Genomic DNA, 63,220 nt, shown 5'->3' with positions numbered 1-63,220 from the left:
TAATGCTTAGTATGTATTTTATATTTCCCGCGGGGGGGGGGCAGTGTCGTCAGTGCACCTCACTCGGTGCACTGTAGGCATTGCTTAAGGTTCTTTGTAGTATCTCTTCGGTCCCTAGCTGCAACCCCTTTCATTCCTTTTACTGTACCTCCTTTCATATTCTCTTTCTTCCATCTTACTCCCCACCCTCTCCTAACAACTGTTTCATAGTGCAACTGCGAGGCTTTCCCCCTGTTAAACCTTTCAAACCACTTACTGTCAGTTTCTTTTTCAGCGCTGAATGACCTCATAAGTCCCAGTTCTTGGCCCTTGGCCTAAATTCTATATTCAGTTCAGTCCAGCTCAGTTCAAAATGTCACTCAGATCGCACTGACTTCCATACCTAATTCTTTGCTCTTCAAAAGCCAAAAATTATTTTGGGCTGACTTCATAATACCATCATTTTGAGCTTCACGACTGTTTACTTCGAATCGTCGACTCATGTTACTTCATAGACTCTTTCGGTGGAAGCGACCTCAAGAATCGCCCGATAATCGAATGGGTATCAGTAAAGGACAGGGGAAAACTCGATGAAATCCAATAGCCTTCTCTAATTGGTCTGGAAATTCGACGCCAGGCGTCAGCTGATGAGAGGAGAAGTTTTTCCCTCTTGTTTTTCATTTTCATTTCGAGTTCTCGGCGAGCGCGCGACGGTTGTGTGAAGTTTTCCAGTGGTGGGGGCCTTCACAAGTTTTTCTATTTTTTTTTTTTTTTTTGTTAGGAAGCTGACTATAAGGGCGAGTGTCTTGATTTAGAATTGAATTGAATTTAGAAATTAGGCCAAAGGCCAAGCGCTGGGACCTATGAGGTCATTCAGCGCTGAAACGAAAACCGACAATATAAGGTCTGAAAGGTGCAACAGGAGGAAAACCTCAAAGCAGTTGCACTATGAATCAATTGTTAAGAGAGGATGGAAAGGAAGATGGAAGAAAGAGAATATGAAAGGAGGTACAGTAAAAGGAAGGAAAGGTGTTGCAGCTAGGGGCCGAAGGCACGCCGCAAAGAACCTTAAGCAGTGCCTACAGTGCAACCGCATGAGGTGCACTGACGGCGCTACCTCCCTACGGGGAGTTTCTTGATGTTAGGGCCTTTGACATGATTTTTCCATACTATGAGGATATTGATTATGAAGCCATTCAACATAGTTTTTTTTCTATACTTCGAGCTTCTAGATAGTTAGGCCATTCACATTTTTTTTATGCTATGCAGATCTTGATTCTGAGGTCATTTGCCTCAGATGTTTTGTGTGATGAATTTCTTAATGGCGAGGCCTTTCACCATGTTTTTTTGTCGTTCTGTAAGGATACTGATTATGAAGGCATTTTCTTGGTTTTCTTCTGTGATAAGCCTCCAAGTATCTAGATTACGTCTTATACGCTGAATAGCGTATAAGAGGTTATGATACGCACGAGCATCGAAGCTGGAATGCTACTGAAATAATGTAATGAGGCCGTGCATAAACATTACAATGATTACATCACCATTATTATTATTATTATTACTGAAATAATGTAATGAGGCCATGACTAAACATTGCAATGATTACATTCTTGTTTATCATTATTATTATTATTATTATTATTATTATTATTATTATTATTATTATTATTATTATTATTATTATTATTATAAGGAATCCGAAAAGTTACACTGAAAAGCAAACTTGCTCAAAACACTTTTCCAAAATACTGAATCCCTTTAAGCCAAAATGCTGATGTTATTGTTGCCTTGTATATTATGGATGGGGTGGTCACCTTGATTCCCTTATCCGCCCCAGGCGCGATAGAGGCTGGAAATAGACAATATCAGTACTGTTGTTGTTTTGATGTATTTTCCAGACTTCTGCTTTATATATTTTTTTTCTATTTCCGGACTTGATAAACCAAAGTTCATTCCGACATTAGCTTCAGTTTTAATTTTATGAAGACTGAATGTTTTTCGTTGATTTAATCTTGTCTGTTTCTGCCTGTAAGCTCTTTGGACATAATGGAATTAATCCATCAGTGGGGTAAATGTACCGCTGGGTTTTTTTAAAAGCCTTCCTGTATTGCGGAAGCCAGTTAATGATGATAATTACTTTGTATGTATTTTGTTAATGTTTTATGAGTATAATTATGTATTTTGATATTCATTTTGTTAATGTTCTGCAAGTATAATTACAGTGCATTAGTAAGTAGGCCCACTCTGCTATTCTTTTAATTCTGGTTCCATAATGATTATTTTATTTATATACTTGTGACATTCCCCATACACATGGTGTAGGCCTATGGTTGTTGATAATATTCTCATTACTTCCTAATTGAACAATAGTTCTCAGTGCTTATTAATGCATTTAATACTTATTCCATATGATAACCTTTTAGCAGCTGCAGTAGTAGTAATATAGTTTCTAGTCTCGGCAGTGAGGGCAATTTTTTTTTTTTGTGAAACATATTGAATGCGTTTGTTAGGACCTCACCAGAGTTCTTTTGTTATCACACCTATGACTTACCCAGTTTATTTGGTATTAAGAATAATTCTTCAATTATAATAATTCTTCAATTCAACAATTACAACTAAATTTATTACAGTAGTAACCATGTTATTATGTATTCTTTATAAGATTAATGCTGCGACTCTGTATATCGTTTTCTGTCGTAATTCTCTGTGATAAACAGAAAACGTACCGGAATTAGGGGTAAACTAAGTTAATTTGTATTGTATGGGGCTTAAAGAAAATTTCTCTCTCTCTCTCTCTCTCTCTCTCTCTCTCTCTCTCTCTCTCTCTCTCTCTCTCTCTCTCTCTCTCTCTCTCTCTCTCTCTCTCTCTGTGGCATTTACTTGAATTTTTCGTTGCATAAAAATAAAGAATTACCCTACGGATTTACAGGGTAAGGTAACAGAGAATGAAATATCTGAAACTGCAGATGAACTAGAGGCATGGTATTTGAGACTTTGCACGTCATGTAACTGAATGTGCAGTTGTCTTGCTTGATTGTATTTTATTTGATCTGTTGAGACTTGTTAGTTCCGGTTTTATTAATAGAGATTATATTTTATAATAATGACAGCTGTCTTTATCACAGGTGGACTAATGTTATACACATATATACACGCACACGTACAGTATATGTATATATATATATATATATATATATATATATATATATATATATATATATGTGTGTGTGTGTGTGTGTGTGTGTATACATATATATGTATGCATCATATATATATAATACTAACAGGACCTCATTAAAACTGGATGGTATCTAGCGGGGATATATATTCGGTAAATACCACCCAGTTTTAATGAGGTCCTGTTAGTAATTGCATTAATGCACAGAACAATTTTGTAAGTGATAAAGTTAATATATATATATATATATATATATATATATATATATATATATATATATATATATATAAACTTCATCACTTACACAATAATATTGTGGGTATGTACGCTTGCTTGTATCTCGACACGTGAAAACGCGCTCACCCATAGATAGCTGTTTACCCCAGTTCGCGCCATAACACGGACAACGTGAAGCAGTGTGTGATTATACAATCAGCACGCTCTGCCTGCGTCGCGCAAAACACGAGCGAAACTGACATTCTGAGAAAGTTCCCTCTTGTTATCAGGAGGGATATTGCTCACAAGACCATCAACATCTCATTTTGCATTCCAATTTCCACCGGGTTGCGTGGGGGGTATAAGGTGGTGTTCCAGACGGTAAACAGGAACTGACGGGGCGTGTGGATCATTAGTGCATGGTAGTGAGTCGTGTTGTGCATTTGCTGGGTGTGAGAGAGAGGCGTTTATGTTGACGACCAGTGAGTTTGTCAGTCCTGGAAGTTGATGAGTATGTATGTATATATATGCAGTATATATAATACATATATGTATATATATATATATATATATATATATATATATATATATATAATTTTTGTCACTTATGCACGCAGAATTTTTATATTCACAATTATTAAGCCACAAATATCATTTGATAACGAATTTACTATACACAAGGAATACCTTATGCCCAGGGAATTAAATTGATAAGCTCTTTTCAGTTGTCATATCCCTTGGGAGTAAATTATTCCCAAGATATATTGGATTCAATAGTAAACGATATTTTTGGATATGATATATATATATATGTATTTATATATAAATGTTCGTGTGTATATATGTATGTATGTATAAATATATCATATTTATTATATACAGAGGCTACTTATATAGTTTAATATACAGTATATATATATATATATATATATATATATATATATATATATATATATATATATGTTTCTGTTTGTATGTGTGTATCACTTAAAAATTAAATCCTTTTCATCAAGTCCATTTTCCTGAGAAAGATGTAACTCCAGCATTTCCACTTTACACATTATCGAATCAGGTGTGAACAGCATTAGCTACTTCATGCACCTACACAGAGGGCAAATCAGCAGTACATCAAGCCCTCAACGCAAACGGCACCACTGCTGAATGCACACTCCTCTCTTGAATGCTAGTATAACCTTTTCACGTAGGTCACGGAAACCAAACAAGATTGACCATATATATATATATATATATATATATATATATATATATATATATATATATATATATATATATATATATATATATAGATTGAGAGAGAGAGAGAGAGAGAGAGAGAGAGAGAGAGAGAGAGAGAGAGAGAGAGAGAGAGAGAGAGAGAATGTGTGTGTATGTGTGTTACGGATTTTTTTAAAGTTCTAGAAGAAGCTTATGTAAGCGTGGACGTATTTGTTTACAAACACAATCTTCCCTAAAGGAGAAGCTGCCTTTTCTACCACATGGATCCCGAAGGATTTTTTTGGTGCAAGGACAGTCTTTTTTGGCGCATAGTTGGATGGAGACTTTTCTCTAAATGACTTTGATGACTATTCTTTCAAGTGCAGTGCATATAAGTGTAGATAAATACACACACACACACATATATATATACACAAACACATCCACATACTTAGACAGTGATGTCTCGACGTATAGTGGTTGTGAAACTTTCGCCGCTAACGAGAGGGCCTATGTAGTTTCGGTCCTGAAGTGAGGTAAACTTAATGTTTCTCTGTTGTGAGAGAAAGTGGCGACAAGTGCTTGATAATAAGATGTCTTTCATGTGATATATATATATATATATATATATATATATATATATATATATATATATATATATATATATATATATATATATATATAAATTATATATATATACACACACACACACCCTGGCAGTTTACAAATCTACTAAACTATCAGGCCAAACAAAGTCAGAATATAACATATAACATCTAAGACTTAATCTAAACTCTCCTTGCTTTAGTATCCTGGCCAGAGTGGCCCTGAAGAGAGATAAATAGCTTCCCTTTCGCACCTGTAATCGATGGGCTGTCAATTTGCTAATGTTTCTGCACGAAACAAGAAGATACTGGTTGGCGATAAATCGATGGGTCTAGGCACAGAGAGAGAGAGAGAGAGAGAGAGAGAGAGAGAGAGAGAGAAAATGAATGGTCATCATTCCACCTTTCATCTTTTTTAATGTTTTTTTAGTAACTTTCTTTCAATCGTTTTTGTAATGGTTATATTAAATGGGACCTGTCCCCCACTGGCTGTCGGTCTTAGACACAGGCGATCAGCGCCTGCCCTATGAGCTTACAGAGGCCCCAGGAGGACTTTATATTGAATGTAGACAATCAAGATTTTTGCACGTAGTTGCGTAAACACTCCGTATGGTTTTTATGCTGTTAATAATTTCGCAATCTCTAGGTACAGTCTCTTACAGGTGCCTCTAGGTACAGTCCCTTACAGGCGCCTCGAGGTACAGTCCCTTACAGGCGCCTCGAGGTACAGTCCCTTACAGGTGCCTCTAGGTACAGTCCCTTGCAGGTGCCTCTAGGTACAATCCCTTACAGGTACAGTCCCTTATAGGCGCCTCTAGGTACAGTCCCTTACAGGTGCCTCTAGGTACAGTCCCTTACAGGCGCCTCTAGGTGCAGTCCCTTCTCGGCGCGGATGTCCTGTAACTCTTTGAAAATGCAATGCAGGTTCCTGAACTCAGTAACCACTAAGCGCTAGTATTACAATAGCTTCCCTGTTGCTAGCGCCCTCTTCCCCCACACGCGGTGCACTGTAATCATTACTTACAGTTCTTTGCACCGTCCCTTCGGCCCCTAGCTGCAACCCCTTTCGTTCCTTTTACTGTACCTCCATTCGTATTCTTTCTTCCATCTTACTTTCCACCCACTGCTAACAATGTTTAATAGTGCAACTGCCAGGTTTTCCTCCCGTTACACCTTTTAAACCTCTTACTCTCAATTTTCCTTTCAGCGCTGAATGACCTGATAGGTCCCAGCGCTTGGCCTTCGGCCTAAATTCTATATTCTATCCATGTATCTTCCCCCAGCTAACATTGCGTCTCGCAGACAAAGAGATATTATAAGTTATGTAAGTTATTTTATTAGCTCTTCCAGACCCTTCCGATATTACTCGCCTTCTCCAGATATTGGCCGAACCGCCGCAATGGCATGGAAAGTTTCCCCTCATTTTGGACCATCGCTCCAAAAGTTACATGACTCGCAGACCGCAAGGAATCAGGCACGATGATTCGGCCTTGAGCGGATGGTGATCTTTCGAAGCAAGCACTTTACGAGCATTGGATGACCAAGCATATTTGCTCTCTGTTCTTAGGTTGTATAGAGCGACAACGCGTGTTTACATTAATTTACGTAGTATTTATACGCTAAAGAAATTGAAATGGAAATATAAACTGGATGCTTCTTCAACAAATAGGAAGTTTTTTTTTTTTTTTTAGCAGGAAGGGTCTCGGGTTCGATTTCCGAGCGAGTGTGAACTTGAAAATTGTAGAATAAACTACGAAGGTACTTGTTCAAAGTCCCGGTTTCCACTCATCTCCTTACGTGGATTTTATGACATTCTCAAGCGCGTTCATCGTGCTACATTGGATATATATATATATATATATATATATATATATATATATATATATATATATATATATATATATATATATATATATATATATATATATATATATATATATATATATATATATATATATATATATATATATATATCTGAGTATTTATATAATTTGCATCCTCATAGCAATTTTTATATACTTATTCAGAAACCTCGAAACATTCATCCTCGTTGTCTAGTGTAAACCACAGAGCATTTATTTTGCTTGCATGCTTTTAATGGATGTTGAACGATTTTTTTTTTCTCTAACGTTTGCCATCATGCCACTCCAATACCTCCTACTTCTCCATCTCTCTCTCTCTCTCTCTCTCTCTGTCTCTCTCTCTCTCTCTCTCTCTCTCTCTCTCTCTCTCTCTCTCTCTCTCTCTCGGTTTCCTAATTATTCACCTGTTTAACCAAAGTATCAAACCAAAATAACTCTTTATGTTACCTACCCTTTCAGCCCCTCTATATATATATATATATATATATATATATATATATATATATATATATTTATATATATATATATATATATATATATATATATATATATATATATATATATATATATATATATATATATATAGAGAGAGAGAGAGAGAGAGAGAGCAATATATATATGTATATATTTTGCGTTTTTTCTATCATTCATACGAACATTTGTTTTAACATTTTTTAGTTTTCTGTAAAATAAAACTATTGTGTCCCGCACTTTTTCTGTCCGCCCTCAGATCTTAAAACCTACTGCGGCTAGAGGGCTGCAAATTGGTATATTGATCATCCACCCTCCAATCATCAAACGTACCAAATTGCAGCCCTCTAGCCTCTGTAGTTTTTATTTTAATTAAGGTTAAAGTTGCCCATAATCGTGCTTCTGGGAACGGTATAGGATAGGCCGCCACCGGGCCGTGGTTAAAGTTTCATGGACCGCGGCTCATGCAGCATTATACTGAGACCGCCTATAGATCTATTTTCGGTGGCTTTGATTATGCGGTGTACAGAAAACTCGATTGCGCCGAAGAAACTTCGGCGCATTTTTTACTTGTTTCCTCTTAAAAATGCTTTCAAATCCTCACCATTCTCTGCAGCTTCTCGTTTTGTCGCCAGTTGATAATGCAAATAACATTCAACTCGTATTTTCCACTATATACTTAAAAGATGATGTATGGAGCATTTAACTAAAATCGTATGAATGGATGTAACCGAGAATATTACCGAGATGAGCTTAAAATACGCATGAGTAATCACATACAATCAACAAACAAACAGATGAATATGAAATGGCATAGAGAGAGAAAGAGGACCAAGACCAGCCTTTGTACGGCGGCATTAATAGTAATCCTTTCAAGATTAACCCGTGAAGACCCTTCATCCCCGGCAGAATATCCATACAATTGTGCGCGCGCGCGTGTGTGTGTGCGCGTGTGTGTGTGTCGCCATAACATTCCATCCATTATAGAAGCGAGAATCCGTGGATTTGTAAGGTCGAGACAAGGCTACTACAACCCGTCTATCCATTTGTGGAAGGCGTGAGTCGCACCAAAGCTTTATCCATTGAAATATATTCCATTATTCCTTTTGGAAGGGATCCCACTGAGGTACATCTTGAATGATGCATATACTGTGCGTTTGGAAATATATTCGTTCTTGGATGATGTAGGTACGTTTGGAAATATGTTCGTTCTTGGATGATGTAGGTACGTTTGTGAAATATGTTCGTTTAGGAATGTGTTTCGTAGAAATAGCCATGTGGGGGATATACACTTTCGATAATTTTGGAATATGTCCTTTTGGAAGTTTGTCCTTCTGAAAATGATATTGTACTGATAGATGAATTTATTCCTCTTGGAATGTATTTATTGAATAAATATATTCCTCTTGGTATGTATTGCTTTAATATACCCCCCTTTGTAAATTCCTCTAATTCTTCATTGGCCGGTCGGAGAATCGAACGCTGGACCAGCAGAGTGCTAGCTGAGAACGATACCCACCCGCCCAATGAGGAACATTCCTCTCCCATAACAGCCGCAGCGTAAAATGTCATTATTGTTCTGTGGAAAGGCTACACCAATTCGTAGTCTTCCATTATTGGGAGGTTTTTGGATCGAATTTCCTCCGTAGAGGGGTAGCGCCGTCAGTGCGCCTCATGCGGCGCGCTGTAGGCATTACTTAAGGTTCTTTGCAGCGTGCTTTCGGCCCCTAGCTGCAACCCCTTTTGTTCCTTTTACTGTACTTCCTTTCATATTCTCTTTCTTCCATCTTACTTTCTTTAACCCTCTCCTGACAATTGATTCATAGTGCAACTGCGAGGTTTTCCTCCTGTTACACCTTTCAAACCTTTTACCGTCAATTTCCGTTTCAGCGCTGAATGACCTCATAGGTCCCAATGCTTGGCCTTTGGCCTCAATTCTACATTCATATTCACATTCACCACCTCACAGATCTCTTTCGCAGCTGAAACATCGTAAGATGACCCCATACAAAAACAAAACTTTAATAATCGCTGTGTCACACCAAACGGCGCCCCACGGCCCCCCTCTTTTTCCATATATATCCTGCAGCCACGAGTCGTCCCCTTCAGGAGAAAAGATCCACGCCCTTCACCTCACCTTAAAGGTGATGATGTTGAAGCCCCCGAAGAGCAACTTCCTCGTGTGGCATTGTTCCGTAGTCGGGAATGACATTACGAGAAGCAGAGAAGAGGATGATGTTTACCTTCGTGGAAGGTAGCCAGGAGGCGGTGGGTAGGAGATTACTATAGGATGTTGCTTGGGGCAGTGGGAGAATACTATGTTTTTTTAGCACTTATTTCTCTAGGTTAGAGCTGTGTTAGTAGTAGTAGTAGTGTGAGTTACAGTGCCGTGACCACTGCTGCTGACATTAACAGCAATCATGAATAGCATTAGGAAAGGGGAGACGAAAATCCATTTTTTTTTCGGAAATTTTGATAGAGCGAGCGTCACTCTGATTAAATACTACAGTTTGATATATCTGCAGATTCTTTGTTAAGAATTTCTGTATCTTTTCCTCATCTGAATTTTCATCCCCATCGTTTCTTTTGTGTAGGTCATTTCCAAAATACAACTAAGGCTTGTCCTTACTCTTATCTCCCGCTGCTTGGAATTTTCTGTTAATGCAGTTCCTCGTTGGAAGAGTCTCGGTAGAGTTCTCGGCTAGCACTCTGCTAGGCCCGAGTTCGAGCCTCCGGCCGGCTGATGAAGAGTTAGAGGAATTTATTTCTGGTGATAGAAATTCATTTCTTGGGATAATGTGGTTCGGATTCCACACTAAGCCGTAGGTCCCGTTGCTAGGTAACCAATTGGTTCTGAGCCACGTAAAATAAGTCTAATCCTTCGGGCCGGCCCTAGGAGTGCTGTTAATCAGCTCAGTGGTCTGGTTAAACTAAGGTGTACTTAACTTTTCTGTTAATGCTGTTTCTGATTTGCATATTTAAAAAAAATTATTTTCATTTAATTTCATTACTTGATTTGAATAGTTAAAAAAAGTGATTTTTATTTAACTTCATCATTCGGTATTTATTCATCTGCGTAGCCTTTCATCCTTCCCGTCATCCGTTTCCACTTTTATTTTATAATTTTCGGTCCCAGCTCTTTGTTTTTCCTCTTTATTTTCCAGTTGCCACCTCTGTTATTCAAACAGGATGAAACTCTTTTCTGGTATATCCGTTTCGATGACCAATTTAGCCATTTTTTTTTTTTCCATTTCATATTGTTAGTTTCTCTTTATTTCTAACAATAGCTGTTACATTTTTCCCCGCAGACTTTTCATTCCTTATATGTACAAATACCTGTTTTTTTTCTTAGTTTTTTATTCTGATATTCAAAACAATTTATATTTTCTCTCGTTCTACATTTTCGTTCCAGTGAAATTTTCCATTCTCTTCGCGTTTTTTCCGTTCCGTCGATTTTTGTTTCCATTTAATTCAGCTTTCCCCAGTTTTCACCCCGTTTCTTCCTTTCCGCATTGTAGAATGCTTTTTATTCGTTTTCTTTGCCCTTCCTATTTTCAACTTTTATCCTCTTCATTTCGCAGATTATTCTTCTGTCGAGGCTTCCCCCTTCATATTTATTGACCTTCCCCTTTTCATGTCGCCGGATATTTTCTCCCATTTCTTGTCGCTCCGTATTTATTGGCCTGGACACAGTAGCTGAGTCGTTTTCTCTCTCTCTCTCTCTCTCTCTCTCTCTCTCTATATATATATATATATATATATATATATATATATATATATATATATATATATATATATATTATATATATATATATACATATATATATATATATATGTATATTGTTTTAAACCATTATTACACAGCTTCTGCAGGTTACAGTCTCTCTCTCTCTCTCTCTCTCTCTCTCTCTCTCTCTCTCTCTCTCTCTCTCTCTCTCTCTCTCAGGATACTGTTTTAAATAATTATTATATAGCCTCTGCAGGATACAGTGTGTCGCTCTCTCTATAAAACTAAAAAAAAAAAAAAAACAGGTAAATTTTGAAAAATGTCGAAACAAAAGAAAAAAAGGTAAATTATGAAAAATGTCGAGACAAAAGTTTATTTATTTCGTCCAAAAACCTGTCGGAGAAGAATCCAGGAGGAAAAGTTTTTGTCTTTATTTTTGGCGTCTGTCGAGGAATAAGAAATAAAAGTTTGTTTATGAAGGGAAAGAGACAACACGATTTTGCTTTTATATATCTTTAAATAGGGGCATATGAGAGATGTGTTTTATACTATGTATATTATATATATATATATATATATATATACATATATATATATATATATATATATATATATATATATATATATATATATATACTGTATATATACAGTATATATATCATTTGCATATTTTATGTATATTTATACATGTGGTGCAGTACGTTTACCTATTTATGCTTGAAAGATGGTACGAAAAGTGCTCGCATGGCACAGGAAAAGTGCCCGTGCGATGCTGGAAAAGTGCTCGTATGACACAGGAAAAGTTCTTGTGTGATGCTGGAAAAGTGCTCGTATGACACAGGAATAGTGCTCTTGTGACACAGGGAAAGTGCCCGCATGACACAGGAGAAGTGCCCATGTGACAGGAAAAGTGCTCGTGTGATGCTGGAAAAGTGCTCATATGACATAAGAAAAGTTCTCATGTGATGTTGGAAAAGTACTCGTGTTGCACAGTAAAAGTTCTTGTGTGATGCAGGGAAAGTGCTCGTATGACACATGAAAAATGCTTGTATGACACAGGAGAAATGCTTACGTGACGTATGACAAGTGCTCGTATGACACGGAAACTGCTCATATGACGCTGGGAAAAAGCTCATATGACACATGAAAAGTGTTCGTATGACACAAGAAAAGTGCTCGTTTGACATAGGGAAAATGATCATATGATGCTGGAAAAGTGCTCGTATGACATAGGAGAAATGCTCGTGTGACGCATGAAAAGTGCTCGTATGACACAGGAAAAGTGCTCGTATGACACAGGAAAAGTGCTCGTATGACGCAGGAAAAGTGCTCATATGAATCAGGAAAAGTGCTTGTATGATACAGGAAAAATGCTCGTATGACACAGGAAAGGTGCTCATGTGACAAGAAAAATCTCGTGTGACTCATGAAAAGTGCTCGTATGACACAGGAAGAGTGCTCATATGACACAGGAAAAGTGCACGTGTGACACAGGAAAAGCGCACGTGTGACAGAAGATAGGAACTCATGTGACCACACATCTTCAAAATATGCCTCTATTCCATTTATCTTCATCTTTGAACCCATTCCATCAACTTCATCCTGGAATCCATTCCCAAAGAAATCAAGGCTCAGAGATAATCGCGAGAGAATTATTCACAGAAATCCCGAGTCGCGTCCAGGAGTCATTCACAGCAGCGCCGCTCATTGAAATAGACCACCTACATATAGCTGTTATTCGACTGTTCCCGATATGCTCGATCACACAATAGCCATTCACAAAATGGGGAACTATTCGCAGAAATACCATTTGGCGTCCTGGATCTATTTACAGAAACGCCGCTCAGCGTGCATTGACTTTTCGCATTCACACGAAAACTGACTGTAAACTAAATTTTTGCAAATCTCCAGGAGATACTGATATATTGACCACCTAGTTGGTTGTGTTCAATAATTTATTTAAAGTCTGTAGCATGAACATGTTTTCCGGATCTTTCAACATGGTGTTAGTCATTGTAGCACAAGTGTGTTTTAGGGATCGTTTAGAACACTGTAAAATCAGGGTAAAACGAATGTATTTTATAGATCACTTGCTATCCTGTACAGTTAGTACAACACGAACATATTTTAGGAATCTTTAAGTATCTTGTAAAGCCAGTTCATCACAAATATAAGGATATTTTAGAATCCTGTAAAATCCGTGTATCACTGATCCATTATCGGGATCCTTCACCATCCTGCAAATTCCTTGTAATAAGGATATTTTAGCATCATGTAAAGTCCATGTAACATGAATGCTTTGTGGGAATCGATTAAAATCCTGTAAAGTGTGTAACTCGAACACATTAGGGACCTTTTAGCATCCTTTAAAGTCGGCGTAACAGATATATTTTAAGGTTCTTAAAATCCTGTAGAATTAGTGTCAGACAAGTGTGTTTATTAGATCATTTAAAATCCTGCTGTGTGTGTATGTATGTATTTTTTAGATATTTCTTGTACGTGACCCCATTTAAGCTTATTTATTTATTTATCTTTTTAATATCCTGTTTAATTCTCTTACATTAACCTAGATGTTGTAACGCCAGATTTAATAGCCACAAATCAATCAATCATTAAAATCCTGCCATCAGTATGCCACCAGTCTCCACCTTGAGCCATGCCAAATCTGCCTCTGGTTTCAGTGACATGTTGTTGGTCTCAGTTGTACTGTACTTAGTGCTTGGTCATCTTCTTTGGCTTTCTCGCTCAGTAGTCTTTCAGTGCTGGTGGCTTAATTGCTCTATCTTTTATTTTCCCTGTAGATTGTCTCAGTTTATCTGTGAGGTTGGTTTTTCTTTGTTCTTTATTGGTTCAAGGCATACAAAGTATCTTCTTCAATTTCCTCTGCCTCATATATCTTTTTATCTCCTCTCTCTCTTGAAATTTCATTTACTTTAAAAAAACCGTATGTGGGTAGTGCCATCAGTGCACCTCATGCGGTGCACTGTAGGCATTACTCTAGGTTCTTTGCTTCGTCCCTTCGGCCCCTAGCTGCAACCCCTTTCATTCCTTTTACTGTACCAACGTTCATATTCTCTTTCTTCCATCTGACTTTCCGCCCTCTCCTAACAATTGATTCATTGTGCAGCTGAGAAGTTTTCCTCCTGTTACATCTTTCAAACCTTTTTACTGTCAGTTTCCGTGCAGCGCTGAATGGCCTCGTAGGTGCCAGCGCTTGGTCTTTGGCCTAAACTCTATAATATATCTATTTATCTGAACTTTAAATGATTGCTCTTTATCGAATTACAGGTCTCGTTCTGTGGCCTCTGTTTCCTCGTTGTTGTCAAAAGGATGCCATTTGTTTCCTGATATCTCCTCTGCTGTGTTACGAAGTACACAGCAGTTCCACAATTAAGTGTTCACTTCTTCTCCCCATTTCCCTCATTCTGTTTGTCTTTGAGATTGGACCTGACTGATGGCAGTAGGTCTATTTTCAGGCGTAGCCAGAGTACGTTGAGTTGGTCTGGTTGCCGGAAATAGCCGCCCTATTTCCAGATGTATTGACGTCGTTTGGGAGCTCTTGTTTTACCTCTATGATTTTCGAGGGGATAATTTTATCTCAGCAGTTTTACGTCTGGTAGACTGTTGTCACGTCCTTTCCGCCAACCGCTGGGTTTCACCAGCCGCTGGGTTTTACCAGCCTCTGGGTTTCACCAGCCTCTGGTTTTACCAGCCTCGGGGTTTCACCAGCCTCTGGTTTCTCCCCTATTTTCCCTTCCCTCTGATAAGGTTGTGATGAATCTCAGGTTTCCTATTTCCAGTTCCTATTAGATTTCCTTCCATAAGAAGTCTCAGGAGATTCCAGTACTGTAGGGTGTTCTGTCACAGCGGATATCGGCTCTCAAGTTTCCAGTTCCCATTAGTGTTCCTTATTATGAATCTCAGTGGTCCTGATTCCATCCTACCGAGCTTGTTATTTTGTAGTGAATCATGGGTTTTCTGCTTCCATTCCCAAAAGACTCATCATGTTTATGTAAGTTAATATCTCTTGTTTTCCATTTCCAGTCTATGAAGCAGCCCCATTAATCGGTGCATTGAGGACGCCCTGGATATTCTGGACTGTGTTTCCATGAAGGTTTTCCAGCCCGTGAAATGTTATAGACCTTTTCTTCTACTCCAGTTACGATTCCGGGATCGTTGAGTTGTCATGGTGACTGAGAGGATATTATGGAGAGAGAGAGAGAGAGAGAGAGAGAGAGAGAGAGAGAGAGAGAACATATGATTCAAGTCACGTTTATCCTAAGCTGACTTGTAGCGTGGTTGGGGGAGAGTTTAAGAAATTCCAAACAATACTTGCCTAAGATGCATGCATTTGTATATACATATATATACAGTATATATATATATATATATATATATATATATATATATATATATATATATATATATATATATATATATATATATACACACACACACATATATATATACAGTATATATATATATAATTCTCATTCTACATACACACTTCACTTACATAGCCTAAAGGAGAGCAATACTTGATAAAGCAAGTATACCCTGTAGTTGCTGTGTAAGGGGAAACCAGAAGAACTGAAGAACCTTAAACAACTGTTGACAAATGGAAACAAGTGCTGAAGAGACAGTATTATGGTGTGAAACTAGAGATATTTCAAAAGATGCTGAAGAGAAATGAGGTCATGGTGGAATTTCTGGAAGGGAAGCTGTTGAATGTGGATAAAGTTGTCTGTAGCTCTGGTGAGTACCAAGGTCATGTGATGAGTGAGCATGGCTTTTGAGTACAGGTCATGAAAAGATAGCAGCTGTTAATGAGTGGCTTAAGCTATCAAATGTCAGTTCTCTTAGAAGCTTCCCGGGAATATGTATTCACAGTTTGCTGCCAAAACTTCTGCTCTCTGTAAACACAGATCAGACAAAAGTTCTGGTGGGAAGTTAAGTGCCAAGCTGCTTTCACACAGCTGAATCAGGCACTGATTTCTGCTCCAGAATTGTCATTGCACGATCCATCCATGCCTTACATCTGAGACAGTGATGCAAGTTACTTCGGTGTTAGGAGTGTGCTGTCTTAAAAGAAAGTTTGTAAAAAGCATATTGTGGTCGAAATTTGTGTATATGTATGTGTGTGTGTGTGTGTGTGGTGGGGGGTCAGTCATCTGGGAGTTGAAAGTTGAATAGAGCTCTTGCAGTGATTTGACGTGCTTGTGACAAAATCTAACTTGTGCTAGGCGTTGAGGCAATATATTAGGTGTACTTAGCTCTACCAAGTTGAATTTTTTATTTATTTTGCTATACTACAGATAGACTAGATTTTCAACAAAATGTATATAAGTGTGTGTGTGTGTGTGTGTGTGTGTGTGTGTAGGGGGAATGGGTTTCCTCAGCTCAGTGGCAGAAAACAAATGATTAATTAAGTGGTGTTTAGAAGTAGATATAATGGATGATGCTAGGATTTCTGTAAAATCTATTCAAGAGAAGATGAACGTTTCTGAGAGCCTGGTGTGGATGAAGGGATTGTTGAACCAATCCTCATTTATGGAAGTGAAGTGTGGATGTTAATGTCAGTGATAACAAATGGCAGAAGCTGGCGAGATGACATTAAAAAGGTTTGAAAGGGTGAAAATTTATGATTAAGAACTGTGCTGAAATGGTATCAGGTGAAGTCACGGACAAGAGTGTTTTGATATGGTCTGAGCGTGTGGAGAGAATGGAAAAATGATAAGCTGGTAAAAAGTGTGTTTATTTAGGACGTTCTAGTAGGAAGGAGCAGGGGGAGACAGAAAATAACGGCTAGATGGAGTGGAAGAGGTGTTGGTACGGAAGCCTTAGTCCGCGTGCCTGAGTGCGTGCATGAGCATCGTTGGTATGAAAAAATCTGATTATTTTTTTTGTCACTTGGAGGAAGCTCGAAGTTACACAGTGTTATTCGAAATGGTTTTCGAAACGAACGTTAAGTCCATTATCACCAGTGAGACACAAACAAAGCAATTAGGAAAGTGTCCAGGGACCAGAAAGAGTGGAAAACATCGACGGAGTTGCCTCCGAGGGAAGAGAGAATTCTTCCAGGAAAATTAAGATGAATTTGAAAACATCAGCGTAGGCAGAACACACACACACGCACACACATGTATATCTATATGCTAGTATAATGTATGTCTGTGTGCGTATGTGTGTATATATATATATATATATATATATATATATATATATATATATATATATATATATATATGTGTGTGTGTGTGTGTGTAATTCTATTGACCACAATGCCCTCTTAACTTCTCGAATTCTTCGCGCTTTTTGGATATGCTTGTAACTACAAAGCTGTAAGATCCAAACGCAAGAAATTGAAGAGACTGTGATGGCCGGTCCCGGTAAACGAACCCGCGTCACCATAATCACAAGGAGGTCACGTTGCCGACCTGACCACGAGTCAGGTCGGCAACGTGACCGGCCATCACAGTCTCTTCAATTTCTTGTGTTTGGATCTTACGACTTTGTAGTTACAAGCATATCCAAAAAAGCGCCAAAAAATTCGAGAAGTTAAGAGGGCATTGTAACTATTAGAATTACATATGTGTCTGGTAAAAAGTGACCAGTAGATTCTACACACACACACACACACACACACACACACACACACACACACACACACATATATATATATATATATATATATATATATATATATATATATATATATATATATATATATATATATAATAAACAAACTTTCTAGAACTTTCGAATCATACGTACATTTCGTCAGCCTGTCGCCCTCTGTTCTGTCCACATGTTCTCTCCTGTTCCTGATTCTGCTGCAGCACCTCCTGCCCCCTGTAGAAAACTGAATGACCTTCCCAAACCATGCTAAACATATGTAGCGCGTTATCACCTCCACTAACCCAAGGAAAGTGTAAAGTAGATATGACCCGCAGAAAGCGTAATGGATAAAGAATTGTTCAACATTGGGTAACTGTATATGGTTAAAGTGCAGTTCTGTAAACTCTTGAAAGACAGAGCAAGTAAGAGAAGTGGGTACTGGATCAACTCTGGGCACTGTATATGGCTCAAGTGCAGTTCTGTAAACAGTCGAAAGACAGAACAACTAAGAGAAATGGGTACTTGATCAACTCTGGACAATCGTATTTGGCTCAAGTGCAGTTCTGGATAAGGTTGAACCACAGTGCAAGCAGTGGCGTACCTGGCATTCCATCAGTGGGGGTGGGGCCTAAGTGGGGGCAAGATATTTTTTGGGGGTGGCCAAAGAAAATGACACAAAACTAATGTACCACTTCTGAAATTATTAGTAAAATATACTGTTCTCGAATGTATATATCCATGTGAATGAAGGAAAATAACAGTATTAGTAATTAGTACACCTATATTTGAAATGATAGAGCTCAGTTTTCAATTAATTTTCATTCCTTACTATATGCAAATGTATCAAATATTGTAAGGGTTAAAGTTTAGCTGCAAGGCGAATTTCAACTTGGAGGGGCCAGTGGGGGTTCATGCATCTGACGAGGGCCCCCCCCGGGCACCGCCCTGCCCCCCCCCTCCCCCCCAATAGCGACGCCACTGAGTAAAAGTGGCAGAATTCCTTCTTTCCATTCCGTATTCTCCATAATAAACCAAGTTACACTTGGTCCTGGAACAAAAGTTTGTAAAAAAAATCTATAATAAAAAGATGCGGTATGATAACGCTACCAGTGCATTGCATAATTGTTCTTGAAATACATTATTTTATTCCTCTCATATAAAAAAAAACCGTGTTTCATGCATCTATTTCAGTATAGTAATTTCCTGTCGTGTTCTTTGTGATTAGTGCACTGTTAAAAACCGTAAGAATAGAATGGACATTCATACATAAACGCGCATGCGTATGCGCGCGCATGTATTTGCATACATATCCCGTTTCCATCTTTTATTACTTCTGTAATCAACTCTCTCTCTCTCTCTCTCTCTCTCTCTCTCTCTCTCTCTCTCTCTCTCTCTCTCTCTCTCCTCATTTCGTGGAGGGGAAGAAAAAATAAATGGAATAAAAAGACTTCAAAGCAGCGGGAAATGTCGTTTCTCTCTCTCTCTCTCTCTCTCTCTCTCTCTCTCTCTCTCTCTCTCTCTCTCTCTCTCTCTCTCTGCTACGAAGATGAAGTTCAAAGAAGCAGCTAAACTTGGAGCAAACGAAAGATAGGAACAGTAAAATCGGCGAGGTGAGGAACGAAGAAAATGCACTTACAGGAATGGATAAAAATAGAATGAATGAAAAATGGAAGATAATATATGCAAAGGCGAGGGAGAATATCGAAAGAGTCTCCATCCATCCATCTTGCAGAGTGATGTAACCGCAGTGATACCAGACCTTGACCGTCGAAGAAGTTTTAAGACAGATTGGCGAAGCCTTTTCGCTCTTCCAGGAATTTTGTCGTCGTCATTCTCGAACAGAAGAGGTCGCTCTCATTTTCTCTCATGTTTTACTTTTATTTTAATCGAATCGTCTGTGAGGGAAAAATATCCCCCCTTTTCTTTTTATCGCTTTTCATTTTCGTAGGGCGTAATTTTGATCCCATCTTTGAAGGAAGGTTTTCAGTTTTCTGTAAAAGAAAACTACTGTGCCGGTTTGTCTGTCCGTCCGCACTTTTTTTCTGTCCGCCCTCGGATCTTAAAAACTACTGAGGCTAGAGGGCTGCAAATTGGTATGTTGATCATCCACCCTCCAATCATCAAACATACCAAATTGCACCCCTCTAGCCTATGTAGTTTTTATTTTATTTAAAGTTAAAGTTAGCCATGATCGTGTGCCTGGCACCGCTATAGGTGCCAACAACACGTGCTACCAACGGGCCGTGGCTGAAAGTTTCATGGGCCATGGCTTATACAGCATTATACCGAGACCACCGAAAGATAGATCTATTTTCGGTGGCCTTGATTATACGCTGTACAGAAAACTTGGTTATGCCTAAGAAACTCCGGCGCAATTTTTACTTGTTTTTTTTTCAGTTTTAGAGAAGTTTTGTTTTTTATTTAGGAAGCCGTCGGGACTGGCGAACAGCTTGTTTCGATGAGCTTTCAGATTTGCAATTATTTTTTCTGAGAAGGCAAGGGTTGCATGGTAGGTCTATGAAGGAAGGAGGCTGTGTGTGTTTCGAGATGAAATAAGTTTAAAAGGAATCGGGGTAAACAAAAGTACACAGTAACTTTGGTACTGCAAGAATATATATATATATATATATATATATATATATATAATATATTTACATATATATATATATATATATATATATATATATATAATATATTTACATATATATATATATATATATTATATATATATATATATATATATATATATATATATATATATATATATTATATATATTACACACACACACACACACACACACACACACATATATATATATATATATATATATATATATATATATATATATATATATATATATATTTAGGTGATTAGTGACCTCTCCTCAAACAGCAAGAGACCAGAGATCCATCCCTTAGGGTGTAAAAGTCTTATGAACAAAGTGCATTATATCCTTGTTGTCGAAGTAGAGAAATATGTACTTGGTGGTTAGTAGAGTGGGATGGTCATAACCGAGACATAAAAGTGTATGGAGCTTGCAACCTCATCCTAAAACGGCTTGCTGAGAACCAGAAAGTGAACAGTATCTCAAAGGTGGAAAATCGTAAGGTATACATACATATAAGTATTTACACTTCTGTATGTATGTATGTATGTATGTATATACAGTGGGGCACTGTATATACATACAGGTTCTTTGCAGCGTGCCTTCGTCACCTAGCTGCAACCCCTTTCGTTTCTTTTACTGTACCTCCTCTCATATTCTCTTTCTTCCATCTTACTTTCCACCCTCTCCTAACAGCTGATTCATAGTGCAACTGCTTTGAGGTTTTCCTCCTGTTACACCTTTCAAACCTTTTTAACTGTCAGTTCCCCTTTCAGCGCTGAATGACCTCATAGGTCCCAGTGCTTGGCATTTGGCCTGAATTCTACATTCGATTCAGTTCAATTCAATATATACAGTGGGGTATATCTCTCTGCTCCCTTCATCTCCTTTAAGTATGATTGATGCCTTTTCAAGATAAAAGTATTTTTTTTTATCGAGTTTCTTTTTCCAGGTCTGTGCGAGTGATGAATGGTGTCTCTCTGAGTAATGATCTCGGATATAAGAGTACCCTGACCAGGGACAGATAGATAAAGTAGATAGGTAGATAGTAGATAAACAGACAGGCAGATAAATAGATAAATAGATAGCTATATGTTTGTTTTTATACCGTGTTTGTGTGGGTGTGCTGGTGTCCTAGTAGATGGATAGATAGCTATATGTGTGTGTGTTTATGCTGTTTGTGTGAGTGTGTTGGTGTCCTAATGGACAGATAGATAGCTAGATGTGTGTGTTTATACTGTGTGTGTGTGTTGGTGTCCTAATAGATAGATAGATAGCTCTGCGTTTGTTTTTATACCGTGTTTGTGTGGGTGTGTTGGTGTCGTGATAGATAGATAGATAGATAGATAGCTCTATGTTTGTTTTTATACCGTGTTTGTGTGGGTGTGTTGGTGTCCTGATAGATAGATAGATAGCTGTATGTTTGTTTTTATACCGTGTTTGTGTGGGGGTGTTGGTGTCCTGATAGATAGATAGATAGATAGCTGTATGTTTGTTTTTATACCGTGTTTGTGTGGGTGTGTTGGTGCCCTGATAGATAGATAGATAGCTCTATGTTTGTTTTTATACCGTGTTTGTGTGGGGGTGTTGGTGTCCTAATAGATAGATAGATAGCTGTATGTTTGTTTTTATACCGTCTTCTGGTGTGCTGGTGTCCTAATAGATAGATATGTGTGTTTATACCGTGTTTGTGTGGGTGTGTTGGTGTCCTAATAGATAGATAGATGTGTGTGTTTGACTGTGTTTGTGTGGGTGTGTTGGTGTCCCAACAGATAGATAGATAGATGCGTGTTTGCGCTGTGTTTGTGTGGGTGCGCGTCGACGTCCTCAGAGAATGTGGAAAACAAGAAGGAACCAGACTCTCCCCAGCTGCCCTCGATTTCCTCTTCTTTCAGAAACAAGATAAGATTCATGTGATATTTCTGCCGACAGGGTTTTCCCGGAGGCAAAACTCTGATCCCCCGTGAGAATAAACTGGCTGGGGTTATGGATGTTGAGAATTCGCCGCTGTCTTTTCGTTCTCCTTGTTTGTCATCTCCTTACTTTTTTTTTTTTTTTGAATGTTTGGGCAAGTAAGAAAAATCCGTACCTTTATTTTGTCTCTTTTGTTTTGTTTGAATGTTTGCGCAAGTAAGAAAACTGAATTTTTACCTGATGTGCAGCCGTAATTACGTTGTAGCATTGTGTAAGTTTATTTAGGAAAGGAAAATGCAAGAGAATTGGATATATTTGTTTTATGTTGAACTGATCTAACGACGTGAAGGTTAGCGGTGTCAAAGTGGAGTTAGGAATATTGAAGATGCAAAGTAATCGTTTTTCGTTAAAACGCTGAGAGAGAGAGAGAGAGAGAGAGAGAGAGAGAGAGAGAGAGAGAGAGAGAGAGAGAGAGAGAGAGAGAGCTTTTAGCATAGGAATTTAAGATTTAATATCCTTCTCGTACTATAAACCATCAGTCCGTTGGTAACATATCAAAGCGCAAGTCCTACTTGTTTATTTGAATGCAAAAACTGTACTCGCCCACCAGGTTCATCAAAGTTCTTCTGGTAAAGCATTCTGATGCAACGGTTTCTAAGCGTCTTACAGTTCATCAAAGCCCTTTGGAAAAGCGTCTGGTCCCCACACTTCAAAAGCACCTAACAGTTCATCAGACTTCTTAGGAGGGGATTTTAGTTCTCCCTTTTCAAAACATCTGTTTTATCAAAACTCTCTCTCTCTCTCTCTCTCTCTCTCTCTCTCTCTCTCTCTCTCTCTCTCTCTCTCTCTCTCTCAGTGTGTATGTGTTTGTGTGTGGAAGGCATCATTCTCACTTATTGAATTGTTCTCTTAATTAAGTTTTTTTTTTTATCAAGGTCATATAGTTTTTTCTCAGTGCTTTTTCAACAATTTCAAAATCTTCCCACTTTGTAAAACTTCTTCGTTTAACTTCATGTTAAAGTTTCCCGGACGGTTCACTCGCCCATGTCTTGAAAATCCTTTCGAGCCTTTTTCAGGCGCTGTTCTCTTCCACACTTCCAAAAGCAATAATCCTTATCCTTTTCGGCGGAACGTTTCCCTGGTACTTCGTGACATTTATATAAGTACTTTTATTCGTCTTCGAGGGTTTTTGTAGGAAAGAGGAATAATTGTCATTCAGAGGAGATACTTGTTGCGTGCAGCAAAACTCTGCTAGATATCTGCATGCATATTCGAATTTCTGTTTTTTTGAGTTGATATAGTATGTAATGTTAGACAGGCAAAGAATTCTTAACAGTTATCGTTTATTTTAGCCGTAACTAAGTTTCAAGTCAAATATATATATATATATATATATATATATATATATATATATATATATATATATATATATATATATATATATATATATATATATGTGTGTGTGTGTGTGTGTGTGTGTGTGTGTTTACAACCAAAGAGAATCTTTTATACATCGATTCCGGGGATGAAAATCAAATTCATATATATATATATATATATATATATATATATATATATATATATATATATATATATATATATATATATATATATATATATATATACTAGAAATATCAAGTTTCCTCTGCGGATTGTGTATGTGAGAGTCTTTTAAAAACAGTTGCTGACTGAGGTTACTAACAGAAAACAGCAACTGACACTAGACGGTTATTATAGCTACAGCAGGAAGAAAAAACTAGAGAGAGAGAGAGAGAGAGAGAGAGAGAGAGAGAGAGAGAGAGAGAGAGAGAGAGAACGGATTCCTTTTAAATAAAACTGAAAAGATGCCTTTCATTCGAATTAGAATTCCCCGAACTGAGAGAGAGAGAGAGAGAGAGAGAGAGAGAGAGAGAGATAGGAGCTAAATGAATGCTTCAGCGGGTAGGAAAAATATGCGTTTCTTTACATATCAAACTGATTGAAGTCCCTCTGATCCGAAGCAGGTCATCGTAGAGAAGAGAGAGAGAGAGAGAGAGAGAGAGAGAGAGAGAGAGAGAGAGAGAGATAGGGAGAGAGAGAGAGTAAAGAGATTTGTTTTTTATGTTTGAAAAATCAGATTATCCTAAATAAAAAAAAGTTTTTTTTTTCCAGAATGTTTTCAGAACTTAAACTGTCGACGTATCAAGCCCTTGATTTATTTCGTGTGAGAGATTCGGGAAAGGTTTTAAATGAAATCAAATGCTCGTATTTCTTCTCGTTCCAGATCAGGAGACAATGTCGTTAGGTTTTAAAGCGCAGTTGCTGGAATGCGTGTACGAATGGAGTTCCCATACGAAGAGACACAAACATTATATATATATATATATATATATATATATATATATATATATATATATATATATATATATATACATATATATTTATATATTTATCTTTATATCAGATAAATATATAAATATGCATACATAATATATATATGTATATATATATGTATATATATATATATATATATATATATATATATATATATATATATATATATATATATATATATATTTCTTTTCTTTTCATCTTTCAGCATGAAGCCTTTTTCTTAACCGGGCTGGCCCCTTAGGTAAGAAAGGGCTGTGGTCACTGCCACCCTCATACTGAAATCCCAGACTCGTGGATGAACCCGTGTATAGAAAACTTTCATCACATTAGCTGTTTCAAACACCTATACAGTTTCATCATAGGCTTTTTTGATTTCCATGTATACCACATACTTCTTTTACCTGTTGCTTTGAAACTTCTAGAATGACTTTTATAACACAGCTTTGTGTAACCCACTTTGGTAATCCTCTATCAGTCTCCCTGATGTCTGTCTTCTCTGGAACTTTTACCTCTTTTTGACATACCTTCAACACCCCGGTCAGCCACTCCATCATATTCTCATCTACGTGCCACACTTCACTTGCGATACCATCACCTCGCGATGTCTTTTTGTTTTTCAGCCTAGTAATTGCCCTCCTTACCGTCCGCAATCACTTCCACAGCCATTCTAAACTTACACTAACCCCTTCCACTCTTGCATCATTCACCTCTGCCTTCCTATTGTTCTACACATTCAGCAAGTGTTCAAAGTACTTACTCCACCGAGAATGACTTTGTTTACGGAAGTTATTGAAATGGTTGGATGAGGTGGAAAGAATCGACGACGATAGGTTAGTGGAAAGAGTGTGCACTTTAGAATTGTTAGGAGGGAGGAGGAGAGAAAGATCAGAATGAGATGGAAAGATGCTGTGAAAGAGTTATACTGGGAAGGAAGGGTGTTTTCAGCCAGGAAGCGCAAGGGTCCATGCCGTCAGCATAGGTGTATGAAGCGGCTGGAGTATGGATGCGAATGTAATCTTCGTATATGTACAGTATATATATTACATATATATATATATATGTACAGTATATATATATATATACATATATCACATATGTATATGTACGTTATTTATTTATCTATAAGGCCATGGTAATAACAAGTTCTATACGTCATCTTTCCGATAAACAGAGTTGATCAATTTTGGTTCTGTCAGTATGGTGTCGTCCCCTTATAGCCGCCCCCACTCTCTCTCTCTCTCTCTCTCTCTCTCTCTCTCTCTCTCTCTCTCTCTCTCTCTATATATATATATATATATATATATATATATATATATATATATATATATAAATAAATATATATATATATATATATATATATGTATATGTATATATATATATATATATATATATATATATATATATATATATATATATATATATATATATATATATATAGAGAGAGAGAGAAAAAGATAATGGTAAATTATGTGTGCGTGTGCGTGCGCGCGCGTATGCTTCGAGAGTATTATTTTTACAAAGCTAACTATTATTAAAAATGAACGCCGCGGCAACATGAATTGACATTGGCCTCAAATTAATCAGAGCTGGAGCAGCTTTCGTCTGCACAAACATGAGTTTAAATATATGATGTACGTGTGTATGATTTATTAGCATATCTGTAAATATTAGATACGGGATTCATGTTCATTTAGGCGTGTATGTGTGCATGTGTACATGATTTTTTTCAATATTCGGGTAGTTCCCAGAGGAGAAGAGGGCTGTTGCTGTTATATTGATGCGTTCAGCTGCTGAATCGTGGATGCAGCTCTTGTGTATAATTGTTCCATGATATTACATGCTCTCTCTCTCTCTCTCTCTCTCTCTCTCTATATATATATATATATATATATATATATATATATATATATATGTGTGTGTGTGTGTGTGTGTGTATGTGTTTGTGCGTGTATACATATATATATATATATATATATATATATATATATATATATATATATATATATATATATATATATATATATATACATATATTTATATATCGTACACACACACTCATCTATCTATAAATAAAGACAAAATCCACGATGGAAGAAAAACACTGGAGTGCTGCGAGGCCTTTCGACTGTCGTCCTTTACTTAGAAGTCTGCTAAGTAAAGGACGACAGTCGAAAGGCCTCAGCACTCCAGTGTTCCTCTTTCCTTCGGGGATTTTGTTTTTATTTATATATTCATCACGTTCCATATTTTCGTGATTCAGTTATACATACACACACACGTACACATATACTGTATGTATATGTATATATACATATTATATGTATGTATAGACACAGTGTCACATAAGAAATTATGTATGTAAAACAAGGGTAGAACAAAACCGAGGCACTACCATCCAATATATAATTACGATACGTAATGTCCCACAAGGCGCTTAATACACTCATTGTCTATTGACATTCAATTTGCTCTCGGATGCCCGTTGAATTTTTTATATTCATTCAGTTTTTAATTACTACTACCTCTAATTTATTAGTGTTATTACTGTTATTTATCTTTCTTTAACGTTGTGTTCCTCGTAATCATACAGAATTACTCTAAACAAGTAAAAAATGCAATCGAGTTTTCTGTACAGTCACGGCCAATGAAACTCAGCCATGGTTCCGTGGTGTCTTTAGTCACGGCCTGTGAAATCCTTAGCCGCGGCCATGAAACTCAGCCACGGTCCGGTGTTGGCCTGTTTTGTTGGTACCTATAGCGGTTCCAGAAGCACGATCATGGCTAACTTAAACCTTAAATAAAATAAAAACTACTGAGGCTGGAGGGCTGCAATTTGGTATGTTTGATGACTGAAGGGTGGATGATCAACATACCAATTTGCAGCCTTTAGCCTCAGTAGTTTTTAAGATCTGAGGGCGGACAGAAAAAGTGCGGACAGAATAAAGTGCGGACAGAAGAAGTACGGACAGAAAAAGTGCGGACAGAATAAAGCGCGGACAGAAAAAAGTGCGGACGGACAGACAAAGCCGCCACAACAATTTTCTTCTACAGAAAACTAAAAAAAAAAAAAAGCCTTAACAACGTCCATTGAATTAATGCTCGTACAAAATTAAAAACGCCTCTTGACAGTTTTATTATTATTAATTAATAATAGGCTGTTGAAAGGAAAATGGAATTAGCTTTATTAATACGAGAAAAATGATCACAGTTCTAAGCGGGTATATAAATTAATTTTAGGCTGGGAGGAATATCAATTGCAGCGGTTGTGGAGAGGACTTAAAAATACTGCTGGCTAGAAATTCAATCTGGACTGGAAGGTATAAGTTAAACGAGCTCCTCCAGTAGTAAGTTATTATTATTATTATTATTATTATTATTATTGAAAGAGAAACCCACAAGATTTCTTGTGGGTTTCTCTCTCCATCTTCAGAAGAAAACTGAAAGAAGTTTTTGTTTGATTATTATTATTATTATTATTATTATTATTATTATTATTATTATTATTATTATTATTATTAAGGAAGAAGACCATCTTTGAGGCAAGTTTTGTTGGATAAAATGGCTGCATTTTGCGAGTTGATTTTATACTGAGTTTTCTCAATTCTTCTAATAATTCGATTTTCCCGCGCATCAATATTAGTCAATAATTGTTCAGTGTTCATATGTCAATGGATGAAACAGCGTATTTCTTACAGCAGAAATTCTTCATTTTAAAGTATTACAGCACGTTACTGAAACATGGGATGTAAATCCTTAGATCTCCCGATGTTATTTTCGGTGGTATTTCTCCTTTTTTTCTTTTTTGACGTCGAAACATGTCGACAGAAAAAGTACTGAAAATACCAGACAGACGTCAGAAAAAGAAAAAAAGAAGAAATACCATCGAAAATACCACCAGGAGAATCTAAGGATTTATATCCCAGGTTTCATTAACCTGCTGTAGTACTTTAAAATAAAGAATTTTTACTGTAAGAAATACGCTGTTTCATCCATCGAAATATGAACATTGGACAATTATTGACTAATATTGATGTGCAGGAAAAGCGAGTTATTAGAAGAATTGAGAAAACTCAGTATAAAATCAACTCGCAAAATGCAGCCTTTTTATTCAACAAAATATTATTATTATTATTATTATTATTATTATTATTATTATTATTATTATTATTATTATTATTATTATTAAAATAGTTTAACCAGTAGTAAGAAATGAAGAAATATCCTCGTCACAGGAGTGAGACTAAAGAAAGTGAATTGATTTTTTTATACGACAGATTAAGAGGATATATATATATATATATATATATATATATATATATATATATATATATATATATATATATATATATATATATATATATATATATATATATATATATATTTTGCTAGGGAAATGAATTCTGACGCCAAGAGGAAATGAGGAAAATGAATCATTTTCCTCACCTTCGGTTGCCCTTTGTTGTGGTAAGATCCCCTTAGGGGGGAGGGGGGGGGGCGGAGGTTATTGCAGTCAGTGCACCTCATGCGTTGCATTGTAGGCATTACTTAAACCTGCAACCCCTTTCGTTCCTTTTACTGTACCTCCTTTCATATTCTCTTTCTTCCATCTGACTTTCCTCAACCCTCTGATAACAATTGATTCATGGTGCAACTGCTTTGAGGTTTTCCTCCTATTACACCTTTCAGACCTTTATATTGTCAATTTCCGTTTCAGCGCTGAATGACCTCGTTGGTCCCAGTGCTTGGCCTTTGGCGTAATTTCTTAAGATTCAATTCAATTCATTTGTGGTAAGGTGGAGAGGGGAACAGGCTTGGTGTGGACCTCTGGATTCTACAAACCAAATTTCGATGAGCTCGAGGCATGATCCATCTTCGTGGCTTGCAGTGAGTTTTGGCGAACAGGAATTTAACCACCTTAAAGAATATTAATAAAATTAATGCAGGATAAATTGTTCGAATAAAACCGGAAAGCTGATTTATATCCACGGGGAAATCTATAAAGTAATTTTCCGTTGAATTCGGTTGTTTTCATCCGAACGCCAAAATAAAAGTAAAATATTAAAAAACCCCGGCACAGAATTAGAGCTGTTTTCATATAAAATGAGGCTCACTTTTTTTTTTAGTTTTTTATACTCGATTTACGAGTCTGGATTTTTTTCCACGTCGATATAACTTTAATGGGCATTTTATAATTCCAGTTGTGTTATGGAATTAGAATTTTTTCGCTCCATAAATAACTTCGTCGCAGCGAACCTTTTGTGTTCGTGGATTTATGTTATGAAAGCAGTTATTTTTCTTTTTCTTTTCACCCGGAATTGATTTTGATGCGGGGGTGGGGCGGGGGGGGGGCGAGAAGGGGTGGGCCTTGCTTCGCTGCTTGTGTTTTGAGCAGAGTTATTTTGCTTCAAAAATCGCCTTTTTGCTAATGCTTATATTTTAGAGAACATTTTATAGGATTACAATTTTTATGTATGCCATTAGTTCTGTCAGGCGGAGATACTTTGTTATAATCGTATTACATATAAGTATTCTCTCTCTCTCTCTCTCTCTCTCTCTCTCTCTCTCTCTCTCTCTCTCTCTCTCTCTCTCTCTCTCTCTCTCTCTCTCGTATCTTAAAAATCATCTTTTTGTTAACGCTTATATTTTGATGAAAATTTTATAGGATTACAATTTTTATATATACCAGCAGTTCTGTCAGGCAGAGACTTTATTATAAACGTGTTATATGGAAGTATTTCTCTCTCTCTCTCTCTCTCTCTCTCTCTCTCTCTCTCTCTCTCTCTCTCTCTTACTTCAAAATCATCTTTTTGCTAACGCCTATAAATCGATGCAAATTTTATAGGATTTCAATATTTATGTATGCCAGCAGTTCTATCAGACGGAGTTACTTTGTTATAAACGTATTGTATATAAGTATTCTCTCTCTCTCTCTCTCTCTCTCTCTCTCTCTCTCTCTCTCTCTCTCTCTCTCTCTCTCTCTGACATCGTGGCGTAATGGTAGCACACTCAGCTCACAAACTGAGCGGACCAGTAGTTGTCAGTCGATCGTTGTAAGGCGTAGCTCTCTCTCATACACTGTCGAACTCTGAAACTTTAGTATTAAGAGATAATGACAGGCAAGAATTTGTTCTCTCTCTCTCTCTCTCTCTCTCATAAACTGTTGACGTTTTTCACTGAAACTTTAGTATTAAGAGATAATGATAGGCAAAAATTTGCTCTCTCTCTCTCTCTCTCTCTCTCTCTCTCTCTCTCTCTCTCTCTCTCTCTCTCTCTCTCTCTAATACACTGTGCGTTTTACTCTGAAACTTTAGTACCAAGAGAATGATAGGCAAGAATTTGTTCTCTCTCTCTCTCTCTCTCTCTCTCTCTCTCTCTCTCTCTCTCTCTCTCTCTCTCTCTCTCTCTCTCTCCGATGTATATTAGCCATTTAATGGAGAATTGTTGCTGTAGATTAAAAGCTTTTCGCCCTAATGGAAGAGACGGAACATTTTCTATTGAAAGCTTAAAATGGAGGACAGAATAAAAAAAGTCATTAGGAATGAAAGCGTTGATGGGTAGAATGGAGAGAAATGGACCGATAAAGGAGAGAAAGATCGTAAACGGGAAAATGAAGAGTGATGCAGATATCGCCGTGGAAGAAGGACTAAGAGAGAATGAAGGAGCCAAGTCAATGAGAGAGAAGTGAGTGTCTTGTATTATATATGTATATACATATATATATATATATATATATATATATATATATATATATATATATATATATATATATATATATATATACGTTATGTATATGCATGTATATGTATGTTAATAAAGGCAATGCCACGAGGAGAGAGAAAACGACTTACTTTACTTTATTAATATATTCTTCACGTTCCATTTTCGTCATTCAGTTATACATATATGTATGTATATTTAATATATGTATATATACATACATAAATATTATATATATATATATATATATATATATATATATATATATATATATATATAATATTATATATATATATATAAATATTATATATATATATATATATATGTATATATTTTATATATATATTTGTGTGTACATATACAAGAGTTTTAGAGTAAGATGAGAAAGATTAGTGACAGCGCATTAGGAAAGAATGAATCACCCTTCAGCGATATTTAAAAGAATGTCGGTCCCGTTGCATTTGCTGAACGAATTAAAGGCAGCTGTTCAGCGAACAGGAGGATTTTATTATCTGAAACGAACGAAACCGCATTTTTCTTTATCCTGCTGTAAAAGGCAAAACTTTATTTTTATGTCGGGAAGAAAAATGAAGAACAGGCTTTTCCCTTCTGAACTGAGAGAACAAAGAAATACTAGTTTTTTTTTTTTAATTTCCTGTAAAAGAAAATTATTGTGCCGGCTTTGTCTGTCCGTCCGCATTTTTTTCTGTCCGCACTTTTTCTGTCCGCCCTCAGATTGTAAAAACTACTGAGGAGGCTAGAGGGCTGCAAATTGGTATGTTGATCATCCACCTTACAATCATCAAACATACCAAATTGCTGCCCTCTAGCCTCGGTAGTTTTTTTTATTTAAGGTTAAAGTTAGCCATAAAAGTGCTTCTGGGAACGATTTAAGATAGACCACCACCGGGCCGTGGTTAAAGTTTCATGGGTCGCGGCTCATACAGCATTATACCGAGACCACCGAAAGATAAATCTATTTTCGGTGGCCCTGATTATACGCTGTAGCGGCTGTACAGAAAACTCGACTTTTATCGCGTTTTTTACTTGTTCTGGTTCGCAAGAATTGGATGGACAGATAAATGCGCTTGTTTTCAAGGTCCTGTAAAAACAAGCTATCTAATATATATATATATATATATATATATATATATATATATATATATATATATATATATATATATATATATATATATATATATATATATATATAATTTTGATAGCCACAATGCCCTCTTAACTTCTCGAATTCTTCGCGCTTTTTTGGATATGCTTGTAACTACGAAGCCGAAAGACCCAAACGGAAGAAATTGAAGAGCCTGTGATGGCCGGTCGCAGGAAGCGAACCCACGTTACCTTAATCACAAGGAGGTCGCGTTGCCGACCTGACCACGCGAAGAATTCGAGAAGTTAAGAGGGCATTGTGGCTATTAGAATTACATGTGTGTCTGGTAAAAGTGACCGGTAGATTCTACACACACACACACACACTCACACACACACACACACATATATATATATATATATATATATATATATATATATATATATATATATATATATATATATATATATATATATATATATATATATATATATATACATTAAATAGCGAATGTATTGTATCACCGGCTAATGAACTAAAATGGAATAATGAACAATTCGATGTGGGATTTCTAACATTACTATTTCATAAAAGTGCAGTTAGTCTTACTAGACAATTTTTGTCAGGAAAGGAAGTGTCACCGAGATTGCCTGGGTTGAAGGGAAGGCAGAAGTGTCAGAACAAAAGGAACTTAACATTTCAAGATGGGCGCGGTAGAGCTTGTCAGAGTTGAATGGCAGAGTATATATATTTAAGGTGGTCGACATGAAAGTGATAAATATGGCAGCCGGCAGGTTATGGAAAATTTGCACACGAAATCTCATCCCGGATTCACCAGTTCAAAAACCGGTAAATCATCCCTGACTACTCCAGTTTTCTATTTAAACGAGCCACTCACTCTTAAACGAAAAATTGCTTTTTACGGAAAACAGTAAAAAAATTTGATCCTTCATCAATATATTTCCATCAGGGATCGGTAAACAACAAACTAGATTGATTGCAGATAAAAAAAATTTTTTTTTTTTTTTTTTTTTTTTATAAAAATGAAGCCTTGATACGCTGTTGATGAAGCTTACGCATCCTTCAATTATCCAGTCCAACCGGGGAACAATGCGGGCCAATTATCTTCCTGAAACACGAGACTAACATTCGACATCAAATGGACGGATGAATCACTTACTCGTTCAATTACGGGAAATGGGTCGTTCGTTCGCTCTCGAACCATCTGTAATTCAGAATCGCTGGCGTGTGATCGCGAATTCACGCATTCATGAACGTGCACACACATATTTGTGTGTGTGAATATATATGCACATGTGTGTATGTATGTATGTATGTATGATATATTTGTATATGTATATATATGTATATATATATATGTATTATTGAGAGAGAGAAAGGTCTCAGTGCTTGGATGGGTGACCGCCAGAAACCCTGGAAGCCACCACAATATATATTATATATATATATATATATATATATATATATATATATATATATATATATATATATATATATATATATATAAATATATTGAAAAATAACTATAAATTTCCTCGAATTCGTTTGTCCGGAGTAAAATTACTATTTAAATATGACCTTGAACTATTATCTAATTCTTACTTGACCTTTGACTTGTTAGTATGACCTTAACCCCGATCTTGACCTTATTCTGAACAACAGCTCATTAGGGGATTATAGTTGCCAAACATGAACTTTCTATCTTATGTATCTGAAAAGTTATAGCTAAGGTTAAATTCCTAATTGACCTTTGACCATTAAGTATATCCTTGACCTAGTCAAACGTGTATGTTTAAAAAAATTATGGTCAAAGTCAAATTCATATTTGACTTTTACCTTTAAGTATGACCGTGAACTTGTTCTTGACCTCACTGTAATGCCTTGCGACCAATTCCTAATGAAAAGTTGCAGCCATTTGAGATGAGAAAAGGGACATCCACATAAATATCCACAGAAACTTTCTCATATATATACGATTGATTATGAGGCAAACCAATACTAACACGTACTGTATACTCCATTTTTTTAGTTTTCTGTAAAGGAAAACTATTGAGATGGCTTTGTCTGTCCGTCCACACTTTTCTGTCTGCCTCAGATCTTAAAAACTGCTGACGCTAGAGGGCTGCAAATTGGTATGTTGGTCATCCATCCCACAATCATCAGCCATACAAAATTGCAGCGCTCTAGCCTCAGTAGTCTTTAGTTTATTTAAGGCTAAAGTTAGCCATGATCGTGCGTCTGGCAACGTTGTAGGACAGACCATCACCGGGCCGTGGGTGAAAGTTTCATACAGCATTATACGCTGCACAGAAAACTTCGGCGCATATTTTACTCGTTTACTTTAGTGGCCGGCCACTCAATAACTGGCCTCTTTCCACTAAAAGTGTCCTGTGTGCGGACAGCCTAAACAGGTGCAGAGACAATGCTATGCAGGAGGAACGCTGAAAGGCAATGTTGCTATGCAGAAGTGGTAACCCGAGTTTGCACAGGCCTGGCGTCAAGCTGCAGCATCATCATCAAGGAAAGAATATTGTTGAAGGCCCAAGAGGTCGTCTGTCCCACAAGCAGTAGCAGTCACATCACTGATTATTTTCTTTTCAAAGTGAATAGAGAAAAATTTCACCGTTGGCCACTTACGCCACTCCCAGTGAACGCCCTCAAACCCATGTTTTAAAGTACCCTTACATAGCTCACTAGGTGGTCTGTCAGTCCCACAAATCCCCATTTTTTCTTTATATCTTTTTGTAAATAAAATAAAAATTTGTCAATTTTTTCCGTAAAAATTCATACGTTTTTATCACCGTTTGTATTGCGCAATTCTCATTTCTGATTCATTAAGATTCAAGGAATTTGTGTTCAAATATAAGCACAAAGTAAATGCAGGCTAATGATACGTTATTCTCAAAATAGGTAAGGGTGAGATGAGTTAATCCCCAAAAAGGATGTTTCACAATTGTTTCTTCTTTTCATGCTGCCAAAATCTTCATCCATTTTGATAGATCCAGACCCTTGGCTGTTTCCTTTCGTTAGCAAAAGGTAGATGCAGCGAAATTCCCTGTGTCTGTGTCTGAATCGTACCTTTGTTGAACTTTGATGAGATCCAGTTACATGGTGGAGGTATTTTTGCCACATGAATAGTCTTCGTTAGATGAATAGTAAAAAGAAAGGTGTGAGTTTTAAGACTAACAGGTCATGATGCTAACCTAATCAACAAAAAGGTCAAGTTTCCAATTCTAAGTCTCAGATAACTTTGTGACTGTTGACGTATGAACTAAATAATGTGTCTGATGGTTTGAAGACGGCCTTAGGTCTTAAGCAAAACAATTGCTAAGAACCTTTGTTATAAGATGTATTTACACATACACTTATACATTATATATATATATATATATATATATATATATATATATATATATATATATATATATATATATATATATATATATATATATATATATATATATTTATATATAGATATATACATATATATAAATATATATATATATATGTATATATTATAATATATATATAATAATTTTATATATAAACATATATGTATATATATATATATATATATATATATATATATATATATATATATATATATATATATAAAATAAGATTCGTTATAATTTATTCGGAATAGCGTTAAAAGTCGAGAGGGGCCTTGTTGCCAGCGAAAGAAACTTCATTAAACTCGCTAATTACTTTTAGATTGGAGGAGGGACTGTTTAATTAAATTTATACATAGCAGGTCTTCATGATATAATTCGATTACTGGAAATCCGGTATCTTATAAATTGCTTTCGAGAAAAGCGTCCTGACTAAACGTGTGAACTGTATGCGTGTGTGTGTGTGTGTGTGTGTGTGTATACAGTTACACCATAAATACGTTTAAATATCTGCCGTCCCAGTTGATGTTTTAGTAGAGTCACACACACACACACACACACACACACACATATATATATATATATATATATATATATATATATATATATATATATATATATATATATATATATATATTACAGTATATGTATGTATATTTATGATTCTTCTAAATCAGTGATGTTTTAATAGAATCACACACACATATATCTATATATATTATATATACGTATATTATAATTCTTTTAAATCAGCGTATATATATGTGTGTGTGTGTGTACACGTATGTATGTGTGTATATATGTATGTATGTACGCACGCGTCTCATTCGTCTCTCGTAAATATCCAAAATTTTTTAATGTGTTTCGTATTGCCGATGGGGGTAATTAAAGAGCATAATCATTCTTCAGAATTGGGGCAGCCATTTTCGTGTTGCGGGTCCGGGCGCCACGTTAATGACTTTTTAATTGCCTCTTAATGAGATTACATATATATACTTCTCCCCTCCCGCCCGCCCCCCCAGCCCGCCCGCCCGCCCGCCCCCCATCGAATTCTTTCATTCGGGGTCAATTACCCGTCTTAATTGACTTCTTGTTTTGGGTCTCGAAGATAAAAAGAAAATTTTATTTGGAATTCGCTTTTCATCAGGCAAGGAGTCATGTGTTCTGGTGTGTGTGTGTGTGTGTGTATGTATGTATGCGTGTATTCTCGTACGCTCTTTTAATTGTCTTCACATTACAATGGGTGTAGTTGAATAAACAGGGGCCTGTAATTCTCTGGTTGTAAAAACATGCATGCAGACAATGCCTTTACTTCGTCGGTCCTTAAACTAATGTATATATATATATATGTATATATATATATATATATATATATATATATATATATATATATATATATATATATATATATATATATATATATATATTAGAGAAGGTCTATCATCTTATTCGTTGTTTCCTTCGGATCTGGGCAAGATAAGGGGATCGGATTGCCTGGTATTTAAATTCCCCTCCGTACAATTCTTTAGCCAGATCCAGCATTGAGATATATATATTATATAATGTATATGTATATATGTATATATGTATGTATATATATTTATATATATATATATATATATATATATATATATATATATATATATATATATATATATATATATATATATATATATATATATACATATACTCTTTTGGTCTTCCTTTCAAACTGCTAGACATGGATAAGCCCATTTTGTCGTAGCATTCGGAAGGATAAAACTCTCCACATACCTAAACTAAGCTTCATCAGCAGCACGTCGAACCACCTAAACTCGCAGAGGAGCTCAACTGTGTACTTCACGCACCCCTTTTTCCCGTATAGTCCTTCCTCTCTTTCACCTTTTTAGTTTTCTGTAAAAGAAAACTGTTGTGCCGGCTTTGCCTGTCCGTCTGCACTTTTTCTGTCCGCCTTCAGATCTTAAAAACTACTGAGGCTAGAGGGCTGCAAATTGGTATGTTGATCATCCACTCTCCAATCATCAAACATACCAAATTGCAGCCCTCTAGCCTCAGTAGGTTTTATTTTATTCAAGGTTAAAGTTAGCCATAATCGTGCATCTGGCAACGATATCGGATAGGCCGCCACCGGCCCGTGGTTAGTTTCATGGGCATCGGCTCATACAGCATTATACCGAGACCACCAAAAGATAGATCTATTTTCGGTGGCCTTGATTATACACTATAGCGGCTATACAGAAAACTCGATTGCGTCGAAGAAACTTCGGCGAATTTTTTACTTGTTTCTTCTTTTTTTCCTCCAGTCTCCCAAAACATCCGAATCATTCGCCAGTTTAACTGCCAATTCATCCATCAGGAGGCAAGGGTATCATTTTGTCCGTCCTTTTTTTCGGGTATGGGCAAAATATGGGTATCAGATTGCCAGTCATTTAAATTCGAGCATTGATCGTAGAATCCGTCAATCATTTTCGAGGCATCTTTCCAACATCCATGAGTGTCTTGATTTTCAATATATCATTCTCACAGTTATGAGTCACCCAGTCAATCGTTTCAGTCGGGCGGTCATCAGTCAGTCTTGAAATCATTTTCAACAAGTTTCGTAATCAGTCCTTGTGTCATTCATTTACTTCCAGCTGCAAACAGTCACAAACTTCCCACTTCCAACAGCCATTAGTCAGTTAAACAGTTATTTTCATCAGTCATCAGTCACGAAATGATTATTTTCCAACAGTCACTGGACAGTCATTCAGTTACTACTTTCCAGTAGTCAGTAGACAGCCATTCAGTTACTATTTTCCAACAGTCACTAGACAGTCACTCAGTTACTGTTTTCCAACAGTCACTAGACAGTCTTTCAGTTACTGTTTTCCAACAGTCACTAGACAGTCTTTCAGTTACTGTTTTCCAACAGTCACTAGACAGTCTTTCAGTTACTGTTTTCCAACAGTCACTAGACAGTCTTTCAGTTACTGTTTTCCAACAGTCACTAGACAGTCTTTCAGTTACTGTTTTCCAACAGTCACTAGACAGTCTTTCAGTTACTGTTTTCCAACAGTCACTAGACAGTCTTTCAGTTACTGTTTTCCAACAGTCACTAGACAGTCTTTCAGTTACTGTTTTCCAACAGTCACCAGACAGCCATTCAGTTACTATTTTCCAACAGTCACTAGACAGTCTTTCAGTTACTGTTTTCCATCAGTCACTAGACAGTCTTTCAGTTACTGTTTTCCAACAGTCACCAGACAGCCATTCAGTTACTATTTTCCAACAGTCACTAGACAGCCATTCAGTTACTGTCAAGAGTCATCTGCTATTTTCGGCATGTAATCGATGGAATCTGAATTAAAATTTTTGTTTACAGTTGAATCCTTATTAGTGCCGTCAGTACACCTCTTGCGATGCACTGTAGGCATTCCTTAAGGTTTTTTGCGGCGTCCCTTCGGCCCATAGCGGCAACCTCTTTTATTCCTTTTACTTAACCTCCGTTCATATCCTATTTCTTCCATCTTACTTTCAAACCTTCTTACTATCAATTTCCCTTTCAGTGCTGAGTGACCTCGTAGGTGCCAGTGCTTGGCCTTTGGCCTAAACTCTATATTCTGTTCTCTCTATTCTGATTAATTGATTAACCTAGCGTCGCAGGTCAGCACCCCCAAGTGGAAGAGGCGGCGAAGGAGAAGGACTCAAGTGGAATGATAAAGTTGAAGAGAGAGGAAAGGAGGAGGAAGAATGGAAAGAAGCAGATGCGGAAATAATGTGAAATCTGAAAAAAGGCGAGACGGCGACATGAACAATGGAAAACGGTGTAGGAGAGAATGTAAGATAACGAGGAGAAGAAAGAGAGGAAAGAGAGTAAGGAGACGAAGGCGACATGGGAAGGTTAAAGAGAGAAAAGAGAGAGAAGAGACAGCAAGAGGAAGGGAGGAGTGAGAGGGAGAGAGAAGGAAGGCTGTATAAGATCCCTCACATCTTTAAACTCCTGTGTTTAATTTCGTGAAATAATTAGTTTAACTGTGTTTATTTCTTTTCATTTTTCCCGTGTTGTATTCATTTAATAACAAGCTTTTTAACAGCAGCGTGTTTCTTAAGAGCATAAGCTTTGGTGCTGATAATAATTGTAGAAATGACAGTAACACAAGTAGAGAAGATATTTCATTGTAGAAATGACAGGGGCAGAAGTAGAGAAGATATTCATTGTAGAAATGACGGTAACAGAAGTGGAGAAGGTATTTCATTGTAGAAATGACAGTGGCAGACGTAGAGAAGATATTTCATTATCGAAATGACAGTAACAGAAGTAGAGAAGATGTTCATTGTAGAAATGACAGTAACAGAAGTAGAGAAGATATCTAACTGCAGAAATGACAGTAACAGAAGTGGAGAAGATATTTCATTGTAGAAATGACATTAACAGAAGTAGAGAAGATATTTCATTGTAGAAATGACAGTAACAGAACAAAGAAGATATGTCATTGTAGTAATGACAGTAACAGATATTGAGAAGATATTTCATTGTAGAAATGACAATAACAGAAGCAGAGAAGATATCTAACTGCAGAAATGACAGTAACAGAAGTAAAGAAGATATATTGCAGAAATGACAGTAACAGAAGTAGAGAAGATATTTCATTGTAGAAATGACAGTAACAGAAGTAAGAAGACATTTGAAGTATCATTCTGCTGTCGGTAAATTAAGCTGGCCTTGTGCCATCCCGGGCCCTTGCTCGGGCGAGCACTGGTCCTGAAGCTTTGATTTCTCGTTTTAAACGCGACAGAATCGCCACCCTTATCAAAACCCTTCAGTATTTTTTTTCTGCTTTCGCTTCCCCCTTACTTAATTAGCTCGGACGAGGAGAAGCCCCTTTGATCGTGGTCTTACGAGAGAGATTTTTTCTCGGCAGAATTATCCCTTCCACCTGACTGCCCCGCGGGAGGGTAGCGCCGTCAGTATAGAGGCATTACTTGAGGTTCTTTGCATCGTCCCTTCGGCCTCTAGCTGCAACCCCTTTCGTTCCTTTTACTGCACCTCCTTTCATATTCTCTTTCTTCCATCTTAATTTCAACCCTCCTCTAACAATTGATTCATAGTGCAACTGCGAGGTTTTCCTCCTGTTACACCTTTCAAACCTTTTACTGTCAATTTCTGTTTCAGGGCTGAATGACTTCATAGGTCCCAGTGCTTGGCCTTCGGCCTAAATTCTATATTCAATTCAGTTCGATTCAGTTCCACCTGACTGCAAGAGGCCCCTGCCTGACCTCAAGGGTACCGGGTCCTTCGAAGTAACTGAAGGAATCGACAAATAAAAATTCTCTTGGGAGTATGGATCGCTGATGGAGAAGGAGAAATAATACGTTTATTATCTTTTTTCTTTTTAAAAAAAGTGGCAGCAAGAGAAGAAATAACAGCGGCATAGAAAGTTATTTTTAAAAGAATCAAGATACTGATAAAAAATCGTATATGCTGTAACGTGTGATAAATACACATTTCTCCCAAGAAGTAGAAACTACGCCTTTCTTACACAGAAGAGAAAATAAGGTTATTTTGAAAAGAAACAAGATTCTGATAAACATTTGTATATGCTGTAACGGATGATAAATACACATTACTCCCAAGAAATAAAAATATACCGTTTCCTACACAGAAGAGAAAATAAATAAAATGGAAAAGAAAAAAAGGTATCTTTTGTCAGTGGTAAATGGCTCCTCTCACAACACGGCGTAAAGTGCAAAGGATGAGATGAGACACCGCGTTTCTTTCCGCAGCCCAATTCTCCCTCCCCTCGCGAGAAAATTCCACACACAGAATTAACGCTTCAGACGTCGAGTTAAGCGAAGAAAAACCTAAGTGGAAGCAGCTGTATGTTGTTGTATCAGGCGGATCTCCAGACAAGCGAAACCACCCTCTGGAAAGAGATTATTCGGGGGAATCGAGACGCGATATTTCGAGATGAAGTAAGACGTAAACCCCTTGAAGTACAGTGTAATTAAGGTGAAGTCTGTCATACTTGCTGATTCACTCATTCCCTTCGCTCGTAGGGCTTCGTTGTGGTGCATTACCGCTTGCCTAGGCTGGCAAGGTCTGTAGCAGGTTTCAGTAATCAAGGCCCGTGCGTTCAGCCGTTTCTGGACGTTACATTTCTCGGCAGAGGGTGCTCGCCTCTCGAATTATTACACAGATCAGATAGACCAGCGATGTGGCGAATGTGTGATGCTTGTCATCTGTTGTTGTTAAGAGTCTAAGAATCGACCAAATGTAGCATTACTTGTGCTGTGAATGTTAACTGCCTGTCCTTGCCTCTGTTATCCAAGTGTAAATATTATTCCAAATTCAAGACATTCTGCAGTTAGGGAGACTTCCCAAGGAAGCTAAAGTACCTGCCGGTTTCCGAAGTCCTAATGCTGCATATCATATTGATTTCATTCTGTTTAGGAATTACATACAGAAGAAAGGCGCTCATTCTGGTAATATTAATACCGCGAAAGTACAAAAAACGTGCATCTGGCACCTTTGGATGTCCACATGCTGAGTTAGAACTTCTCCACGGTGTGCGATGAAGGTACTTTTAAAATCAGAAGGCTTTCGGTAATGGATGTGTGTGTGTGGATCTGTCACCTTCCATGTTTTCAAAATCAACAGCCTTTGGTCAGTCAGCGAGATTTGATAGCTCCGGCCATTGAGAGGCCTCCCCCCCACATTCCAGCGCTTAGCCTGAAGCCTAAACTTTATGTTCCATTTGCAATTTCATTGAGAGTTCCGATTTATGACACTGGAGCGATGGTACTCGCATCCTAATTTGTCAAGACACTGAAGACCTATTTTTTTTTTTATTTAAGGAAGGGTGATAGATTTTTTGGTTAAACAGGTTGTCTCTGCCATAAAATCTGGAAACAAGTTTACTCGTGAAATAAGAGTAACACCTTATGTATTTAAAATGATTGTGTTGTCTGATAAACGATATAACAAATATATGCTGTTTCAGCGTGATTAATTTTTTCAGACCTTTTTTGGTCTGACGTCAGAACTGACATCAGATCAGTAGATCCGTAAAGGAGTAGTGCCGTCTTTGCAGCGTTCCTTCGGCCCCTAGCTGCAACCCCTTCCATTCCTTTTACTGTACCTCCTTTCATATTATCTTTCTTCCATCTTGCTATCCACCCTATCCTAACAATCATTTCATAGTGCAACTGCTTTGAGGTTTTCCTCCTGTTGCACCCTTCAAACCTCATAGGTCCCAGTGCTTGGCCTTTGGCCTAAATTCTATATTCAGCTCAATTCAGTTCGATAGTTACAAAAATAGTCTGGTTTGAGAAAACCGTCCATCAACTTTAGGAGTATATTATCATTTTTGGAGCGCCGGGCATTTTGAGGTTTTCGCTCTCATTCCCATGAAAAAAAAACCCGCGTATAAATACATTAAATACAGTTCATCACCTCAGATCATCAAGTGACAATTCGCGTGTTGCATAATGGAGTAAGAAAGGAACTGGTGTGGGGTTCGCAACCTCACTTCTCTTAAAATTAACATTTGGGAGGTTTTAGTTTTTTGTAAAAGAAAACAATTGAGATGGCTTTGTCTGTCCATCCGCAATTGTTCTGTTCGGCCTCAGATCTTAAAAGCTAGTGAGGCTAGGGGGCTGCAAATTGGTATGTCGATCATCCACCCTCCAATCATCAAACATAACAAATTACAGCCCTCTAGCCTCAGTAGTTTTTGTTTTATTTAAGGTTAAAATTAGCCGTGATCGTGCGTCTGGCAACGCAACAACGCAGGCCACCACGCCAGGCTGAGAGTTTCATGGGCCGTGGCTGAGAGTTTCATACAGCAGTATACACTGTACAGAAAACTCGATTGCGCCCAAGAAACTTCGGCGCATTTATTACTTGTTTACATTCAAGGACACCCCTCTTATGAAAAATAATGGATTATGATTTTGTGGTAAAGATCTGACATTACGTGGGTATGGACTACTCGCTCATACCCGCTTGCATTCTGAATCAACATGCAGCGTTTGCTTTCATGCAGCCGTGATTGATCGTATCCATTTGAATGGATACAAAGCTGCTCTCTCTCTCTCTCTCTCTCTCTCTCTCTCTCTCTCTCTCTCTCTCTCTCTCTCTCTCATATTGCGTTTTAATGGAATTCCTGTATGGCCTGAGGTATACCTTGCTCCTCTAGAATGATGGATCATAACGTAATGGAAGTTGATATAAAATTGCGCATCATTGACAGAAATGGTTAATGACAAATTTTATTTATAAAACTGTGGTACAATTCTCTCATTAAGTTTCTGTTTTATCAAAGACATAAATGAAATTAACTTGACTTTTTATGAATGATAGAGCAAAATACCTTAAATACCTTTTTATCCATATATTCTATTTCAATCTTCGTGACTGTGGACCCAAATTAGATGAATTCCGCATCATAAAAAAAAGTAAAAAAATGCGCCGCAGTTTCTTCGCCGCAATCGAGTTTTCTTTGCAGCCGCTACAGCGCATGATCAGGGCCACCGAAAATAGATGTATCTTTCGGTGATCTCGGTATAATGCTGTATGAGCTGCGACCCATGAAACTTTAACCACGGCCCGGTGGTGGCCTATCCTATCGTTGCCAGAAGCACGATTATGGCAAACTTTAACCTTAAATAAAATAAAAACTACTGAGGCTAGAGGGCTGCAATTTGGTATGTTTGATGACTGGCCGGTGGATGATCAACGTACCAATATGCAGCCCTCTAGCCTCAGTAGTTTTTAAGATGTGAGGGCGGACAGAAAAAAGTGCGGACGGACAGACAAGCCGGCATAATAATTTTCTTTTACAGAAAACTAAAAAAGGGGTAAATATCGAGACAAGTTCTGTCTACCGTCAGCATACAAAAGTATTGTCGAAGCAAAGAGAAGGACAATAATATTCTCCTCCGAATGCCAATCAACTGTGAGCGATACCGCGTGGGGCCATATTGTCGAAGTTAATGCGTTTGTCTGACGGGGAACCTCTCTCGCTCAGGTAGAAGTTATTGGGTTATGTAGATGCAGCAGTTTGCCCGCCGTGGCTGATGGAAGATGAAAGATTTAGTTACTGGGGAAATACGCCCTCTCTCTCTCTCTCTCTCTCTCTCTCTCTCTCTCTCTCTCTCTCTCTCTCTCTCACTGAAATGTATGTAGTTTGATGGCGTAATGTATTTTGATTTTGACTCTCTCTCTCTCTCTCTGAAATGTATGTAATAACCATTTTTGATGGAATAAAGTATTTTGACTTTGATTCTCTCTCTCTCTCTCTCTCTCTCTCTCTCTCTCTCTCTCTCTCTGAAATGAAATGAACGTAATAACCATTTGTTACGGAATCAAATATTTTTACTGTGACTCTCTCTCTCTCTCTCTCTCTCTCTCTCTCTCTCTCTCTCTCTCTCTCTCTCTCTCCACTTTGAAATGTATGTAATTATTTTTGATGGAATAAAGTATTTTGATTTTGACTCTCTCTCTCTCTCTCTCTCTCTCTCTCTCTCTCTCTCTCTCTCTCTCTCTCTCTCTCTCTCTGGGGCCACTTGGTATAGTGGTAGCACACTCGGCTCACAAACGAGGAGCCCTGGTTTCTTAGCTTACAAGAGAAGACCTAAATAAGTGGACTACCTTTTGTGACTTCTCACGTTTCTGATGACCTAAGCTTTAATTTAAACTTTGTGGGCAGTCAACTGTTGTGGTTCGCAGCTGGTATCTGGAAAAAAGAAGAGTAAAAAAGCAACAGAATACCAGAGGGCGATTAGTGCTCGGTTTTTGTGTTTGATGGTAAGTCAGCTGTTTTGCATCGCAGCCGCTGGTTTAAAGAAAAGAGGAAAAAGGTAGATGTTCATAATTAATGCTTCATCTTAGTACTTAGCGATCAGTTGAATGGTGTGGGTTGCAGGCGGTGTTTGAGGTAGAGTAGAGGAAGGTGAGGAGAGGATTATAGGAGACATTATATTTACCATGATTTATTAATTGAAATCGGATGCTCTGCATATGTTTTTACTTATTATTCTTGTTATCTTCCACTTCCCTTTATCACTGAATCGTTCAGTCTGTTTCTTTACTTACGGTCATCATTATCATCATCATATTCATCATCATCAACATCATCATCTCCCCAATATCTTATTCCATATCCGTATGGAAGCCTTCGAGTATTAGTATAAAACCCGTAGGGGGGCAGTGCCGTCAGTGCACCTCATGCGGTGCACTGTAGGCATTTCTTTAGGTTCCTTACAGCATGCTTTTTTTAGGCCCCTAGCTGCAACCCCTTTCGTTCTTTTTACTCTACCTCCTTTCATATTCTCTTTCTTCCATCTCACTTCTCACCCTCTCCTAACAGTTGATTCATAGTGCAACTGCTTTGAGGTTTTCCTCCTGTTACACCTTTCAAACCTTTTACTGTCAATTTCCGTTTCAGCGCTGAATGACTTCATAGGTCCCAGTGCTTGGCCTTTGGCCTAAATTCTGTATTCAATTCAAGTCAATTCTAAGGATGGAACAGGAATGGGAGTCTTCCTCCCTGAAGCAGGCGCTGATCCCATATAAAAGAAGGTTGAGCGTAAGTGAGGGTTACTATTCTGAGACATTATAGTGAAAAACTCATCATTGATGACTCACTGGATTCTTAGCTACGAGAAAAGTTATCTTGGGCACCACACTTTTTCAGCTTAGAGAGAGAGAGAGAGAGAGAGAGGGAGGGAGATTACATTACCTCTTACGTAACTATGACAGGATAGGAAAACACATTTTCGATTCATCGTGTGAATGACATCGGAAAAAAAATGAGGAAGAAGACTCTCCATTTTTCATTTCTGTCGAGATGCGACTCCATTCTCAAAGAGGCATTTATAAATACACCTTTAACCCATTTTTAGTTTTATGTGAAAGAAAACTAGGGAGATGGCTATTTGTCTGTCCGTCCGCACTTTATTCTGTCCGAGCTTCTTCTGTCCGCCCGCAGATCTGAAAAAAACCACTGAGGCTAGAGGGCTGCAAATTGGTATGTTGATCATCCGCCCTCCAATCATCAAACATACCAAATTGCAGCCCTCTAGCCTCAGTAGTTTTTATTTTATTTAAGGTTAAAGTTACCCATGATCGTGCTTCTGGCAACAATTAAGGACAGGCCACCACTGGGTCGTAGTTAAAGTTTCATGGGCCGCGGCTCATACAGCATTATAGCGAGACCACCGAAAGATAGATCTGTTTTCGGTGACCTTGATTATACGCTGGGCTAGATTAAGTTAAGGAGACTTAAGTTGAACTGAGTATAAAGAGATGGTTGTGCTAACTCGTTCCTGCGGAGATGCACTGTAAATATTGAATGCAAGAGGACTAAAACTTAATTTTATCAAGTTATTATACAAAAAGTAGGAGTGAAAAAATCTAAGTGGCCGCAACGTAGGTGCTTCGGTCATGGGGAGAGAATGAGAGTATTATTGAGAAAAATGTGGGTGGAAAAAAGGCCTAGATAGGACTGGTATGATGGCATGGCAAAAGGAAATGATATCTCCAAATACCCAAGCCTAAAATTACAGAGCATATGCCCAGGCAAGTGGGGTCGATCTGGTTCTAATGAGGATTTCTTTATGAATTGGCCGCTATACCCTAAGATTTTTTTTATATCCGTGGTTCATCTTAGTGTTTCAAATGACCAATATAGCTATATATTTTGGAGAATACAGTTTAACAGGATTTCCTTGAGGATTAAGCCCAACTTTTTTTTCTTCACTTTTCTTGGGTTACGTAAGGCAACAAGGTTGCCCGTTCCGTTGGCCTCTGTGTCGTCATTCAGAGAGCTCATATTTACTGCTGCATGTAAAGATTTTGTGCATATATGTATACATTATATATATATATATATATATATATATATATATATATATATATATATATATATAAATATATATATATATATAATTACCTATGAATATGTTCTCCCAACACGTTGCTCGTGTCGTTTGCAGTTCAAACATATTCAATTACTTTAAATGTGATACATAAACGCCTGCCTTATTCCTTTCCCGGACTGAAACTAGAACGGCCCCACCTCTCTCTCTCTCTCTCTCTCTCTCTCTCTCTCTCTCTCTCTCTCTCTCTCTCTCTCTCTCTCTCTCTCTTAGACACGCCCAGAATTAGATCACTTCCTGCAGGCCAGTTCTTCATTGCTTTTACTGGGAAACTGTCTTTCTATGGTTCCCGGCATATATATGTTTTCCCTGTCGAAGTTTGAAAGCATCAGATGTTGTATTGTATAATTCTGTTTTGATATATATATGTGTATATATATATATATATATATATGTATATATATATATATATATATATATATATATATATATATATATATATATATATATATATATATATATATATATATATATATATATATATATATATATATGTATATATATATATATATATATGTGTGTGTGTGTATATGTATGCATATATATATATATATGTGTGTATATATATATTATATATACATATATATGTAGTTATTTTTTTAAAATATACTATAATATAGAGAATATTTGTGATAATGTACTAATATCCTGTTTTTATTTAATACAGACCAAGAATCTAATTCCCACGGTTTTAAAGGTGTTAATGATATCATCGCTTTGTTTTGGCGAAGTCATATGTATCAGTTGTCCAGATGCACTAAAATATACATAGGAAAGTTTGCGAAAACCTGCTGATCTCCCTCGTACAATTATTGTAATGAAGTAAATGTGGTCCAAGTAGGTTTCGAAAACTCAGTTCGTTCAGCCTTGGAGTTAAGGTCTAAGTGTGGAATCATTATGGCTTGAAATTACATTCACAGGGAAACAACGGTAGGGGAAATCCTCTCTACATCTATCTGCATTTCCCACACCGTTTCCAAGGGAGGTTTTAGTTTTCTGTAATACAAAACTAATGTGCCGGCTTTGTCTGTCCGTCCGCACTTTTTCTGTCCGCCCTCAGATCTTAAAAACTACTGAGGCTAGAGTGCTGGAAATTGGTATGTTGATCATCCACCCTCCAGTCATCAAACATACCAAATTTCAGCCCTGTAGCCTCACTAGTTTTTATTTTATTTAAGGTTAAATTTAGCCATGATCGTGCTTCTGGCAACGATATAGGATAGGCCACCACCGGGCTTTGGTTAAAGTTTCATGGAACGCGTGGGCCGTGGCTCATGCTGCATTATAGCGAGACCACCGAAAGATAGATCTGTTTTCGGTGGCCTTGATCATACGCTGTAGCGGCTGTACAGAAAACTCAATTGCACAGAGGAAACTTCGGCGCATTTTTTACTGGTTTTATTCTTCATCTTGTGTACATGTGTTTCTACCTGTGCAAATGGGATTTCCCTCATTTCCCTGTTTCTCCATTCTTTCCTCTCTCTGCTCGGTAATAAAGCATCGGACTTGCGTAGGCAAGATCCGTGATTCGCTACAGCCTGCCTCCTACCAGTTGGCCCAGCTGTGAATTAAAGCTAGCGTCGCCATGGCGTCACACAAGGGGACACCTGGAAGCCTAACACCTTTCTCTATAGCCTCTAAGGAAGAATAGGCATATGGAGAAAAAATTATAAATATATTTATATATTATATATATATATATATATATATATATATATATATATATATATATATATATATATATATATATATATATATATGTATCTGAGAGATTTCGTGTTGTAGACGAACATTCCTAAACAACTAAACCTTGCAAAAGTGAAATTATAAAACAATTTTCATGAGCAGTTCAGTAGTCACCTTATGTTTCATATTGTCGATGCCACTGAAAAGATCCTTTCGGGGAGAGAGAGAGAGAGAGAGAGAGAGAGAGAGAGAGAGATAAAACATGACAAAGCGGGCAATCACCCAAGCGTGGAACTTGCATTCGCTCAGACGTTGACAAGAAATAATAACAAGACTTCAGAAGACTTATATGAGGCCAAAGTTATGAAGGCGGACTCGCCTGGAAAGAAATGAGGGTTCTCCTGGAACAAATGTGAAGCCGAGCAAAAGAAGCGCGATGATATTGCATTGCTTTTGATGCGATGTTGATCTTCTGGGGAGAAAGCAGTGGCTCGTCCATCGGCCAAAACATTCTGTCACACTTTTTTTTTACGAAGTGTGAAAATTAGATAAATAAAGGCGAGTGGATCTTGATTGTCCTTCCCAAGGTGACAGCAGCAGAGACATGACACAGCCACCCACCCCCTGGAAACCGGTTTGTCCGCCCCGGGTGAGGGTGGGGTAGTTAGGGGAACGGGAGGGTAGGGGAGACATCCACCCTCCTCCTGAAAACCTGTTTGTCCGCCCCGGGTGGGAGCTGCGCTCGCCCCAACAAGTTTTTCAATAATGGCCAACTTAAGTAAATCATAGATCAATCATAGATCAACCTTCCCACCCCCAAACCCCCCACCCCTGCCCTCCGCCCAAAAACAAGACTAGAAAGGCTACAATCCCAAATGTCGAAGGGAATATAAAAGAACCCATCAAAAACACTTACACCCCGTAGGAGGGTAGCGCCGTCAGTGCACCTCATGAGCTGCACTGTAGGCATTACTTAAGTTTCTTTGCAGCGTGCTTTCGACCCCTAGCTGCAACCCCTTTCGTTCCCTTTACTGTACCTCCTCTCATATTCTCTTTCTTCCATCTTACTTTCCTTAACCCTCTCCTAACAATTAATTCACAGTGCAACTGCGAGGTTTTCCTCCTGTTACACCTTTCAAACTTTTTACTGTCAATTTCCGTTTCAGCGCTGAATGACCTCATAGGTCCCAGTGCTTGGCCTCTGGCCTAAATTCTAAATTCAATTCAGTCAAAACACTTGTAATCCCAGAGGCTATTGGTACCGTAATGGTAAACATTGGATGGTGTGGGTTGACAGGTGTTACATAATTATATTTTTGAATAAAGTTTAATAAAAAAATTGAATTTATATGGCTTAATTTGTACTTCTCTTTCTCTTTTATCATTGCATTATAAGTTAGTTGTTACGTTTTTACTTTTCTGTAAAAGAAAACTGTTGTGCCGGCTTTTTCTGTCCGCCCTCAGATCTTAAAAACTACTGAGGCTAGAGGACTTAAAATTGGTATGTTGACCATCCACCCTCCAATCATCAAACATACCAAATTGCAGCCCTCTAGCCTCAGTAGTTTTCAATTTATTTATGGTAAAAGTTAGCCATAATCGTGCTTCTGGCATCGATATAGGATAGGCCACCACCGGGCCGTGGTTAGTTTCATGGGCATCGGCTCATACAGCATTATACCGAGACCACCGAAAGACAGATCTGTTGTCGGGGGCGTGTAGCGGCTGTACAGAAAATTCGATTGCGCCTTATTTAATTGTTCCCCATAAATTTCAACTTCTGCATTTGGGTTTCTCATTTCTAGCTGTTTTCCTGACGTATTTTCCATATCGTGATTTGAAAACTTCTCTCTCTCTCTCTCTCTCTCTCTCTCTCTCTCTCTCTCTCTCTCTCTCTCTCTCTCTCTCTCTCTTCCCTTCCGAAACATATATCTCGATATAGATAAAGAATTTTTTGCAAGTGGACAATATCCTTTTTAGCGAAGAGGCATGCAAGGCATCGATCTTCTTTCCTCCCTCCTCCTCCTCCTCCTCCTCCTCCTCCTCCTCCTCCTCCTCCTCCTTTGTATCTACCATCTAGGAGCTTAATAAAACATTCCTGACATGGTACTACAAGATTCAGTTATTTGCCGTTTTCTAATAACTTGAAAGATTGTTGGTTCGTTTGTTTGTTCTTTCTTTGTTTAAGTTTGCCGTTTTTTAATAGTTTTTCTTGATTGCATTAGTATACCTACATACATACATACATACATATATATATACATACATATATATATACATATTTTATATATATATATATACATATATATAGATTTGTAGATATATATATGTGTATATATATAATATAGATTTATGTTTCTTTTTAAATGCATATGCTATTATATGCATGTATGCTATGTATATCTATATGTATATATACTGGAACATTTATGATTTTTTTTCATTAATATTACTTAATCGGATACATTGATTTGATGGGATCACATATAACTATAAATTAAGTGATGTGCCCCCACAACATTGTCATTTTTAGTTCCTGTTGTTTGGCGTTCGATGACCATACTGTTTGCAACGCCGTGTCCCATGATCCTCCTCTGTGCCGACTGTCCTTTAGTTTCCACCGCCAAGTTCGAGAAGTCCCTTTGTGTTTTTCCCCTTTTCCGTTTTTTACCATAATCTTAACCATTACTTCCATAGGGTATTTTTACTTCTGTTCCATACCTCTTTCCCGTCTTATCCTTTTAGTTTTCTTTAAAAGAAAATTGTTGTGCCTGCTTTGTCTGTCCGTCCGCACTTTTTCTGTCCGCCCTCACATCTTAAAAACTACTGAGGCTAGAGGGCTGCAAATTGGTATGTTGATCATCCACCCTCCAGTCATCAAACATACCAAATTGCAGCCCTGTAGCCTCAGTAGTTTTTATTTTATTTAAGGTCAAAGTTAGCCATGATCGTGCGTCTGGCGCCGCTATAGGTGCCAGAAACACATGCCACAGCCGGGCAGTGGGGGAAAGTTTCATGGGCCGTGGGTGAAAGTTTTATGGGCCGTGGCTGGGAGTTTCATGGGCCGTGACTGAGAGTTTCATACAGCATTATACGCTGTACGGAAAACTCGGTTGCGCCGAAGAAACTTCAGAGCATTTTTTACTTGCTTATTCCTTCTTTTAATTCATTTCCTCGAGCCTGGACTGCAAACGCCCTTTACGCTGTATATTAAGAAATTTTGTTTCCTGTACAATTATCAATAGGCATTTTAATTATATCTTTTTTTATTATAATAGAAATTATTAAACCCATTTCTCATACCTGTCTCATGGTTCAACTGAGTTTTCAGTGATAATTGCACAAAGAAAATGAGTAATATAGTTATCAGTATACTACTTTTCATTGTAATCATATTTACTAGTAATGAATGATTAAATACTGAAAATGAGTGTAGGAAAGCTCATTTCAATGTACTTATCATTTATTATTATCTGGTATTAGAATGATTTTGGCGACACCGGAAATATGTTGTATATTGATTTTATATATGTATTATTATTTCCTCTAAAATATATTGTATATTGATTTTGAATATGTATATTATATTTTTTAAATAAATTGTATATTTATTTTAAATTGTGTATTATTTCCTTTAAAATATATTGCATATTGATTTTAAATATGTATATTATTTCCTTTAAAATATATTGTATATTGATTTTAAATGTGATTTAATGTTTCCTTTAAAATATATTGTATATAGATTTTGGATATGTGTATTATTTCCTTTAAAATATATTGTATATTGATTTTGGATATGTATATTATTTCCTTTAAAATATATTGTATATTGATTTTAAATATGTATATTATTTCCTTTAAAATATATTTTATATTGATTTTAAATATGTATATTATTCCCATTAAAATATATTGTATATTGATTTTAAATATGTATATTATTTCCTTTAGAATATATTGTATATTGATTTTGGATATATATTATTTAGTTAAAACTTATTGTATATTGGTTTAAATATATATTATTATTTCTTTTAAAACAGGAGAACAAAGCTATAGTATTGTAGTTCTGATCTAACATTAAACCCAAATTATTTCTTTTAAAAGCTTTTAAAACCCCTCGAAAGCAGATACCGCGTCCCTTCTATAGAGTTACTCTTTAATTTACTAATGAGGCGTCCGGATTATGATGATGTTCTGTAAACTACCGGCTTTTATATTTTGTACGTGGATCCGTATATTACTTATATGTATGACTTCGTGCGTGAGTGTCCATGGTGATGAATATGAAATCGGTGAGTGATTGAAATTTCTGCGTTGACTGAGTGGGCATTTATGCATGCCTTTTTCAACTGGATGAATAGCGTATCGGGAAACAGTTTTGACTATTGTTCAAAATGTGCAGCCATTCACATGGAATGAACCTCCTGAAGGGCCATTAAGTTGGGAGGAAATTTTATGTGGGTTTGAATACCTTTATGTTTTGCTACCGAACCATGCCTCCTTTTGCACTGGTTCTGTGCAAGCGCCGGACATTCGCTTGCTATGTGGTTTATGGCCTCATATTGCACTTCCTGCATGTGGGTGAGATGTTATTTCCATAAGTAAGGGCAAATCAGGGCTAAGGGAATAATAACAAATACGATTTACCAACTAATGGGCTCCGTGCTTTAGTCTGGGCGTGACTGCGCTCACGCGTTCCCCGCACAGTGATAGTGCCGTCTGTGCACCTCACGCGGTGCACTGTAGGCATTACTTAAGGCTCTTCGCAGCGTCCCTTCGGCACCCCAGCTGCAACCCCTTTCATTCCTTTTACTGTTCCTCCATTTATATTCTCTTACTTTCTTCAACCCTTTCCTAACAGTTGTTTCATAGTGCGACTGTGAGGTTTTCCCCCCTGTTACGCCTTTTATACCTTCTTTACTCTCAGTTTCCGTTTGGTCGCTGCATGACCTCGTAGGTGGCAGCGCTTGGTCTTTTGCCTAAATTGTATATTCTAATCTCTGCGCACACCACGTGAGACTCTGTTTCTACATAAGCTTGAAATGGTGGAATTTTTTCTACATGAGCTCGAAATGGTGGAATTTTTGCTACATGAGCTCGAAATGGTGGAATTTTTTGGAATTTTTTCTACATAAGCTCGAAATGGTGGCATATTTTCTACATAAGCGCGAAATGGTGGAATTTTTTCTACATAAGCTCGAAATGGTGGAATTTTTATACACAAGCTCGAAACGGTGGAATTTTTTCTACATAAGCTCGAAATGGTGGCATATTTTCTACATAAGCTCGAAATGGTGGAATTTTGTCTACATAAGCTCGAAATGGTGGAATTTTTTCTACACAAGCTCGAAACGGTGGAATTTTTTCTACATAAGCTCGAAATGGTGGAATTTTTGCTACATGAGCTCGAAATGGTGGAATTTTTTGGAATTTTTTCTACATAAGCTCGAAATGGTGGCATATTTTCTACATAAGCGCGAAATGGTGGAATTTTTTCTACATAAGCTCGAAATGGTGGAATTTTTATACACAAGCTCGAAACGGTGGAATTTTTTCTACATAAGCTCGAAATGGTGGCATATTTTCTACATAAGCTCGAAATGGTGGAATTTTGTCTACATAAGCTCGAAATGGTGGAATTTTTTCTACACAAGCTCGAAACGGTGGAATTTTTCTCTGGCATGAGCTCGAAATGGTGGAATTTTTGCTACATGAGCTCGAAATGGTGGAATTTTTGGAATTTTTCTACATAAGCGCGAAATGGTGGAATTTTTTTCTACATAAGCTCGAAATGGTGGCATATTTTCTACATAAGCGAAATGGTGGAATTTTTCTACATAAGCTCGAAATGGTGGAATTTTTATACACAAGCTCAGAAACGGTGGAATTTTTTCTACATAAGCTCGAAATGGTGGCATATTTTCTACATAAGCTCGAAATGGTGGAATTTTGTCTACATAAGCTCGAAATGGTGGAATTTTTTTCTACACAAGCTCGAAACGGTGGAATTTTTCTACATAAGCTCGAAATGGTGGAATTTTGCTACATGAGCTCGAAATGGTGGAATTTTTTGGAATTTTTTCTACATAAGCTCGAAATGGTGGCATATTTTCTACATAAGCGCGAAATGGTGGAATTTTTTCTACATAAGCTCGAAATGGTGGAATTTTTATACACAAGCTCGAAACGGTGGAATTTTTTCTACATAAGCTCGAAATGGTGGCATATTTTCTACATAAGCTCGAAATGGTGGAATTTTGTCTACATAAGCTCGAAATGGTGGAATTTTTTCTACACAAGCTCGAAACGGTGGAATTTTTTTCTACATGAGCTCGAAATGGTGGAATTTTTGCTACATGAGCTCGAAATGGTGGAATTTTTTGGAATTTTTTCTACATAAGCTCGAAATGGTGGCATATTTTCTACATAAGCGCGAAATGGTGGAATTTTTTTCATAAGCTCGAAATGGTGGAATTTTTATACACAAGCTCGAAACGGTGGAATTTTTCTACATAAGCTCGAAATGGTGGCATATTTTCTACATAAGCTCGAAATGGTGGAATTTTGTCTACATAAGCTCGAAATGGTGGAATTTTTTCTACACAAGCTCGAAACGGTGGAATTTTTTCTACATAAGCTCGAAATGGTGGAATATTTCCTACAGAAGCTCGAAATGGTGGAATTTTTCCTACATAAACTCGAAATGGTGGAATTTTTCTACATAAGCTCGAAATGGTAGAATTTTCCCTACATAAGCTCGAAATGGTGGAATATTTCCTACACAAGCTCGAAATGGTGGAATTTTATCTACATAAGCTCGAAATGGTGGAACTTTTTCTACACAATCTCGAAATGGTGGAATGTTTTCTACAGAAGCATCGAAATGGTGGAATATTTCCTACATAAGCTCGAAAAGGTGGAATATTTCCTACGTAAGCATCGAAATGGTGGAATTTTATCTATATAAGCTCGAAATGGTGGAATTTTTTCTAAACAAGCTCGAAATGGTGGAATATTTCCTACAGAAGCATCGAAATGGTGGAATTGCTTCTACAGAAACTCGAAATGGTGGAATTGAACATCAGCAAGAGAATTAATGCTCCCGAGTCCTGACATTTTCCTTCTGCTTTCGATGCCCTTAGTCGAGTTCCCTCCGCGGGCGCTAGGCTGCCCAAGGCCTCTTTCCACCCCGGAATGAAACGGTTTTTGCCACCTCGGGAATAGCACATAAAAAGAACTGACCTTAATGAGACGAAATGTCAGAGGAATATAGACTTTGATTTTGTCATTTGTAAATTGACGGTGATGACTTTTTTTTTTCTTTTTTTCTTTGAATGCGTTTTCATGATTTATTTTTTTTTTTTTTTTTGTCTTTTGTCTTTTATGGTCTCGTGTTTTATTGTATGTAGGAGCGGTTAAAAGCGAGGGTTTTATATATTGTAAATATTTTTGCTTCTGCCATATAAATGTCACGATTTTGAATAGGTTTGCTTGTCTGTCCGTCTGTCTTTGTGGATATTTTCGTGAGTATTAAAATTAAAAATAAATATTTCATGTTGATTCGAGCGTGGATATGCATTTAGAATATTTTGTGGGTTTATTTGTTACTTTTTTGTCGTTTTACATTTAACAACTGCTTCTTATTTTTTGTAGAAGTTAATTACCCTGCAAAATGTTGATGATGAAGAGCTTTTAGGTAACTATAATGGTTGTCACCTTGTGGAGGATTGGAAACTGGTTTCCTGTTTCTCTATCGTACAGTACCCAGTAAGTGGGTAGTGCCGTCAGTGCACCTCATATTCTGCACTGTAGGCATTACTTAAGGTTCTTTACAGCGTGCCTTCGACCCCTAGCTGCAACCCCTTTCATTCCTTTTACTGTACCTCGTTTCATATTCTCTTTCTTCAATCTTGCTTTCCGCCCTCTGCTAACAGTTGATTCATAGTGCAACTGCTTTGAGGTTTTCCTCCTGTTACACCTTTCAAACCTTTTACTGTCAATTTCCGTTTCAGCGCTGAATGACCTCATAGGTCCCAGCGCTCGGCTTTTGGCCTAAATTCTATATTCAATTCGTCCTGCCCGGAACAAGGCACAACCTTCCATCCAATGATCCAATGCCGCTGCTACTCTTCTCTCGTTGATTAACAAGGGATAATTGGTAATTAAGAGATAATTGGTAATTAACCTTAAAGACAAAAGTTAGCTACTTCGTGATCGGTGTTTTCCTTGGCTCAGGCTAAATATTTTCTCCCTTCGAGAGAAGTGAGGAAAGGTCGTGGGTAATGCCCTCGACAGTTGTGGTGCAGAAGAGACCGGTAGGTTTTCCTCTTTCAATTTTTGAAAAGGTGTCTGGATTTTATCCGTCCACAGTTTGCCCAGTTTTATCGTTTTTGTAAATAGTATTTCTCCTGGTGAGTTGTGCTTAGTTTATTCTAACTGGTTGTTTTGGTGACGATTTTAATAATTAGATTATTATTATTATTATTATTATTATTATTATTATTATTATTATTATTATTATTATTATTATTATCATTATTATTATTATTTTTATTATTATTCAGAAAATGAACGCAGTTCAAATGGAACAAGCCCACCAAAGGGGCCACTGACATGAAATTTAAGCTGCCAAAGAATATTAAGGTATTCATTAGGAACATGTAAGACGAATTAAGGGAAATACAGAAAAAAAAGAGATCTCACTTATCAAAAAAGAAAAAAAATGAAATAATGAATTAATTGTTGTTTAAAAATGTATTAAAATGCAAGGAGAATAGTGTTAGGGTAGTAATTCACCCTCGCTTGAACTTTCGAAGTTCCAACTGCACGACATCCTCAGGGAGATTGTTCCGCAGTCCAGCGGTGTGAGGAATGAAGGACCTCCGGAACTGAGACGTTCCAGGCCCGTCTCCATCCCTCCAGAGCTCTAAAGCTGCTGAAAAGTTTGTCTTGAATGCAGACGCTTGTATCATTGTATTAAATATGCTTGCAGGAAACAGAAGGAAGACTTTTCAGATCAAGTTAGTTGGATCCAAGACAAACGTGGCAATGGATAGGGGTTCGGATTGCCTCAGTCTTGGTAAGATTCATAGAACTAGAGATGAAGGTACCTAATTTTTCTGAGTTTTTCGCTCTGACGTTGTTGAAGTACTGTTCTGTCTAGATGCCAGTAGCCTCCAGGGATATACTGTATATATATATATATATATATATATATATATATATATATATATATATATATATATATATATATATATATATATATATATATATATATATATATATATATATATATATATATATATATATATACATACATACATACACATTGTTAACTTTAACTATAATATGATGCAAGGGAGAGTAAATTTTCCTAGTATTTCTCTGGAATTGCCATCGTAGTTTTTGTAAGCAATATAACTCTGCTGAGTATAAATACCAGAAAACACAATTCAAGAGTGACTTATCCTTTCCAAGTCCCTTTATTGCGCCGACAACCTCCACTCAGGGAAGAAGTGGAGAAAAATGGGATTCTCGTTTGTTGGGCTTCTTACGCTTTCATCAAAAGAGAGAGAGAGAGAGAGAGAGAGAGAGAGAGAGAGAGAGAGAGAGAGAGAGAGAGAGAGAGAGAGAGAGAGAGAGAGAGACCGTTCCCTGCAGAAGCTGTATAATAATGGTTTAAAAATGTATAGAGAGAGAGAGAGAGAGAGAGAGAGAGAGAGAGAGAGAGAGAGAGAGAGAGAGAGAGAGACTACCCTGCAGAAGCTGTATAATGTTTAAAACAGGAGAGAGAGAGAGAGAGAGAGAGAGAGAGAGAGAGAGAGAGAGAGAGAGAGAGAGGTGAAAGGTCTCTATCGCGTTGCCTTTATTCTTTGTGAGACGAACATTCTTGTTTCGCAATAAGACGTTTATTTCGTTTATGAAGAAAATAAACTCAGAGATAGATATCTAAAGAGCACCTCTTCTTTATCTGTCTTCATTGTCTCTATGATTATTATTTATTATTTCGGTAGATGAAACCCATTCACAAGTAACAAGCACAACAAAATGGCCATTGACTTGAAATTCAAGCTTCCAAAGAATGTTGGTTTCAACCTCCCACCGCAGACCCCTCCCCAACACTGCAGCAGTAACTGATCATGATACAGAGTCGGTGATTTTTCATCGATGGTACTGTACTTACAATGCTGTTAAATTATTGTTATTTATTATTTCAGTAAATGAAACCTATTCATACGGAACAAGTACACCATATGGGCCACTGACTTGAAATTCAAGCTTCGAAAGTTTCAACCTCCCACCGCAGCAGACCCCCCAACGCTGCAGCAGTAACTGATCATGATACAGACTCAGTGATTTTTCATCGCCTTGGGGGAGACGCGAACCCACCACATCTGAGTGTCATGCCACTACCACTAACCACTGTACCAGCGGACCAGTAATTATTGTATAAAACTGAAGGAGAATAGTGAAAATTCACAAAGAAAATGAGAGGAAAAAGGACAAGAAATCCGGTGCAAAATAGTTTTTTATCAAGAGGGCAAACCAATCATATTCTATCAAACCTCAATTATGCACAAGAGCTCTCACAACTGCTCGAGGACATTTTCTCAAGCGCTCTCTCTCTCTCTCTCTCTCTCTCTCTCTCTGTCTCTCTCTCTCTCTCTCTCTCTCTCTCTCTCTCTCTCGGGAGGGCCACTTTAAATTAGACCTTAATTATGTTATTGAAGTGACGCCATCTTTATTTTCGAGGCCTTTGAGAAATTAATTTCCAGCATAATCGTACCTGAGGTGAGAGAGAGAGAGAGAGAGAGAGAGAGAGAGAGAGAGAGAGAGAGAGAGAGAGAGAGAGAGAGAGAGGTGAAATCGTGAGACAGGGAGCATGTGAATATGCTAATTTTTGATATTGCAGTTCTTCAGTTAAGTCTTGCTACAGAGTAATTAATTCATTTTAGATTTATGTAAAAGAAAACTATTGTACTGGCTTTGTCTGTCCGTCCGCACTTTTTCTGTCCGCACTTTTTCTGTCTGCACTTTTTTCTGTCCGCACTTGTTCTGTCTGCCCTCAGATCTTAAATCCTGCTAAGGCTAGAGGGTTGAAAATTGCTATGTTGATCATCCACCCTCCAATCATCAAACATACCAAATTGCAGCCCTCTAGCCTTAGTAGTTTTTATTTTATTTAAGGTTAAAGTTAGCCATAATCGTGCTTCTGGTAACGATATAGGAAAGGCCACCACCGGGCCGTGGTTAAAGCTTCATGGGCCGCGGCTCATACAGAATTATACCGAGACACCGAAAGATAGATCTGTTTTTGTTGGCCTTGATCATATGATGTAGCGGCTGTACAGAAAACTCGATTGCGTCGAAGAAACTTCGGCGCATTGTTTACCTGTTTAATATTGCCGATGTTTATATGGACCACTGTCAGTAAACATCAGGAAAAATGAAATTAATTTTATTGGTCATCTAGAAGGGGTCGTCTCAGATTGCAACTTCCATTTGACGCAACTAACCTACTTAAATATTCAGTATAGTTTATATTTATTCATATAGCTAGAAAGTATCACTTCCTATAAATAAACATCAGTGATAATAGCAAACAAGCACAAAATGCGCCGAAGTTTCTTCGGCGCAATCAAGTTTTCTGTACAACGTATAATGCTGTATGAGCCGCCGCCCATGAAACTTTCAGCCACGGCCCGGTGGTGGCATGTCTTGTAGCTTTGCCAGACGCACGACCATGGCTAACTTTAAAATTAAATAAAATAAAAACTATTCAGGTGAGAGGGCTGCAGTTTGGTTATAATTGATGATTGGAGGGTAGATGATAAACATACCAATTTGCAGCCCTCTAGCCTCAGTAGTTTTTAAGATCTGAGGGTGGACAGAAAAAAGTGTTAAGACCCCCGTGACAGGGCCGAAAGTGCTGTGAAAACCATTACCAGAGGACGCCAGTTCGAGCCTTTTTCTCAAGATACAGGAGGTTTTTCTTCCAGTGTAGAGTCAGGAACAGACGTGGTCCCTCATGTTGGACGCAGTTCAGAATTAATCCCGTAAGGGGTTAGTGCCATCTGTGCACCAGATATGATGGTGCACTGTAGGCATTACTTAAGTTTCTTTACAGCGTCCCCTCGGGCCTTAGATGCAACCCCTTTCATTCCTTTTACTGTACCTCTGTTCATTTTCTTTCCTCCATCTTACTTTCCTTTCCACCCTCTCCTAACAATTGATTCATAGTGCAACTGCTTTGAGGTTTTTACACCTTTCCAGACCTTTGTACTCTCATTTTAGCTTTCAGCGCCGAATGACCTCATAGGTTCCAGCGCGTGGCCTTTGACCTAAATTCTACATTCTGTTCTGTCCAGAATGAAAGAGGATGAAGAAGTGTAATGAATGACGCGTCCATACTACAGTAAAACTTGTCATAAACACAAATCGGCAACATATCACACGCAGGTCACTAACAGGTTGACAACAAGTCAACGACCATAAGTGGACAAAGCCTCTTTGGCAAATGCTGGATAATCGTATGTATACCATTGGTTAAGACTACCAATAAGTTACCAACATGTTTTTAACATGTTTGCGATATGTGTGCAATACAATCTCAACGCGTGTTTGCGACATGTTTTACTGAATTGCAAGCAAACCATTATATTGACGCCTAAGTCTTGCAACTGCTCAACATCACTGAAACTAGCGACGGATCATAGAGATCCGGTTCAAGTGGGAACGGGAGACGAGCCTAAAACCGTCCCTGAAACTCGCGAAAGACTTTATGAACGCGCCTGAAGAGGCGTTGGGTGACAGTGGCCTAGAATTGTCACTGAACAGAAAGTCACTCGAGTTGGATGAACGTATCTTCTTTAACGGACTCTCACGGATAAAAGGTAAATTTAGATGCAGGTGATAAAAATGATATGTGATTCTTTTTATCTGTTCCGCCGCCGCCGTCACTTGTTTTCGAATATTTGGTATGATGTAGCTACTTATGTATACGATTGCAATAAGTAAAAAGTAAAAAAATGCACCGAAGTTACTTAGGCGCAGTCGAGTTTTCTGTACATCATATAATCAAGGCCACCGAAAATAGATCTGTCTTTCGGTGGCCTCGGTATAATGCTGTATGAACCGCGGTACCCATAAGGCTTCAACCGCGGCCCGGTGGTGGCCTATTCTGTATCGTTACCAGAAGCACGATTATGGTTAACTTTAACCTTAAATAAAATAAAAACTACTGAGGCTAGGGGGCTGAAATATGGTATGTTTGATGACTGGAGGGTGGATGATCAACATACCAATTTGCAGCCCTCTAGCCTTAGTAGTTTTTAAGATCTGAGGGCGGACAGAAAAAGTGCGGACAGAATAAAGTGCGGACGGACAGACAAAGCCGGCACAATAGTTTACTTTTACAGAATATTAAAACTAGCTTATAACGTAGAATATCCTTTTGTACAGTACATCCCTTGTTAACCTATTACTGCTGTGCTAGCATTTTCAATAAGCAGATAGAAACATAATGCTAATTATATGACTACTACTAATATTAATGCTATTACTTCTTCTGATGGTATTAGTAATTCAAACGATATCACTAACGTTAAGTA

The 63,220-nt window shown here is 37.5% G+C and overlaps 1 protein-coding gene across 1 annotated transcript; it reads left to right on the top strand.

The window, feature by feature from the left end:
• Positions 1-13,253: 13,253 nt before the first annotated feature.
• Positions 13,254-39,345, top strand: LOC136844758 (fap1 adhesin-like). Its single transcript, XM_067113993.1, has 2 exons — positions 13,254-13,316; positions 38,803-39,345. The coding sequence occupies exons 1-2, from the start codon at positions 13,254-13,256 to the stop codon at positions 39,343-39,345; spliced, it is 606 nt and encodes a 201-aa protein (XP_066970094.1).
• The last annotated feature ends 23,875 nt before the right edge of the window (positions 39,346-63,220 follow it).

This window comes from Macrobrachium rosenbergii, chromosome 13 (genome assembly GCF_040412425.1).
Source record: "Macrobrachium rosenbergii isolate ZJJX-2024 chromosome 13, ASM4041242v1, whole genome shotgun sequence".
NCBI classification, from domain to species: domain Eukaryota; kingdom Metazoa; phylum Arthropoda; class Malacostraca; order Decapoda; family Palaemonidae; genus Macrobrachium; species Macrobrachium rosenbergii.
The sequence above is the reverse complement of the archived record's forward strand: the minus strand, read 5'-3'. Positions and strand labels throughout refer to the sequence as shown.

Bases quoted from the DNA above. Each gene is read 5' to 3' on its own strand.
- LOC136844758 (XM_067113993.1), top strand. From the start codon at position 13,254: ATGGTGTTAGTCATTGTAGCACAAGTGTGTTTTAGGGATCGTTTAGAA. The intron at 13,317-38,802 runs GTAAAACGAATG...ATTTTCCAACAG, and splicing joins TAGAACACTGTAAAATCAGG to TCACTAGACAGTCACTCAGT.